We start from the raw sequence: 70,765 nt of genomic DNA, 5'->3' as shown, positions 1-70,765 counted from the left end.
TATCTCCAGATAACTTATCTCCTGCCATGGTGTTTCTGAGCTATTTTGCACCTGCTGGTTTAACTGTAGGAAACCCTGGCACCCCAACAGCTCTGGAGTGCCCATGTACCCCCAGAACACAGGCCAGAGGCAGCAGCGATGATTGGCTTTCTGTTCAGTTTTATTCTGAAATGTATAGACATCGTGCACGCTGCTGTCCTGCACCTGCTCCAGGAATGGACAGAGGAGCTGAAGTCTTCTAAAAATATCGAAGTCCTGCAGGATCTCTGCCACCCAGTGCCTCCCCCCCCTTTTCTGTTTGTCCTGGGTTCCCCTTTCCCAGCCTCCAGCTGTTTCCAGCCAAAGCCAGAGGAGCTCCCTGATTATCACCTTTGCCGGGATGTGGATTGGGCATCTGACTTTCCACTTCTACAGGCAATTAGAAGGCTGGCCTGAAAGGCAAAGTGTCAGACACTCTTGGTAGGAGTCTGTGAAATGCAAAGGGGAAAAAACAAGAGAGGGAGAGGAAATAAAGTCTCGCCAGCAGGGAAAAGCTGCAACTTCTCACGGATTCTGAAAGAAAATGGGAAAGCAGCCTCGGTTCAAGCAAAACAGTGGAAACATCAGACAGGGCAATGTAGCCCTGCTAGCAGCGGCATTTAATGTGGCTTGAAACTTTTGTTCTCTCCCCTAAAATGGAGATAATGGATTGAGATAAAAGATAATGGAGAGAGAAAGTGCTGCTAGCATGCCCAAGCCTCGCTCTTAAAGAAAGCTTTCCTGAGACCAATAGGTCCAGCTTCTGATCCCATGTCCAGCTCCATTGACTATTGCAGGCTTTTGCAGATCATCTTGTGAGCAGTGCCACAAAGGCTGGCCAGAGCTCACACTTGTGATAAGCTTTACCTCGGGCGTGCTGCCACTGTGAATACTCACACAAGGGTTCAACTTTAAGTGCGGGACTAACAGGACTGTTGGAGTCCTTCATGCGAAGAGCATACACCACCTTCTCCTTGAGCAGCACCAGAGGGCGGTACACTTTTGGTAGTGCAGGAGGATGCCCAATGTTTTAGTGCTGGTTTTGCCTTAAAACACCTTTACATTTTTTGAAATCATTTCTGTTTATATGTGTTCGTTAACGTCCCTGCACTGCTCTTCCATTTATTTTTTTACAACACGGCATCAAAGTTAATGCCGAACCACACTGCTGCCAGGTACGTAAGGCACGTTCTGCCTTTCCTTGGAGATTGTAGTGCTGCTCAACCGGAAAGGAGAACATGACAGCTTGGCAGCCTTTGTATGTGTTACAAGTTGTACCGACACAAGTAACACACAGAAGGTATCACAGCAAATGCAGCCTGGATTGAAAATGACAGGCTGGGAGATAATTTCCTGCAGCAAGGGCTGGTGTCTGAAGAAGCCTCAGGTGTGGCAGTATTTCATCCACAGCCTTCTGCCTAGGAGTTTCCACTGTAGAAATCTCTGGAGCCTTCCCCGCATCAGCCTGAACTCTTGAGTCAGCAACATATTCACTGCAAAGCCAGCTAGAGTTTAGAGGGGTGGTGTCCTGTCTCTCCAAAAGTTGAGAGCTTCAATCCAAATGTGGGCTAAAAACTAGCCCCAGCAGAGGTGCTGTGACATCTGTGTGGCTGCCCAAGCAATAAATATAAGTACCCATGCTGGCAGCAGGGCTGGCAGCAGTTGATCACTCACAGATTTGCACCCCGTCTCTACCCTGCAAAACCCACAGTTCTCCTCACAGTAAAACCAGGTCTCCTTGGCCACCCCCTCCCCTCCTCCTCTCCCCCCACTGTTTGGTTTTATGTACCTTGTGTCCTCATGATACCAGAGCAAAGGGAGCCAGATGCAAAGCAAGGGGAGACGGACACAGTACCGGATTCTGGCGGAGGGGAGCAGCCTTGTCCACCCCGCTGTTCTCACTGTCCACCCCTACTGTGATACTCTGCTCCCCACTTCCCGTAGCAGCCTGACCTCAGTTGCACTGGCCGGGATTTCTCCAGGGCTGGGGGATGGATGATGTCTGGAATCGAAGTGATGAAGGTTGGAGGGGAGCCAGGGTTAATGCTCTTCATCCTCAGGCAGCAACCAGCTCAAACACTTTCTTTCCCAGGAGTAGTGTGTGGCTAAATCATCGGCTTTGTTCTTCCTGGTGACAGATGATCTCACGGCCTTCAGGCTATGCCCTGCCCCGATCTGGGTGGAGAGGAATGCCAATGCCATTAAGATAGATGTTACACAGTCATGAGAAGGAAATGACCAGAGATCATTAGGGCTCATCCAGTTCTGATTCCAATAATCCATGGTGCTGTAGCCCAGTGCTGGTGAACGGCGAGTCTGTGCTTCTGCTTTTTTTTTCTGTCCTTAAAGCCTTTTGCCATAGGTGTTTACACAAGTGCAAGGTGCCAGCCTACCCATAGGCCAAGGTGACAGCAGGGATGCCTGGGTGACCTCAGATCTGGGGTCCTGCAGGGCAACAGGAGCACTTCATATCTCAGCCTTCCTGATGAATGACACAAAGCCACTGCAGAGTCTAACAGGTCCTTCTTTTCACCTGGTCCATGGCCATCCTGTATAGCCAGATAAACTCATTTTGGCATCCTTCTATCAGCAGTGGGTTCAGCCAGAGCCTCAGGGGCCACATCCCACAGACCCACAAGAGATGGACAGCAGCCATCACTTCATCCCCAGAACCACTGGTATCTCAGCGGCTTTGGAACTGAGGAGAGGAGTCTGACATGAAGGTGGAAATCATTATCATTGGTCCCACCCCTGGTCAGCAGTTTCAGAAGAGTTCAAAAAGGGATTAAACCACATTATCATTGTGTTTCTCCGGGGGATGTGTTGGTCAGATGTCCATCAGGAAGGGCAGGAATTAAAATATTCTCCTGAGGAGGGAGGGGGTGGGAGGCAGCTCATCTCTTTCTGCACTACAGCTGCAGCTGAGTCTGCAGGTTCTGGCACTGCTGCAGCTCAAGGGGAGGGTATCACCTCTTGCTGTCAGATAAGATTCTAGGTTTTCTCTTAAAGCAAGTGTTGACTTAAACTCTGCAGCAGCTCAGGGAGAAGTGCTGGCTGTGTGGGCTCTGCTCCACCTGCTGATTCAGCACAGTCTCAGTGCCCCTGTGAGTAGATAAGCTTTACCAGAAGCAGGCAGGATCACATAGGTAGCTGAGAAGAGCTGTTACTGTGTGTGTGTTTATAGGAGCTGGGCACTGAGAGATTTTTTCCCTCCATTTTTAGACCTAAGAATAAATATAAGCAAACACATGGCTACTTTAGTAATTGTATTTTATTGTTTCCTTGAGTTTGACAGCACACAAAACTTGGAAAATATTCCTAAATTGAAGTAACTGTAATACAGAATCAGAAAAACAAACTGTTACTCATGAAAGCAAACCTAAGTCCTAATATTCCTATTGATTCCAGGACTCTAAATTCTGCCTAACATTGTGCTATGCCCATGGTACAGGCACAAAAAATATAAACCTTTGAGTTCCAGATAATATTTTATGTACGTGTAGATATGTATATATGCATACAATACATACGCACATATGTATATGCCCTTTGAGCTGTAGACAATATTTTATGTGCATATATGTACATATATGCATGTAGTCAATGTGTATATATCCAGTATGTAGACAATACACACATATATTCATATACTATGTGCATGTGTGTATGTGTGTGTGTATAGATTATATACATGTAAGTGCTTCTGCTCTGCAATTCACCATAAACATGACTTGGACAGACAAAGGCTAAACCCAGGAGTCTAAGAATGAAAAGCTGAGCCCATGCATTACTTTTTCACCTGGTGATGGTCACTGTTCTTTTGCCTGTAGCTGTTTGCAATACTCCAGGGTGGAGACTGAAATAACTTGGACGCAGTTCCACCAAACTCAGTGAAATTTATCTAGCATCAAGGGGGCCCTGAGAAGCATTAGGCTCCGTAGGTACCCTTACACAGGTCTATGTGAAGATGCATGGTCCTCTGAGCCCATCTGTATGGACAGTGCCTTCAAGTGCACCCTCTCTGCAGGGGAGCAGGGCACGGGGGGAGCCCCAGCCCCAGCTGCTGCTGACCCTTGCAGGCAGGTGTCCCCCCCAGGACCTTTATGACTGGCCCCAGGGTTGGGGGCCAGGGTGGCTCTTGGCAGGCCAGCAGGGAATGGGGGATTGGGTGAGACCCCAGGCCACCCACTTCTCACACCAGCGCCATGCCATCCGTGACGCAGCTGCACCTCTCGACGATCATATTGGGAAACTCGGCCGCTTCGATCTCGGTGCGGTTGCCCCTCTTGACCAGGTACATCATGGGCAGTGAGGAGCTCTCTGCCACGGCGCAGGTGCGTTCCCCATAGCCGAAGTGCCAGAGGGGGCTGGGGGGCTGCAGGCAGCCCCCCGAGCACCGGTAAGCCTGGTACCCTGCCGGCTCGATGATCCAGTACCGTGCCCAGGAGAGCTCGCGGAAGCTGACGTAGTGCTCCTGCCGGCAGCAGGTGGACTTCCCCAACATCGCCTCCTCCCTGCAGTCCCCGGGGCCCCTGCACACCAAGGGAGAAACAAGAACTGATGCTGTAACTGAAAATGGTGAAGGGGGGAAAATAATCCAAATAATCCCCCCTGTTAATAGTGCAGATGGGCTCTGAGACATGAAACTTGGCCCAAGCTCAGGTTCGTTTGAATATTCAGACAACAAATATGGGAAGAGGAGAGGGGTGATTCAGCAGCAACTTTCTAACTAACACATGTGAGAGCAAGAGTTGCCCACTCTAGGTTGGCACACAAAATAATTCAGGGGCAAAATTACTTCAGAGACAGTACAGATTCAGGCTTCGTACGTACTCATAGTCTTCCAAGTTGAGGGTGTAAAGCACCAGTTCAGGTTTGCCTAGGGCTTTATCCTTGGGGTCCTGAGAGGTGAAACGCACGGCTTTGGCCATTTCCGAGGCATAGCTGCCCACTCGCTCTCCTTCGATCCAGACCTCCAGGAACATTGGCTCCCGCCTCTTGTTTCGCAGCCAGTAATGCACAGCTTGTGTCACATCAAAGTTCTTCCAGCCTGACTCGCGTATAGGAACCAGCCTGCATGACAAGGGCTTGGCATTAGAGAAAAGCCCATCAGATAAAACCTGGGCTTGCAGAGCTGTTATTGCAGCAGAATAATTTGCTTCCTGTAGATTGTTACATGCCTTGATTGCACGATCATTTTTGCTGAGCACTCTGGGCAAGTACCCACAGCGATTAACTTACACCTCAAAAAGAAGTATACATACCTAACAGACACTGAAGGGCTAAATAAAACCCTCTGTGCATGCTTATGTCAAGGTATCCATTCATGCTTAAACAGAAATAGGGTGGTGCAGGATTACATGCAATCTCAGTACTAGTGATGACAGCCGGTTAAACACCGCTATCTCCCACTGCTCCTGTCCTAGCTGCAGTAGGAACTTAAGTCTTTACCCACCCAGAAAATGCCTTCAGGGAGTGTAAAACTTTCACAGAGCTCGAGGCTATGGAATCAGATGCTTTTTGCATAATTTACTTATTTAGACTAGATAATGAAACGGCCAGTGGAAAGAATACCAGCAGCCTAACACACGAGTCAGAGAGTGAGAGAGAAATGAACAAGGTGGAGGGTTTTAGAGGGGAACACGTAGCAATACATGACATCATTTGACACAGAACTAGATTATTGCAATGAATCATCATATAGTGCAGCCTTAGCATAATATCTGCTCTTATAAACTCGTTCTGGGTTTAAAGGCTACAGAGCCTGATTCTACAGATGTAACCCTGTCAGACTGACCTGAGTCACAACTACAGGATACCTGAATCCAGCCCAGAGGACCTGTAGCCCATAACTAGAGTCCTGCCTTTTCTTACCTGGAGTCTATCAGAGAGGTCCTGTTGGTACCGTCGTGCTGCTGTTGCACCCAGTACACGCTGACTCTGGCATTGGAGACAGGCCTGTGAGACTGCCTGGCAGGAAGGTTTGCTCTGTCCAGAGGCTTTTTGAAGAGTTTTAGTTCAGCCATTGTGACTTCGCTGTTTTTAGGTATTCTGCCCTCCATGTCAAAGATCAGTTTCTGGCGCGTGGTGGTGTCTGAGTAGAGGACTTCTCCTGGCATACCTGTGCAGTTGGGAACAAAAAAGGTGGCCTGTCATTGCCGTCCTGGTGAGCAAAGGCTGCACATTTCATACACAATTATCATCACAACACACCTCTTCCATGCTCCCACACTGAGCCTCTACGGCAGAGTCAGCCACTAAGCACACTTTTTCTAATGCATATTTGAATCTAATGTCTTGCAAATACCCTAATTCTTCTCCTGTCTCTCTGCAAACTGGAGGAACAAAATGTTCTACATAATTTGACCCCAGATTGAGCAGACCCCAAAAGGTGTGCGTCTCTGTGCCAGTGCTGGGCACAAAAGCAGGAAACTGCACCACCTGAAATAAAAAAGTATTTTCATTTGCTGCCCAGGGTGCTACGTATGTCTTTTGAAAGCAAAATAAGCTCTAAGTGTCCTTGTACAGCCACCATTGTACACTGCGATGTCTGTACAGCTGATTGCCTCCTTCATGTTTCTCCCAGCCAAAAAAAAATAATTTAAAAAACAGATGAGGGAGAGCAAAACATCCTCAAAGAGGTGTGATTCCTGTTATAGGACTTGCTGTAGATTCGACCCCAAACCTGCAAGTTCTTCAGTTTCTACTGCCTTTATTTTTTTTAATCGTTTTTCCACCTGCCCAGACTGTTGCTGGGTACCAAGGCTTTTCTCTTCTATTAAGCTCCAGCAGCAGCCTGCCTTTTGCAAGGACTGTGGGACTCCCTCTCCAGGTGCAAGGAGTTACTAACGCTTTTTTATCTTTAAGATGCTGTTACATGCACCTCTTCTACCCAAGTGAGCTTTGGAGTCAAACCCAAACCTCGTTCTCCCCGTGGGTTTGCCTCTGCCGATCCTGAGGCCGGCAGTGAGAGAGTGGGCAGCTCCCCCTGCCAGCAGCACAGTGCTTTGGACGCTCCCAACGGCAGAAACGTTACCTGCGTTGCCAGGGATCCCTCTTAGGATGCCGGCCAGGCTCGGCAAAGCTCGGCGCTTCACCCTCTGGCGCTTCAGCATGGACATGTACTTGTTCTTGACGTGGTCCGGGATAACCAGATCCACCAAATCTCTCTTATGAAGTTTAGGGATCTCAGAGAGCCCCAGCTGCTTCAGGAACACCTCCTTGAACCCTTCCTGGGTAAATGCTTGGACCGTGATGACCAGGCAGAGCATGCAGAGCATCCAGGCGCACCTTGGGTCCATCCTCCTCCGTCAGCGAAGCAGCTGCCTGCCTAGCAGAGATGAATGGGGGATCTCCCTGGGGCTGCTCTCAGCAGAGATGTGCTGGCAGGCTGCCTGAGCTGGACAGAGATCCCCTGCACTGGGGTTTTATAGCCAGCCTCGTCCCACTGGCACAACAAATTTCACAAGTGGGGATGAAGCAGAGGACTTGAAAGCATCACTCCCCTGTTGGTAGACACATGCCAGTTTAACACCTTCATCTGCTGCAAAGTTAATACAAGAAGGTATAGGGGGGCTCCCAGATTCCTTCACAGGGGAGAAGTTTCCATCTCTTTTTAATTCCCTGTAAATGTTTGCCCAGAAACCCCCTGAGCTATCAGTGTCCTCTATTCAGCCTAGGTGAGGGAGGAAACACGTGCAGAGTACATTGCTTTGGGTACTGCACCATAGGATTCTTAAAGGAAGTGTCAATTTTTACTGCAGTAGACTTGCTACCTAAAATAGCCAATATCAATCAGGAGAAGCTTTAGCTTTAGCTTTAACTGGAAGTCCATTTTTATGGCAAGCACTAAAAAAATCATTTAAATCTTGAGGGGGGGGAGGGAGGAGGAAGGTACCACTTTGATCTCTGGATATTTGTATCAAGTGTATGAATCAGGGCAGTGAATCACAGCAGTTGAATGATTTATGTCCTTTTATGCTGCTTCTGAATCACAGAAGGTGGAAAATGTACAGGCACGACATTTTAGAAAAATGTCCCGTCATTCTTTATGGATTCCTGTGGGTTTTAATAAATACTTGTGCTTAGAAGAAGAAGGCCTTTATGTAAAGGCAGATCACCTTTCAGTGAATATGAGAAACACTCCACTCTTTCGCAAGATGGATGAGGAATATTGGTATTTTGGATGCTGTTAACAACCTCAATAGAATGCTGGCTCTGGAGAGTGAAGCTGACCTGGAGGTTGGCATGGGGAGGTTGGATGTTTGCCTTGAAGTCAACCTTTAAACATTAAGCTCACATTGTTTTCTTCCCTGGCCTTTGCTGGCATAAGATGTGGAAATCTATTTTTGACACCAATCCCAGGAGAAGTGAATAGAAAAAATAGAATGTGATCGATAAAAGCGTGAAGGAGCATGGCACTTGAAATTCTCATCCTCTCCAGCAGTCACATGCCTGAGCACACATACGGATGTCCACAGCATTGGAGGTTCTTTGGATTTTATACCTCTGTAAATGATTTAAAATTGGTCCAGTTTCATCCAATGGTGTGCCCTGAGGACAGTCTGGCTGGAGGATTCAACGTAATGAACTTGTACAAAAGCACCCCTGTTGTGGTTCATCCCTCATTAAAACAAGTGTCAGCTGAGGCAGCCTGTTTTGTAGCAGAGGAAGGCAATAAAGCCGTCTGAAGGAGCCTCACTAAACACTTCTCTTACAGCTCACTTTGTCTTTACAACCTTTTAAGAAACTTGTCTCCTTAAACATCATAAAGCCTCCGCTAGATGTTAAAAGGGTACTTTATTTAGCTGAATTGAGTTTTAAGGCTAAAATGGAAACAGACTACAAACTAGCAGCTTGTGCATGGCCCAAGGAAGTGCATTCTTTAATCTTGCCCTTTGTGTAGCATCTTTCTCTTGAAGATGAATCTTATACATTCGTTTGTCTATTCATTCAAAGTATATTCATTCCCAAGACACAAATAGCAGTCAAAAATACCCACTTTATTTGACCTCTTCAGCTTCAACTCATGTAAAAAACTCCTGCTCTTGCAAATAAGAGGACGGAAGGTTTTTTTCCTGAAATCCTTGTGACCCCCTAAGCCCCTTTGGAAGGCTCCATATTCCGCGTTCCCTCGCTCAAGACTCCTTCCCCAGCTAAATGGCACATTACTGATCCTCAGGGGCTGGGACAAATGCAGCCACACTGATGAACCGCATCAGAAGATTGGGTTGGAAACCCCATCGAGCAATGTTCAGGTGGCTGATAAAGTTTCTTATATTAGATTCTATGAGTGTTGGTCAGCTCAGTTCCAGCAGTGAATTTATGTTCATAGGATTAGAGTTACCTGGATAAAACTGCAGGTCATGGATTCATAATGGTCTCTCTCTTACGTCTCAAAGACATGATCGCATATTTATTTATCCATCCAATTAGTCTTTGCTCCAGAGAGTGGTCCTGCTGTGCAGTGAGTGCTCTTGAAAGAGCCACAATAATGAAATGAAAATGCCTGATTGGTCCAGCAGCACCCAGCTTTCTGGTATCCGGATGTGATTTCTCCAGTGGCTGATGCCAAATCTACCAGGACTCTCCACTGTCCAATGTGTATTGGAAGGTGATTTATGGACTTCACACCTAAAATAAAATTATTGACCAAACACAGTTGAAGCTAAGAAGATCAGCTAAGAAGATCAACTAAGAAGAAAACAGAGGATGTGGATTGCAGGCTTTTCACAGGAGAGTGATTATCTGGTCCAATTGGAGGATTTGCCATTCCACCTTTGTCATGCAAACAAGAAAAAGTCAGGAATTTTATAATAGCTCTTTTTGTGTAATGTGTATTAGAACCTGCATGGCATATTCAAAATGTCAAACATAGAATTTGAAGAGGCTGCAAAGGATGAAGTATGAGAAACTCCTGGTTTTAATAAAAGCCAGTTAGTTCCTAATGGAGAGAGAATCTCTAAGCCTTTAATTTTGTTACGAGCAGTTTTCTAAGACATTTGCTGGGCATATCCAATGCGATGATTTTTGGTAAATAAATCCAGTGGGTTCAAAGACAAAGTGTCAAAGGCTTACCCTAATTATGTAGCTTTTATCCTGGGAAACAAGAATGTTTCAAATGTATTTGCAATACTGAGGATCTGAATATTTAACTTTTCAAGATTTGAATTGTCATGGACACAACTCTTTTGTATTGCAGCCGGGCTCATATGAGAACAGCCCTTGCTTGAGTGATGTGAAAGATAAAAATTTTTGTGTGGTCCAAGACATGCCCACATTTGTGCAACAAGTTTATTGTACAGAGATGGGAACACAACTCTATGGAGATTTTAGCCTGTTTTTCCCCAAAGTTAGGGCCTTCTAAATCTAGGAGTGTGGAAGTAAAAATAGTAGTAGTTAAGATGCCGATATAAACATACCAAGTTTAAAAATAGTTCAAGTATAAGTTCTGTTTGATATTCTTTTTCAGCCTTAAACACATCACATTTTACTTAGCTAACAAAACACTGCAGAAGAGGCTGGTCATGTGAAGAGCTGGATTAGGAATTTCAAAATTGGAAGTAAACTGCAAGCTATGCATGAAGGCATGCCCTTCTCACACTGCCTCACCAATGCGTCCCACCAGCCACCTGACAGCGCTTCAAACTGAATATTCCCATCAGCAAACCCAGGCTACACACCTTTCCTTTAAGTGGGATTTCACTGGCATCTTTGGCTTCTTTCTGGACTGTCATGGTCTGTGCTGGTGGTGGAACCTCTGTTACTCTGCAGGAACTGGCCTCGTGTCAAACAGGTCCAGACAGCAAGCATGGAGCTCACAAGCCCGCCAGTGGAAAGCTGCCCCACTGCCAGCAGCCTGATTTCACACAAAACGGGTTTATGACCAATTTCTAAACAGTGGCCAAGTCAAAAACCATTTCCATTTCCCATCTCTGAAGCTGTGTGGCCCTTTCAGCACAGGATGAGAGTGAGGTGTCACCAAGAGCAGGAGGTGACATTCCCTGGGTTGGTGGCTTAGCCTGCCCTTGGTGCAAGCACAGCTGGGGGGGCAACACAGCACAACACTCGCCCCCAGAGAGGCAGCCCTGTGTGCCCATAGTGCCTTTACAAGGAGAGAAAGGTGAGGTATCCCTCACTCCATCAACCCTGTGTGACTCCAGGGACAATGGAAAATGACCAGTGGTAGTTACTCAGTGAGGCTCTGTTACTCCACAGAGGCAAGACCTTTCAGAAATTTGAGAAATTCCTCTGGCACAAAGAGCAAGTGAGCAGGCCACAGGGTTACTATTACATTTGCTTGTCACTTTAGCTCCAAACACCATCAGCCACTGGCCCGGTCTAGAAATGCTCTAATTTGTCCTGTACTTGTTCCTTGAAAATGGCATATGCCTGTTGAAAGATACTGGAAACTGTCTTTCCAGGGCAGTGGCTTTCCATCCTCCTCTACATTAAGAGACAGATACTCTTTTGTTAATTTATAGAATCATAGAACGGTTTGGGTTTGAAGCAGCCTTAAAGACCATCTAGTTTGAACCTCCCTGCCATGGGCAGGGACACCTTCCACTGGATCAATTTGCTCAAAGCCCTGTCCAACCTGGCCTTGAACACTTCCAGGCATAGGGTATCCGCAGCTTCACAGGGAAACCTTTTCCAGTGCCTCACCATCATCACAGTAAACAATTTCTTCCTCATATCTAATCCAAACCTCCCATCTGTCAGTTTGAAGTCATTACCCCTTGTCCTATCACTACATGCCCTTGTAAAAAGTCCCTCTCCAGCCTTCTTGTAAGCCCCCTCTAGGTACTGGAAGGTGCTATAGAGTCTCCCCAGAGTCTCCTCTTCTCCAGGATGAACAGCCCCAGTTCTCTCACCCTGTCTTCCTGGGAGAGCATGAATAGCTTGCTCAGTGTACACAGACAGAATAAAAGCACCCAGGACTTCTGTGGGGCCAGTATAGCTCACTGGAGTTTGTGTGTGTGCTCCCCATGGTCTCAGCCTGCTCTACAAGAATGTGGCATGGAAAAGTTTCAGAAGATATATCCTGATAACACAAGACATCCAGCTTTATCTATCTCCCAGGGCCAGACTGAAAATAGCAGAGCCACTCAATGTAGTGTGTTGATCTGCACTAAATCCTTTATGCTGGTTGTGATTTGTTGCAAAAATTTGGCTGTGTTAACTTTTGTGCCAAATGGCTTTGTGCTCAATAAGGTATCACGTGACTTTCCTGCCTTCCAATCATCCCTGTCCACCCTCCAGTGAGCCTAAAATCATAAAAGGGACTTTATATCTGTGTTGTGAGCACTGACTAACATGACTCTGGGAAAGAGAACTTCACGTCCCATGTCTGAGATGAACTGTGGTGACTCTGAACTGATAGTGCACAGATCTCTATCAAAGGCACTGCAACCACAGCCTCAGTCCTTAGTGTTTGTTCTGCCTGCCAACCAAGGAGCCAGTTTCACTAGCAAGTATTGTGGTCCAAACAATAATCTGCTTGAGCTACACAGAAAGTACTCAGTTCATTTAACCTAGGTAAAAACACAAGCATGTTTTTCCTCATCACTGGTATAGGCCATACTGAACTGGGGATCTCCAAAGGAAATATCTTACAGATATCATGTCCTGTTGGGTTCTGCTCACAAATGCTGAAGCCCCAGGCAGCAATGGGGATAATGTTCCCTTATGCATCTATCCCACAATATATCCAGCATGGTAAACCCCCATTTTATTTGAGAGAGGTATTGAAAACCTGGTTTGATCTTGAGCTGAATTCATTAATTTCTGGTGCTGTGTATCTCAGATTTCATTGACTTAAGCACATCTTCCGTAGGCAGCTTCTGCTTTCACTCACGGGCTTGTTTTGTTCAAATGGCCCAGACAAAAGGCTGTGTGTCTGAAGAGAGATGGATAAAATGCCCAAAGTACCACCATGTTCTTGGTCAGCTGATGTCAGCTGGCTCACTAGCAGGGTTTGTTTTGGCAATGTTTGCAAAGTGCCAGTGTTCTGGTAGAAAAGAGATCTTCAAGATTCTTTTTTTTTTTTTACAGAAAAGCAAACACAACTGTTTAAATACAGCCTTTTCTGTCCCCTCAGCAGTCTCCTCCCCACTGCCCTAGTCTGTGCCTCGTTTGTAGCTGGGGAAGCAGGATTTGTTATCACCCAGATGGCTGCAGAATAGGCTGCTAAGCAAAACCGCTGACATTTAGCAAATGAAGTTGAATCAGATAAACAAGCATAGGACCCTAAATTGCTTGCTTTACACCAGAGTCCACTTCATTAAGGAATGTCCCCATTTCTGAGAAATAGCTGTATTTTGTAGGAGCACCACTTAATCTTCTCATAAGAGCTCCCCTATCTGCCTAGTGAAAATGATGTTTTTTCTTTGCAGCTGTGTGTTTACACTGCAGAAGTTTATCAGCTTTTTTTAAGAGTATGTTTCTCCCGCCCTAATAAGAAAGTGAGTTCCCGCCTCTGGGCTGAGCAGGCTGGTGAGGAGAGGTTGCACAAATTCTCCCTGTCCTTAGCAGTGACTGCTGCCAAGTTGGGCTGTAACCAACGTGTTCCAGTGAATGTCACCGTGAGGGCTCAATGTGTGACCCTCTTAGTTGTCTGTCCCAGAGCATGTGCGTCCAGCAGAAGGGAACCTGAGTGCAAGGGAGGCGTCAGGCACACTGGAGCAAAGTGTGGCAGCCAAAGGTTTTAATACACATGGTGCTAAGAACAGAGCTGGGCTCCACATCAACACAGCTCTCAGCTCTATGGGCTTCTGAAAGTCTGGTGCATGTCCACCAGTATGAGTCAGCAGTGTGCCCAGGAGGCCAAGATGTGGCACCTGGGGACTTGGTTTAGTGGTGGACTTGGCAGTGCTGGGTAAATGGTTGGACTCAATGATCTTAGAGGTCTTTTCCCACCTAAACGATTCTCTGCCAAGTTTGTGTAGCAAGTGGCTACACAAAAAAACATGAGAAATGTCCTCATTTTCCTGTCATGCTAATACAGTTGGAATGCTATTCATATTGCATCTGTGGCAGTGAGTAGCCTGGCTTAATTATGGATTGTATTTCCTCCAATTAATTTTAATTCTAATAACTTTTGCTTCACTGAACAGACTTTCCTCTTTTGCTAAGAAAGAGAGAAAATTAATCACTTTTTCCCGACTCAGATAGATAAAAAAAGAAAAACTCTATATTCTAGCTGCTGAAATTTATTTCTATTACCAGGAGAAGCTGCAAAGGTGGAAAGATTATGAACTACGTGTTAATGCAAGTTGAATAATTTGCATTACTAACTTTGCTGGAAGATATTTTTTTTCTGCAGGCCAAAAATAAAGATGAAAGGCCAAGATGAGTGAGATCTGAAAGGAACTTCTTTTGCTAAACATGATGAGCTGTTGTGCAAAAAAATAATTTGTTAGTGGAGTGCAAAAAAAGAAAAAGGGCTGTTCCTTGCACAGAAAATAACAAAACCCAGTGCAAGATTGTAGAAGACAAAATTAAGTCATAAAATGTACAGAGATGACAAGATAGAATGGATAAATACTTTAGATGTCTCTAATTCGGTACATCAGGTAGAGTGCAGAGTAGCTGTGCGCTAGTCCTCACTGAGATATTTAAAATTAACTTGGGCAGTGCCTTAGATAATACACTGATTGGCAAAAAGATATCTGCAATAACAGGAAAATGAGCTGAACTACTCATATAGTTGTTTTCCATCTGTAACATCTGCTGGTAAAGTGGCTTTGGGGCTATTGCATGTCAGGGGGTTTTACACCATGGAACTTAGACGTATTCACTTTCAAAATAATTACTTGCACATGGTTTTTCTCCTTGATGTGTTGAACACTAGTGCTGTGTTCAAAAGGATGATGAAGTGGAATTCTGAATGGGTCCAGCAACAACACCAGGCCTGCCTGTCTGGGTTCTGAGTGAGCTGGGCTGATACTGGGGGAAGATGTCTGAGAGGTTTCTGGGGGAGGCAGGAGATTCAAGACTGAACAAAACAATCTTCTTGAAAGTTATGATCTGGATCAGACTATAATCCCTCATCCTGATGTTTAATGTTCATTCTTTTCAAACAGAAAGAGGCAGGCTTGACTGGCTGTAAGCACTGCATTGAACTTTTGCAGGCATCTTTTCCTTGTCTTCAAAGTTCTGACATCTCTTCTTAAAATGGTCTTAAAGTGACATAGTTTTTTTGAAATGCATTTTAAAAGATTTTAGATCCATTAATAAAATTTCAAATTATTAACATTAACTCATTAAATAGTTTTTAAAATCTAGTGAGCTGGTTACTATTTATGGTGATTCATTATTTATCCAGTTTATTCCATTTCTCTTCTGTCTAGACTGGATACCTTGTTACAGCTCTGAGAACTACACAATAATAAATATCAAAATATCCCTCTAATTTTCTTCTGTTTTCAAACAGTACTGCAATGTTCAGAAAGGAGGATGTGTGGATAGACTGCTGCTACTCAAGCAGTTACTACAAAGGTGTTTTCATTTAAATATTTATATTATCATGATATTGCCTTTGTAACTTTTTTTGAACGCTATTACTTTTTCATGAAAAAGACTTCAGCAGAAAAGAACTGGAGAAAATACAGTTATTTGTGTATTTGACTTCAAAACAGAACACAAAAGGGTATTTTACTTCATGGCACAGGTTAAATTATGTAATTTCCTGTCATGGACTCATATCTATGTAAACAAGGAGTATAAAGTCTCGGATATAACATGGCCCTTATAAAAAGCAAAATAAAGCTGTGTGACCTGACTAGTTTTAATCCTTTTAGCGTTCATACTACAGGACCCTGGGAGATGCATCATGGTCATTTGATTTTAAAAGGGAATCTAGCCACACTTGGCCAGGTCACTTGAAGCGTGAAACACAAACTTCAGTTGTTTGGGGTTTTTTTCCCTTTTCTTACCTAACCATTTGCTTATGCAAAAGCATTAATCCAGGAGTGGTCAGAATTTCCATATAGCGACTGAATGCATTTCCAAACCTTAATTTTACATTCAACACGTGATTCTGCAGGAAATGCCATGCATTTGAAGCCGGTATCTGTTAGCTTTCCAGGCTGAATAACTAGAGTAAAGATATGATGTCCAAAATTTATTTTACTTATGCAGCATGGCTGTTAGCTTCACCAGTTGCCAGTGCAGATTCCAGGGTCTTTTGACAAATCATACACATGGAGAAGACTTTCAAAGGTACAAGAAGAAATTCAGAGTCTATTTTTCATTGAGCAAAACTTGGGTGCCTAGTCCCTCTTCTTCTCTTTGATTCTAAAATAGAGCAAGGAATATTTTACCTCTGTGACAGCAAAACTGGAAATAATTACTACAATTTGAGCAGAGGCATAGATGACCTGGGAATTAATTTGAGATACTTAATCAATCAGATCTGTTGGAAGATCTCAAAGGTAGATTACAGGAAAACAGTGTTTTCAATGAAGTTCAGGTTCTGCAAATCCAATGGAAGGAATCTGGCAATCACAATGTGAAGCAGACTCAGGAGGTTGGCTTTTAAAACTCTTTGGAGGCTGCACCACTTGATTTGTTTTCAATCCCTTGCGGTAGAAAAGCTTACCTCTGGCCTTCACCATGTTCCAGGCTGGTAAACTCTCAAACACATGCTGTACTGAATGAGAAAATACTTCAATGCACAATGGGATATGTAAATATACTATTGCTTGAGCTTGCCTTCAAATGGATCTAGAAACCACAGCAATAACAGAACACAGTTGTCTTGTTTGCTAAGTGGATGGGAATTGGTTTCTTAACACAATTGGATGTCCTCTGAGAAATGCCCATACAAGTCCCAGCAACTGGCCCAGACAGGGCCAGAAAAGGTGCACCATGTTTTGAAGGCAGAAATAGTTTGCCAAGGTGTTCCCATGCAACATTGAACCTTCCTTCTGTCCTGGAGTCATCCTAGAAACTTCCACAAAGTGGTTGTGCCACTTTACAAGACCTACTTTTAACTCCTCCCAGATTAATTCTGATCACTCATTTAATTATAATCTGGTATATAATCTGAATATCTGCTTTAGTGAATCTAAATACATAAACATCTGATTTACTAAAACTGTACATAATACCAATAGGAAAAGAGAGCTGAAAAAATTAGGGCTGCCTTCCCTTTTCTGTTCCCTCAAGATTATTATCTTGAGCAAATTGCCTTGGCAAAAATTTGAGGTCCATATTTAGACACGAAAAAAATAAGATGATTTTCAAAGGCACCAGCCAACCACAGCTTCTATCAACAAAACTCTCATCACCAAGAGACTCTAACAATTACTGTACATAAAATATCTAACTACAACAAGCAATATTCCTCTTGCCATCTGTTACTACTTACTTACAGGGAAGAAAGTTGCCCATTGATCCATAGATCACCTGTGTATTCAAGCTCAGCTCACGGTGACTACATACTTTTCCTTTTTACGCAGATAAGGCCACACCTTCACTCATGAGGCAAGGTCAAACATGCCAAGTCCAGCTGGAAGAGATATGAGGGAATACCTTTATACCCTTTGCAAACACTTGAAAAGAGAAAAATGGAGCAGAAAAAAAGAAAGTGATCCAGAGAAAATGAAATCATCACAGAAAAGGAAATATGAGAAAGGATGAATGGGGGGGAGGAAATAAACTACTACAGAAAGAGGAATGAGAGAGTGGATAGGGAGGCACAAGAATGGGAAAGTCGGGAGTTACGGTGATAATATGTCCGATAAGTTATCATGTACTGAGGAGTGGACAGATTTAGGCAACTCTTCTGCTTCCCTAAAGTGAAGGTGCCAAAAAGCACACAGCGATGACCCACATGCCTGTGGTGTGCCTTGAGCAGAAGCCATGCACTTGGAACTGGTTGTATGCTGCTGCTTCCCACCATTTCCAGTCGTGCCCTATTAAAGCCAGGCCCTGGGTGCAGGAACCTCCGTGCTGGAAAAGGCCACGCTGCCCTTGGTCGTGGCTGTTTGCCATTGCAATAGCTCTTCACAGGTTTCTGCCTTAAGCCGCTTTGCACCCTGACACCAATCCACCCCGAACACTTGCCCCTCACGTTCCTGGCACCTGACCCCCTGCTTGGGCTCACCAGGATCATCCTGCTCTCATTAGTGGCCCCCCGTGTTCGCCCACTGAGGTGTGTAACTGCAAAGGAGTCAAGTCGTTGCTGCAGTGGAAATTGTAACAGAGACCTTCTCAGCTCCTTGCAAAGCCAAAATCTGAATTTAACAGATCAGATCTATTTCTAGAGGCTGGGACACAGAAATCAACAAGAGACAAGTGTTGGTGCAAACTCCCAGGCAGAACACAGAGGCTAAAAAAGTAACTTAGTTCTGCTATTTCGAGATTTAACTTGAGATTAAAATGAAATCAAAGCTCTTTGAAATCCTCATAGTTGGCACTCTGAATTTTTTTTCACCTGTAAATCGAGAAGTGGGAAGGGAGAATTCTTGCCCAAGGGAAAAAACTATTACTCATTTTTAAAGTCCTTTTAAAAATTACTTAATCTAGAGTGCTATTCAAATATATTATTTTTTTTTAATATACTTATTGTAAATATAACCATCTATAATGGTTAAGCTTTTGACACCTCAAAATATTGTAAAATACATTTATAAATGATCAAAGAGGGTGTTTGATGCTGACATTTAAAGGGAAATCAAGCCAGTTAACCAGGAAGGGTCATCACCAAGGCATTGGAACTGCGTTCTTACATCTAAAAGCTTGGGATCTCACTGGACTCTTTGCAGATAGAGTGCATATAGCAGACCAACCAGTTTAATAACTAGCTTCCTCAAAGTTGTCAAACTGAGTAGTATTTGGAAAGAAAAAAATAAAAAAAGAGGGGAAGGAAAACTAGCTTTCCTCTTCTGATCTATTCTGAACAAAACCAAGATTTAAGAGCTTTGTTAACAAAAATTTACTCTCAATCCAAGGTTCCAGCAAACCCTCCAATGGTTTAGACTGCAAGAACTCCTGGAGTGTCTTGTGGTTCCTGTACGACCAATCATCCAGCTTTCTGCTCCAGGGAAAGCAGAACCTAAGGCAAGGATGATAATGTTGGTCCAGGTGTCACCTCAGCACTGGGGCACCAAGAGTCGGTCGGAACAGTTTTGGAGCACAGAAGCTCTTGAGGACACTGGAGTTCCTCACTAAAACTAACATATGTTGTATCCAAAAATGGGAAGACTGTACAAGCTCTCAGTGGTTTGATATTTTACACTGGTGACAAACACACCTGCTCCCTGAGGCACGTAAATCCAGTGGGTCAGGTGACCAGGTGCTCGGAGAGACCAGACTGTGACAGATGGTTCCTCCATCTCCCTCTCTCTCTTGGGGAGCTCCCTTAATTATAGCTAGTGCTATGCCACCTATGCATTAACTCCCTTCAGCTTCCACACACATAGGCATTAAGATAATAAGTGTATTCAGAAAACAATGAAGTCATCCACGTTGCAGGTCACCTTGCCCTAGTTTTGTACCAAAGTGTGTCACATCAATAGCAGTTGTATTGCAACAAGCTAATAATAAACCTAAAAATCCTACATATCAGTAAGAGATTCTCTACAGCTGCAACTACCCTAAAGAATAAGGTTTAAATCTTTCTCTTCACACAGGTGAGTGATGAGGAAGCCCTTAGTAAGCATTGCCCCCTGGTAAGCATCAGCCAGCCTATGGCAAGGTTTGGCAGATATTGCACTTGGGTTTGGCAGTGTTTCTAGCTGGGATATCTGTACAGAATCCCAGGAGCACTCACAGGGGCCTCTGTGACACAACTTCTTTAGACACAACCAGGATGATCAAAAGCAATGACCTCAGTGCACAAAGTAGGGACAATAATTCACCATTTCATATATCAAGTTTAAATGCAAAATATGTTGCAATAATCCTACTATTCCCCCCTGTACTTTTCAGTATTGCTATTTTAGATTGCAGTTTCTTGTGCATTTTAATAAAATTCCAGTTTTCATCCAAGTATAACTTGCTGATGATGACAGGAAAAATGAATCATACTCAAGCATCAATACCAATGTTCCATTCACCATTTCCTACCTGACAGAAAATGTAAAAAAAAAAAACCAACACAAATTACTATTATGTATTGCTTGATATATTTTGCTAAATATGTTGTATAATGGTCAATTATATTGATCAATAGAAATACATTCTGACTTCAATGCAAAGCTATTTCTACCTTGAAAATAAACATACTATCTATGATGAGAAGCAGCACTACAAAAATAATTAATAAGTATAGATCATTAATTTAAAACAACACTGGCTGCTTGCTGATTTGTATTATGATTAGAGTTCATTTAAATCTATCTGTCTAGATTTTTCAATTTGTTTATTTTTATTATAAACTTATTAATGCTCAGACCTTTCAAAGGAGGACTCCATAATGCCCACACTGCGTCCTTTGGTATACTGAGGCTTGTAAACACATTGCTAGATGAAGGCAAAGATTAAAAGATAGCAAAGGGCTGCCAGGCCAGAAGCCTGAATTAAATCTATTAAGTTATATTTGAATAGGTAGATAAGTAAGGAAGGGCAATCTGGGCTGATGAGTTTCTTCAGAGAGAAGGAATCACGGTGAGAGCTGCCACGCATGGCAAAGCATCAGGCCACCTGCTACTCACCTCCAGAGACTATTGATGTCCTGTTGGGAGTTCACCCATCAAGGGATGTCCTGCTGTGATAAATCAAACTAAAGTGACAGTGGAGTTCCTCAGCCATAAGGTCATTTAATAAAGTAAGGGAAGAGTCACACGTGTAAGTGTAAACGCCCCGCACGCTTGTTCAACTTGGTGCTAAAGAGCTGTTGAAGTGGATATGGAGGATGCAAAATAAAAGAAAGATGGAAGAATTTTAAATTCTATTGACCTGCTCCCTAGGTCCTGAGGGTGGTTTTCCATCTGCTCTAGCAACATAATTAAACGTTTGGGAACTAATGACAGTATGTGGCTTTTGTCACCAAAAGAACAGACAGTGGTAAATAAAACCCTATTTACAAGAGGTAGGGAGGGAAATGTGTCTCTGCTGTTGAAATTACAGATAAACAAAATCACACCACTTAGCTAAAGAGCCTGTCTAGACAGAGGAAGAAGAAAAACAAATTACAAAAGCTTGATGTTATTCTTGTGAGAAAGAGGGGGAAAAATTATTTTGTAGCTAGGCAAAAGTCTTCAGAATGAAAAATGTCAAGATTACAATGTCAAGATTACTGGATATTACCTATTTTACACTACAGAGTAAGATAGTCTAGCTGGAGCAAGCCCTTCCTAATTTTGAAAAACATGGCAAGAATTAAAAGTAGGAACAGCTTAGGAAATCAGTGAGAAAATCAACCAAACAGATTTTGGTCCTAGACATGCAAGAGCTGTAAGCATACACTGAGGCTTCACCTACGTTGCAGGGCTACGCTGTTGCAGCTACATCAGTAAAATTTAATTTAAAGGAACGTGATTGTAACTATATCACTTTGAAATCCTGCTTCAAAATAAATTGTCCACAGGAGTTTTTCCAGAAAAGGCAGGATGGAATAACAACTCTACTACACTCATGCCAAACAACTTTTCCACTAATATAGCCCTAAGTAGAAGAGAGTGTGATTTAAAGCTAAAATAATTAACACCCTTCAACTACAGCGGGATTTCTTTATTCCAGCAGTGAATCTGAACCACTCTGCTTTGAGCTGAGAACTTTTGTGCCATTTTCTAATTTACATAACTGTTACAGACAATTTAAAATCACAGATGATCTAGAATGCATCTGCTAGATAAATTATGAAGTTCTGTCTTGAAATGTCTCTCAGTGGCTGCAGATAACCAGAACTTCTCCCTTTTTGTTGGATGAAATGGGGGAAGGCACATAGCGCACACACAGCCAAACGCTGCTCTCCACTGAGCAGGTGCTCCTGAAAAGTGAAACAAGGATTTGACAGAGTAAAACAATTGTGGATTAATAAAATGGCAGGGAGCAGGAAAGCAGCTTTTCATGCAGGGCCCTAAGTAATCCACATCGTCTGAATACACAGGGACATGAGGAGTTGAAGACAGAGAGGCAGGATCAGAATGGTTAGCTGGAGGAGATATTGGCTTCTTAGCAGCTGGAACACTAATTTCTTTCAAACATAGAAGTCAACAGATGACTAAGAGTTTTTTTCAGACCTAACCTTTCAATGTCCTATTTATTTTCAGTTGGTTTTAGAATGGGTTGCTGTTCTGAGATATCACCATTGCTTCATCCACAAGACTGCAGGTAGGATCACTTGGAGGCAAGTGATCCCTGGTTCTCTGTGACCAGTTACATTTTTATCATATTTTATCATAATCTTCTTCTTCCTCATATGACTGCTGCTCATTGAGGTCATGTCAGTCAGAGACAAAGGATGAAGACAGAGGGTGATGAAAATGGTTTGCAATGCTAGGTATCAAATGGCTGTTGAGGGAACACCAAAATAAAGAGTAGAGGAGAGGTGGACAGCAGAGACCTGCTGTACAGTGTTTCTGACCTGTTCTCTGGAAGCAATTAACTCCAGTAAAAGATAAGATGTCCTTATGGATGTCTGGGAATTGGTCTCATCCCAGTTCTGTCATAGACTTATTAACTTAAACTCCCTCAGTTATGGGTTTTTTTGCAATTTACAACATTTGAATGGATTTTCTATCTTCAAAGCTGTGTGGACACAAGGGGCTTTACATATTTCATGGAACATTCATATTACTACAATTAATGCATTTCAGAGTTGCCCATCAAAAGAGGTGTGGCCAACAGGTCAAGGGAAGTGATTCTCCCCCTGTATTCTGCCATTATGGGGTCCCCAGCACCAGAAAGATGCAAACCTATCAGAGCAGGGCTGGAGGAGGGCCAGGAAAGAAGGCTGAAGCACCTCTCCTACGAACACAGGCTGAGAGAGCTGGGATTGTTCAGCCTGGAGAAGGGTCTGGGTAGACCTTATTGCACCTTCCAGTACCTAAAGGGAGCCAAGAATAAAGCTGGAGAAGGACTTTTTACATGAGCAGGTAGTGATAGGACAAGGGGGAATGGCTTTAAAGTGAAAGAGGATAGGTTTAAACTAGATATTAGGAAGAAATTCTTTATTGTGAGGGTGGTGAGGTGCTGAAATGGGTCTCCCAGAGAAGCTGTGGATGCCCCACACCTGGAAGTGTTCAAGGATGGGCTGGATGGGGCTCTGAGCAACCTGGTCTCGTGGAAGGTGCCCCTGCTCATGGCAGGTGGGATGGAAATAGATGATCTTTAAGTGATGACCATAGTGTGTGGCCTGCTCCACTTGTAACTGCACGCTTGCCCACTTTATCAGATTTGGAATTGTGAAATCTCTCTGGAAACCCCTTTTTAATTTTTTTTTTTTTTTTGAAGGGGGGGTGTGAGCGTGCAGTAGGGTGGTGCAAGGGGCGGAGGCTTATAAAATGCTCTATTTTGTTCTGGTTTTAGTCACTCGAAGGTGCTACAAGGTCTCCCCGGAGCCTCCCCTTCTCCAGGCTGAACAGCAGCTTTCCCCGTTACTTGGCGCTTTATGGGGGTCCCTTCCCTCAGGGAGGCACTTGAGGGTCTAGGAGCAGAAGGCTGGAGAGGCGCAGGGGCAGCAATACTCCGACGGGAGCAGCCAGCGACCCTTGGAGCCGGGGCAGCAGGGAGCGGAGGCAGCAGCAGGGAGCGGAGGCAGCAGCAGGCGAAGGAAGCGGGGAGTGAGGGCGGCGGGGAGTGAGGGCTGCGGGCCGCTGACCGCTGACAGCCGGCCCGCTGGGGCCCGGCCCGACCACGCATGCGCGGATCCAGGGTCCTGTTGCCGGGGATCGTAAGTTTGGGCCGGGACCGCCCGTGCGGTGACGGGACGGGACGGGTAGAAGGGAAGGGGAGGGGAAAGCAGAGGAGAGGCCGCCCCGGCGCAGGTAAGGGAGGGCGGGAGCGGCGCTGTGCGGGGCTGCGGGGACGGGACGGTACGGGATAGGAGGGGAGTAGGCGAAGCGAGCCTGGGGCCTCCGCAGAGGGACCCCGGCCCTCGGCGGGCTCGGGGCGGGCAGCGCCGGCGGGGCAGCTTCGGGCCGCCCCCTCCCCGCGGGGGACTGAGCCAGCCCACCCTCCTGCCGGAGCTGAGGGACCGGTCCCTGCGCCAGTGGCGAGCCCGGGGCTTTCCAGTGTGCGCCCGGGAAAACCGGCCCTTCCCGCCCCGGTACCACGCCCTGCGGGAGCTGGGAACGCTGCCGGGGTCCCGGCCCAAAGCGGGAGCCGGTTTCCCGTGTCTGGACCCCCCTTGCTGCTGCACAACCCCGCCCGTGGGAGGTCTTCCCCTGTCCTGTATCTCCCCGGCAGCTGGCTTGCTTAAAAATAATGGCTTTCGAGAATTGGAAGCCGGGTCTGATAAGCTCTGATAAGAGCCCATGTGTTTCTTACAAGCTCTGCCGTTGTGCTCATTTCCAAAGTCTCTTCGAAAATGCCTTCTCTTCTGTCAGCACTAAATTTCAGCGCTTAGAAAGCAAGGATGGAGTCACGGCACAACTTTTGTGTGGGACTTTTTTTTCCCTCTCTCTTGTTTTTTTTTCTGTGATAAAACACATCAGCTGGGACAAAATTTCTTCCCTACCGTGTCGCACAGTCTAGCATTTAGTAAATGCTGTTTTGAGAGGAGTATTCCATGCTGTTTTCCTGCTGTTTGAAAGGAGAATTTGTAGTTATTTGTATTCTTGTTTTGTTTCGTTTTCAGCATCCAGAATAGTGCTGTTGTCAAAGACATGTGCGTTCCTCTTACAGAGGCATGATATCCCAAAAGTAGTGTCCCGGGACCTGTGTGATGAGGACCTACGACATTTGCTTTTGAAGGATTCAGGTTTTTTTGAGAATGGTTTCCTTATGAATTTATCAGTCAGAAGTGTGTTCTACATGAGGCGCTACATGGGAATCATCAAATTAATGAGATCCAAGAAAGGAAATATTTGAAGTGAGAAGCCCCCAAATTAAGAAGCAATTGCCCTCACTGTACCAAAAAACCTTTTGTATCAATAGGCAAATCTTATGTCTTCTTGTTACTGCATTATCTGAGCAGGTCAGTTGACTAAAGTAAGGTAGATGACTGTTCTCTTAGAAATACTTTTTGTTCTTTCTTGTTTGTGATATGCTGTAATTACTGTGCTGTTCTTTCAGTCGAATTATTTTGAGAAAGAAAAATCACATAGTATTTCAAGAACAGAGAGGACCATATGTATTTGTGTAGTAGTTCTTTTCTATTTGTCAATAATCTCAATGTTTTGACATTTGAATACAAAGTTCACAGGCTGGTGCATTCACAACATGCTCATCAACTAGGCACAAAATCTTCAAACTGCTGTTGGTGTAATATCTAATGCCCTGTGTGTTTCTCAGAATCAGAATGGAATAAGTAGTTTGATGTTATAGATTAAATAATAGAGAAGGTTATTTGGGGGGAAGTCTTCTGTAGTCTTCCTCAGATGTCTATAGAGGATGTGGTTTGTTAGATGTCTGGAATTCTTGACTGGGCACTGCTGGTAACTGAACCTGTCAGTTATTGCGAAATACTTTACATGTGAAGGGGAAAGATTGTCAAAGACACCTTCTCTTCTGAAGTAGTTTTGTGCTTGGATCTTTCTGCACTTATTATACTTGTAATATTAGTACATCTCCCAAGTACCAATCAAGCTTTTCACAAGGTTGTTTCACTTTTTCATTTCTTTTCTTTTCTTTTCTTTTCTTTTTTTTTTTTTTTTTTTTTAAGGGAAAGACAAAATGAACCCTTTCTTTTTTCTGGGTTTTGGACATTCTCACCTGGTCCACTTCCGGAATAGAAGTGAATTTTTCAACTCAACAAATGAGACCTACTGCTACAGCACTGCCCAGGGCAGCACGGTGCTCCAAGGAGTAACTTTTGGCGGAATCCCGACTGTCCTGCTGCTTGACGTAACCTTCTTTTTTGTAAGCCCAGTTTCTGTTTCTTACATTGAAAATACTTCTGGCCTTTTCAAGAGTTAAAATTTTCAGAATTCTCTTATTTATCAGGTTGGGATTTGTTTCTGAGAGTCTTCAGAATAAGAAATGAGCTACGGCCATCCTGGGAACATCAGAGCACTTTTCAAGTGTTGATAAATGTTTGCATACAGGTGGGATGACAATGTTACTGTATGTTGGACGTGTAGATGTAGGGAGAGTGCAACATCTGTATGTGGAGTCATGGTGGGCTTCGCGGTGGTAGCTTACATTTCTATGTTTTATCTTAACTGCAAGAACATTTGGGTTTAAGTACTGGGTACCTTTCCAGGAAGGGGACACCATTGCTAACTTGATTGTTCTTCAAAAGGTGATACAATGTGGAAAATCTGTCATTTCACCAACTTTTTTAAAATTAGATTTCATGAAGCTGTTGAGGAACTAGTGTACTGATCAGCTCAATTCTGACAAAAGGCAGAATAGGATGAGTTGCTGTCTGGAGCTCCAGGACAGGCCTGAGACTGCAATAAAACTTATGGTTATTTCTCTAAATTTGGCCTAGGTGGTCTTCAGCCCCCAGAAACAGGGCTGCAGACCTGCTGCAAAGTGGCCTGATAAATGTGTTTGTGGTAGTAAAATCAGACTAAAAGGATGACATAGTTCTTGAGTTCTAGAAAGCTATTGTAAAGAAACTTAAAGTACCTGTGTAAGGTTGGAGCTGGTAGTTCTGTAGGAATGTAGAGAGTGTTCCTAAAAGTTACATAATGAAATTCTTTGCTATTGATTTAGTGTATGCAGCATGCTACCCTGAATCCATTTTCTGAGGATGTACGTTATTTACAACTCTCTGTGCCTCATGGCACAGCGTTTGATAACATTTAGTTGAGGTGTTTGGAGGGACTTTCTTTTTTTAAAGCTGTGGCTGAATTTTAAGACACTGAGTCTCAGCTTTAGAGTTCCTTGCGGTTGAACTCTGCTCTCCAGCAGCATTGGGTAGAGAGTTATAGGCAGTGTAGAAGGCTCCTCTCTTCTTCAAGTACCAAGTACTGCAATTTATTTAGCAACTCTTGTATTTCTATTTTCATGACACATTTAATGTGGATCCCTTTAGTAACTGTCAGCTGATGGATTTCTGAAGTAGGCTGGTTTCCAGAGGAAGTGAGTTTTATATATTGCATTCTCTTCACATTTTTGTCTGGCAGTCCCTCCTCATAACTGTAGAATACTGTAACCAAGTATTCTACAGTTGTCACAGAGTCTAGGGAACTTTCCTGCTTGCGTCAAGTTTAATGGTCAGATGAAGGAGGAAGATAATTAATCTCCCCTGTTGGTGGAAGGCTCTCATAAGAAGGTTGTATTAATTGTGAAATGTGGAAATTAGCTGTGTAATCTTGATATGTAGGTAATCCTGACATGTGTCCTGGCTGGCCGGTTAAGTTACATCACTAACGCCACTTTCTAGCCAAACAGGTATGGGATGTAAGAAGAACTGGAAGGTGAGGGCATATGCTACATATGCATAGAAAACAGGCCTTGTTACTTCAACTTCGTTGCTTTGTATAGAGCAACTTCTTTCTTTGAAAAAAAAAAAAAGAAAAAATGTATCTATGAAATACATAATGATGGGTTTTTCTCCTTGTTTTCTTAGTCACTTTCAAAAAGCGAAAATACGGGGGGAGATTAAAAAATACATTGCAGAGATCAAATATAAGTTATTGGGGTTTGAGAGTTATAATAATATATTACTTTGGATAAAAATAATTCTTACACTTGCGTAAATATTTGAGCTCCTGTCAGCCTGTTTGCATCACTGTTTGAAAATCAAGTCAGATTGCAAGTCTTCCATCATAGTTCTGATCATTAAGTGATGAATAATAGTAAAAGTGTGTGCATGAAAGTTTTTACTTCTTTTCAAGTGCTGCTTGCTCCTTTTCCTGTCGCAAACCTTCATGCACTTGCAGTTCAGAACTAGTTTTGTGTGCAGTTCTCCTCCTTTTTAAATTAGAACAGGAAGGCAGATGTCCTGATCCTTTGGTCCCAGATGGGTTGGTCTATAGCATGACTACCATTGAGTTGGCTGGCATGTGATGATTGATTTAGGAGCTAGGACAGCATTTTTTGACAGTTCTTATAATAATTATTATGAAATAGGAAAAATAAATATTCAAAAGTATTTCTTTTTTTTCCCTAGATTTTAATATTACTGTTTTCCATTATAAGAAAGAGATTCTGGGACTACGGCCGTGTTGCTCTGGTGTCAGATGCTGAAAGGTAAAAATGCTATGCAATCAGACTGATTTGTTGCAACCTTTTGGGGAATGTGGAAGTACAGTAAATGGCTTAAAATAAGTGCATTTGTATCAGTTAGATATGTTTGTAAGCACATGCACATGTTTGTTAAAAATGTCCTCATGCTGCTTTGTGTGAAACATCCCACTCACAGAGTTAGTTTGTGGTTTCAGTCAGAAGTTGTGTGTTTGCCATTGTCATGAATTTCATTCTGCATTTGTGAGTTAAGGAAGTGGAGGTAAGAAAACAGGCTGCTTGTCTGCTAACGTGCTGCACATTGATGTTTGCAGTGTGTTTCTGTGATAGAAGGATACTGTTTTGTTTATCTTGGCTCAAGACTTATATCTTTCCCAGAGCTCCCTGTGTAGCCTGCGCCATAAAATTTCTGAAGGATTCAAAAATAAAAATATATCACTGTAGGTTTCTGAAATTCTTCACTGATTTTTAGTGATACTACAAATGAGCTTTTGACTATTATTTTTTTAAGTATTTTTTTTTTCTACAGGGTGATTTGTTGTGATGTTTAAAAGCTAAGCTATCTATGAAGTGGGTAAACTTTAACAGTGAGCCTCTTCCTGGTATTGCTGCTGTAACCAAGTTGTGGTAAATTCACAACTGAGCAACAGCAGAGAACTCAAAGCCTGTTTTTAGGTGTAATCCATGTACAGTTGTGAAATGTAGATGACGTAAAATAAGACAGGCAATAACTAAGTCTTTAATCCAGATAGCTCAGGCAGCAAGCATGAAGGTGCTCTGGCATAGACTTCCATGTGGGCTGTGGAGGCCCTTGAGCAGTCAGACACCCGGGAGCCCATGTTATTGTCCCTGCTGGACTGTGACCTGAGCCAACCGGTCAAAATTATAGATATACCTGTGAATGCACTCCATTTTAACATGCGTTATCCTGTAATTATGGGCACATCACCATTGCAACATTTGATTGTTTCTTTTTAGCAACAAACTGAAAACAGGTACTCTGCTATTTTTGAGGGTTGCAGAGTCTCTAAATATTTCTGGCCTTGCTATAGAACTCTTTGTGTGAGGAGGTGGCCTTGCAGGTGAGGGATTTAATTTAATTCTGACTAGTGGTTTTACGATGGAGCAAGAAAGGTGGAGGAAAAAGAGGCAATGTCTTGTAATGAGGAAAGTCTGAACAGGAAGCCAGCTTACAAATTTGATCCTTGCTAGGCTCCCAAACCTGTGTTGCACTCTCTTACTTTACTGCGTTTTAATATCCTCATAAAATGATGTTTTCTTTCTAGTTCGGTTATGTGCTCTCATGTCAGGAGTTCACGTGTCCTCCCTTTTTAACATAAGACATACACAAGTTTCTTTAATTATTAGGCATATGCTACAAGCTGAAAACCACAGCTTTCCTAAGTGAAGAAGTGGGTTTGTACTCCTTCCCTAGTTACTTCAGAATTCTTAAAATGGAAATAATTCTGCAGAATCAACTGTTATTAAAGATACTTAAAAGCACCATTTAATGTGTTTTAGTGAATCAAGATACAGCCGATTGTCAACATCTTCATCAATACCTGAAGATCTTGAACATGATAGGGTAAGTATTCTAGAGTTTTGATAATACTTTTTAATGGAATATGCTCTAATTTGCCATTCCATGTAGCCCAGTGAGCCAGTCATTAAACTGGAAGACCATCTATATGTAAAAATTAATAAAACATTGTTCACTGTGCTTTTTCCTGACAAACTATTGCCATATCATTAGCGGTATCTTGTGTTGTTGTTCTTCAGTTTTATTGTTTTGTTTTGTTTTAATTTAGAGAGGGACTATATGTTAGAGTTTCAAAGGGGAAGGGGAGAAAGAAAAAAGACTAGTATATAATTTGTACTTAGATAAGAATTTAAAAGGTTACATTGTGTTCACATTGCAAATAATACCTAGTTGCTCTTGATAATACATTGTTTTCCTCACAAAGTTGAGAAAACTGGATGTGAGTGTGAGGCTGATAATAGTGCTCTGTACTCTTAATAATCAAACTGGTTTGGAGTGGAAGATAATTTTTTGACTAAACTTTTAATTGCTTCCTCCACGGCCTTTCTGGAGTCTTTGAACTGGTACATCTCTGTGATTTTGTGTTGCAGCTTCAGAATGTACCATGCAAGAGTTGTCCAGTGGTGGTAGCCTACATTTTAGCATTTTATACATTCATCAGCTTAATATCTAGCCTTGCAACTAATTATTTATGTGAACATCAAAAGCATACAAGTGTCTGATCAGGATTGCTCTGCTATTTGTGTAGTTTTCTTCATCTTTTTAAAACCCTAAAGCAACCTTAGCAGTTGAATAAAATGTCTCTATTTAGTTGAATAATGTTCACTTGAAAGAAGAGGCCTTTTGAGAGGGAAGGTTTTTTGAACTATACTGGAACATTCAGTGAGATGTGCTCTCTGCTGTCCAGTTTCATAGGAGGATTTGTAAACCTAGATAAGAAGCCTTTCTGTTAATGTAATCACAGACTTGTTTCTAATTACCGTTTAACTGATTAACTTGTATTAGACTCTCATGGAGCTTATCCTTGAAATTGGAGAGTCTCTGGAAATGATTTTGGAAAAATAATCACCTCTCCAGCTCCAAAACAAACCATTAAAAAAATTCTTTAGAAGCCTCAATCTTAACTTCTGTTCACTGGGATTTGGGCAGGCTTGTATAAATTTAAAAAGCTCAAGCGATAAGTGTGAAAGTAATTAAAAAAACCAACTCTTAAATACTCTCTGAAGACAGACACATTAAATACCTTGTGAAAAGTATGTAGAGTATTAGGTATTTTTCTATATGTTTCTAAATGATGGAGCAATAGACTACCAGCTTTTTAGGGAAGAGGTTGGTTTAATAGAAACTCTTCTCGTTATTATACAGATTAGAGACTCTATTTTTTCTATGTTAGCTACTAAAAATTTCTTTCTTTATTTGTAGGGGTTTTGTTCTTGGATAACAGCTGCTTTTCGAATGCAGTAAGTATATGAAACAGAAATAGTCAGCTGTGGTTTGCTTTGATATTTTTTAATTAAAAAGGTGGTTTTCATTCAAAAATGTTGGGGTTTTTTTTAGATAGATAGAATTTAATACAAGCACTTATATATGTGCCTCTGGTCAGGAGAAAAAAGAAAATGAAAACAAGGTCAACTTATGGGAATACTTTTTCAGGATATAGTTGTCCTGCTAGCAGCCCAGGGACTTCCTGATTTTGGGACAGTGTGTGAACCTAAGTGAATCTATGGGATTTATATGGATTCAGAGCTAATAGTTATGCTCTAGGCTTTTCTTCTTCAAAGAGTACCTTGTGGGTGTTCCCCTATTTGAAGCCCCAGGCAGGAAATGGGATTTCCCTGCAGGTGTTTCTATGGAGAACTGGTGGTTTATTTTGGGCTGGATTGCCTAACTAGGAAAAGTCCATCCCACTGTTTCCCAGAAACTGAGTGATGTGATGTTCATTCACTATACTCTTGAGTCTTAGTAGATCATGGTTTTTAAAAATCAATTTAGAGCTTGGGTATATTTAAATAAAAAAGAGGTGGGGATACAGCCTGTCTTTCTCCATTTTTACTACTTCAGTTCCTTCCTTTTCATTCCTCTCCTATTTTAATGATTGATTCTGCTGACAATGGAGAGATGGTGAGAGTTAATTCCAAAACCTATTATATCTTCTGTTAACTGAGTGTCATAAGGGTAACGTGATTCTGTTGTAATTTTCCTCATGGGGAACCTTTACGGTGATGAGTGAATACTGTCACAGCATGATCTTAAATTTTGAGAGCTTGTGACTTGTGACTATCATAAAACAAGAGGTCACAGAAAATTACTTTGTCCTCTTTTAGTCTGATAAAAAAAGAATTCCATGTCCTTCCATCTTAAATTCCCTCGTGTTAATTTTTATATGGTGATACACAAGAAAAAGACACTTCTGGAATCTGCAATTATGCATGAGAGGACACAGCCATGTTGAAAACCAATAGGGACTGGTGGGGATGTCACTGGGTAGACTGAGAATTTAGTGTATGGATATATAAACCACCCCCAAAGAGACTAAGTAGAGTGACCACGTGCTTTTCTGTCTGTGATGCAGCGATGACGAGATTCACGAGAGATGTGGTGAAGATGCCATTCACTACCTTGCTTTCCAGCGCCACATCATCTGCTTGTTGATTGTTGTCAGCATTTTGTCTGTGTGTGTGATATTACCTGTCAACCTGTCGGGTGATCTCCTTGGTAAGGATTTTTTTTTTTTTGTTATTCTGAGAAGAATTTTATATTTTTATATCATTTTTTTTTTTGGTAAACTTTATAAGGTGGTGTTCTGTTTTCCCCCCTGTAGTGGGTTGACCGTGGCTGGATGCCAGGCACTCGCTGAAGCTGCTCTATCACTCCCCTCCACAAGTGGAGAGGGGAGAGAAAACACAGTGAAAAGTTCCTGAGCTGAGATAAGGGCTGGGAGAGATCACTCACTGGATACTGTCATGAGCAAAACAGACTCAACTTGGGGATATTAACTGAATTTATTAATAACAAAATCAGAGCAGGATAATGAGAAGTAAAATAAATCCTAAAAATGCCTTCCCCCTACCCCTCCCTCCTTCCTGGGCTCTACCTCCTCCCCCCCATGGCACAGGGAGGTGGGGAGTGGGGATTATTGTCAGTTCGTCACACGTTCTGCCACTGCTCAGGGTGAAGAGTCCTTCCCTGCTCCAGTGTGGGTCCCTTCCCATGGGAGACAGTTCTCTGTGAACTTTTCCAGCATGGGTCACTCTTCCACGGGGTGCAGTTCTTCTGGCACAGCCTGCTCCAACATGGATGCTCCACAGGGTCACAGGTCCTGCCAGCAAACCTGATCCAGTGTGGGCTCCTTTCTCCACGGATCTGCAGGGTTTTGCCAGGATCCTGCTCCAGTACGGTTTTCCATGGGTTCACAGCCCTCTCTCAGGCATGGACTCCTCCATGGGCTGCAGGTGGATCTCTGCACCCCCATTAACCTCCATGGGCTGCAAGGGCACAGCTGTCTCACCATGGTGTTCACCATGGGCTGCAGAGGAGTCTGTGCTCTGTCGCCTGGAGCACCTCCTCCCCCTCCCTCTCCACTGACCTTGGTGTCTGCAGAGTTGTTCCTCTCACATATTCCCACTCCGCTCCTTTCTGGCCACAGTTACATCTGCATAATAACTTTTTTCTCCTTCTTAAATGTGTTATCACAGAGGTGTTACTGTCATTCCTGCTTGGCTTGGCCTTGGCCAGAGGTGGGTCCATTCTGGAGCCAGCTGGCATTGGCTCTGATGGACATGGGGGAAGCTTCTAGAAGCTTTGCACAGAAGTGACCCCCCTCTACCAAAAACTGGCCAAGCAAACCCAACACATCCCCTCAGTCTGATGTGAAATTTATATGAATATAGGGGGTTCTTTAAGCAGTTGCCAGAAACAAGATTGCAGAACACGTGCAGACATAGATGGCTAGACTCAGAAGGCTCAAGGCAGGATTAATTTTACCTACGCCCTCTTACCTAGTGTTTATCTAGGCACTCATTGTGTTTTTTATTGGTGATGATTGCCAGTGGAAACCATTGTCACAGCTGAGAAATCTCTTTCTAGTATCCAGTCTGAACCTCTTTTGCTGCATTTTAAAATCACTTTTTTGACCTGTCACTGGAGATAATAGATTATTCTTTTCCTCTTTGCAAAATCCTTGTAACTGCTTGAGGGTTATAAATTCTTCTGGGCTTTTTCCTCTTTTTTGTAAACCAGACCAATTAATTTGGTCATTAATGAGAAATGTTTTCCATTTGGCTGGTCATAAAATCATCAGCCATGACTTGAATTTTTGTTTCAATCTAGCTGGACCATCTCCTGTTGTTCCTTTCTGTCTTGTAAAGCAGGAGAGTACAGCTTCTGTTTTTCTCCATTAGCTTTTGTGATCCTAGGAAATACAGCTGAAAAAAAAAAGTTTTAGTGTCTTTCCCTTTTTTCCTCCCCTTCCCCTGTAAGTTGATTTTGTGCATTTGCAGTTCTTTCAGTTGTGATGATTTAACTTGAAATGTGGTTTAACAATCTATGCTAGAGGATTGTTTACCTTTCCAGATACACTTACCTCTTTTTCCTTTGTGAACATTTACTCAATTTTCACTCACTTGCCTTATAATTTTTTAAAATACTTGACAGTTTAGAGAAATAATGTCATATAAACTCTCTCATTTTTGACCTTAGCAAGGTTATCAGCACTGTTCTGTCAACACTGAATTAATGCAGCTTAAAAGCCTGAGATAAGAAATCAGTTAAGATGAAAGAAAAATGTGAAGGAAATATGTTCAATCCCTAAACAATGTTGTTAATGGACATGAAAGGAGATTGAAGGGAGAAAGGGAACTGCTGCAAAGATTTTAAAACAATCTACTACTTCTCTTGATGGTTTGAATGTGGTATAATCCTGGGGCTTTTTTTCCTACTTTAAAATGCAATACAGAGTAAACCAGCATTGATTATGATTCTGAATCTTTTTATCAATGAACTTGCTCAGCATTAGAAAGAAATATATTATCATCTTTAAAAACTAGAATAAAAGCCGACTTTCTGATAGTTTACTGTGAATGCTGCACCAGCTAATTATGCTATTTTTTTTTTTGTTCTTAGATAAAGATCCCTATAGTTTTGGAAGAACAACTATAGTGAACTTACAAACTGGGTAAGTAAGTCTTGCAGAGTACCTTTATGCTTGTGTTAGTTTGCTGCCACCATCTCTAAACACAACAATTGACACTTGCAGGGTGGCTCCTGGGGTCAGAGTAACTTATTCACAACTTATTCACACTTGATTGACTGAAAATGGGATATGTTCTGCTTCAGGCTGTGCACTTACAGTGCTGATAAGAAATCATGAGACTTGGCTTCTACTCACTCAGCTCTTACTTCTTACACCACGTTTCTTCTGGCTTCTTCTGGCTAGTGATATTATTTTCAGAAATTTCCACATTGAGAGAAACCATGTTTCATAAAGAAAGTAAAGCTGACAGCTTTACTAGAATGTGTAACTTGGATGACATAAATTTCCTTACCTTAGATTTATGTGTGTGCATATCTCTCTAATCTGAGATTGCAATTAAAATTGCTTCTGTGTGTTTTAAAAACAGTCTGTAAAATAGTTGAAATACAAAACTGTCTAAGTCTTCTGGTTTATTACTTGATCAATCCACATCCATCCATGATACAATGTCCAGTAGAGTTTCTGCCAATGCACTTTGTTTTTATAACCATGTTATGAAACTTAGTAACTAGTAGGGATTTTTTTGCTTGCTTGGTGCTTGGTTTTTTTATCTGTGAAATAGGTTCCTGTATTTTAGGTTAATTATAATTATTAATGCTCTTCACAAAACTGAAGAACTGTTCACAGAACAGAATATCAAGAAAAAGAATTTATATTGAGGCTGTTTTCAGCTGTGTTCAAGGAGAGTTCAATTATGCACTCAGCACAGTAAATAATAAGGCAAATTAAAACCATTTTGGCAAATAGCATCATGTGTGCTATTGGCCATCTGGCTGGGAAGGTGCCAGCCAAACACTTCCTAAATATGTCCATGTCATAGAATAACTATTTTCTTTGTAGGTTAATTACCCACAGAATAGTATGATAAACAAGTAACTCTCCCTATTGGCTGTCCAAGGCATCTGCATAGGCATGACTGACTACCAGTAACTACTTTTTTTTTTCTTGTTATGTGTTCAGTGAAAGGTTCTGATCTGATTAGCATTTTGACAGCTACTTATATCAGTTGGACAGTTGGTTCTTCCTGTTTTTCATATTCATAACATTTTGTCTGACAGCAATAATCTTCTTTGGCTGCACACGGTTTTTGCTGTTGTTTACCTGATTCTGACTGTTGTCTTCATGAGACATCACATGAAGTATGTCACATATAAAGAAGAAAACATAGTAAGTTTCTGTACTGGGCTGAAGGAAAACATAGATCATATTTGCCAGTGGATAATGGTAAAAAAGCAGATTGCTAAGAGGCTCCTGCATACTAGACTGTGACATAAATGTGAAGGAATTCACTGAAAGCAATGCTATACTGAGTCAATTGTGAAAATGGAAGGAGAGGAGGGGGTTGGGGAAGGATTTGTGAAATTTTGCTGTAACCTATTAACAGTGTAGAAGGTGCTGTCTTAAATACACGCAGCTTCCACCAAACCCAAAATTTCCTAAGTTTTTCTCCCCTCTACCACACAGCTACTTGTGCTGTCTCACTGCCTTCCTTATACTCTTGTTTTCTGTGATGTGATGTCTCAAAATTTGACTTGCATTTTCTCTCACAGGTTAAGTGCACACTGTTTATAACTGGTATTCCAAAAAGTGCCAATGAAGAGATAATACAAAGCCATTTCATGTAAGTTCCATACTTGAGTAATTAGAATCATAGAATGGTTTGGGTTGGAAGGGACCTTCTAGGTCATCCAGTTCCAACCCCCCTGCCATGTGTAGGGATGCCTTCCACTGGACCAAGTTGCTCAGAGCCCCATCCAGTGTGGCCTTGAACACTTCCAAGGATGGGGCTGGAAGTCCACAGCTTCTCTGAGCAACCTGTTCCAGTGCCTCCAGTGCCTCACAGTAAAAGATTTCCTCCTCATGTCTGATCTAAACCTATTTTCTTTCAGTTTAAAGCCCTTCTCCCTTGTCCTATTGGTATATGCCCTGGTAAAAAGCCTCTCCATCTTTTATGAAAAACAGGAGATTTAAAATTGTCCTAATAGTTTTACCTGACCAAGAGATATGTTTTTTTGAATTTTGCACTGTTTAAAATTCATGTTATAGTATATCTGTGTTCTAAAAGCATATCTTATTCCTTAGCCAGTACTGAGAAAAGACTATATTTCAATGAAGTTAGTTAGCTAATCTTAAAATCAGAAGATAAGACAGTGGCTGTATATCCACACTTTCCATTCATGCTCCCACATGTCCTTTACTTGGAATAATGCTGTGCATCTCACGTTAAAGTAACTTTCAGCAACTGTCTCTCCTCTATGATACTTCATGCAGAAATGAAATGAGTGATTGAGATGTCAGTTAGGTATCAGTGGTGCTCTTTGAAACAGTTTCTTCATTGTACTTTTTGTTGCTATTGTTCCCATGTGCTGGTTCCTTTCAGGGATGCCTACCCAAGCTGCACTGTGCTGGAGGTCCAGCTGTGTTATGACGTAGCCAAGCTTATTTATCTATTCAAAAAAAGGTACTTGTTTTTGTAATCTACATGACTTTAGCGTAATTTTACAAATGTTTTGCTAGTCCTTAATCAACACATACCAGCAGTACTAACCGTGCACATACTAAGGATGAATTCTGCTCCTAAAGTTCTGGTCTGGAATTCAGTTAGATTCCATTGTGGTTTAAAGTGGGTTGTGGGGTTCAGCCCATCTCGTGTGGGTGTGATATGTTGTGTGTTGCATAAGGTAAGTTTTGACTGGCTGATTATTTATTTCTGTATGTATTTATATAGTTAGTTACTTATTGTCAGGCAGTACAAAGTGAAAAAATGAATTATTAAACTAATAACTCTGTTAACCCTGCTTCTTTGGCCAGATTGATGATCTCATGAGAGACAAGTGTTATTTTCTGGGCTATCAAGAATAGCATGGTGTTTTGGTTTTTTTTTTTAATCTGGAACCTCAGTATAAGTGTAGGTTGTATAAAGCTATTACTGACTTGAAAATAAATTATACTCATATATATAAGTAACTAAAATAAAGTGGATGTAAATAACTTTGATGACTGATTCATTTGCTGTCAATCCTTACAATAACTTTTTTTCTTGAGGACTATGTTCTTCCTAAGCTTGATGTTTATACTTTTTTTGTTGCAAATTGTTATGGATTTATTTTTTCTGTCCAGAAAACAGGCAGAAAAAAGCCTGACTTACTATGAACACCTGCATGAGAAGTATGGCAAGCGGGTCCAAATCAACCCTAAGCCGTGTGGTCAATTCTGCTGTTGTGAAATGAGAGGATGTGAAAGGGTAAGAGATTGTGTTCTGTTTTAGTTATGGCCTGGTAGATTGTTAGAAGGGTGGAGAACAGTTTTTGTGTGACATCTCATTGAGCTTCAGAAAATTCCTTATTCGTTCATTCCCAATAGCTCATCTGTCATGTTCTTACAGTGGATGGAAAAGGAATTCCCCAAAACTTTTGAAATGTAATCTAAGTGAAAAAACTGAAGTACAAGAAAATCTTACATTTGTTTGTCTTCGCCTTGCGACATCATTTGTAATTTGTGGAAGTAGTCTGAGGAAGAGAGACAATGGTTTGTGTAAGCTGTATGAAAATATTAATTAATGAGGATATTAGCCATCTGGTGCTTGGATGTAACAGTCATCAATTTTCTGACAGGAGGATGCTGTAGATTATTATACCAAAGTTAGAGATGAACTGATGGAAGAATATTCGAAAGAGGAACAAGCTGTTCATAATAACCCACTGGGAATGGCTTTTGTAACATTTCAAGAGAAATCCATGGCAACCTAGTAAGTTTTGTCTTCTGTTTTGTTTGTTCTCTTTTAACTGTAATAGTACAACCGATCTCGTTTGTGTCCCTTGTTTGCTTATATTGGCTCTTCTTCCTTTCTTCTTTTTCACCATTCTATGGATTTGGCCTGCTTTGCTTTCTGGTAAGTTTTCCCTTAAGTGTGCATTTTAGCCTCTGTGCTTTGAGTGAAGAAATTATCGAAGAGACTAAAAGGCTCGGGACATTTATTGGGATGTGGAACGTTTGTCTTCTGTGTGGGATCCTGTCCATCAGTGTAGGTTAATATTAGGCCAGACTAATTGGCTCTTGAATGCAAGTTACTGATTCCTCTATTTTCTACTGTGCAAATGTTACAATGACCAAACTATCAGTGAGTGCAAATTACACTGCTAGTTAGTCATCTGAACAGTGTAGGGTCAGTGACTGACCTGGCCATAGGTGATAGATACATATTCTGTATCTCTATTACCTGTTTTTACAGATATATGTGTAGACCTAATGCCAGAAGTTGTTCAGTATTTTTTTATTCAGTTATTTGTAGAGGTAAATGCATGTAGCCTCTTATTTTCTGTTCACACGGGGAGCATCTTTCACTATCACAAAGTGGGTAAAAGGAAGCAGAATAATATTGGTATTACAGTGTAACACTCATGCTTTTTTTTATTCTTTATAGCCTCTCTGATTTAAATTGTCTGCATTCTTTTGACCTTCAAGTCATGTTAGAGAGCCAGTCTTTCAGCTTTTTTTTAAGGAAGTCCAGGGTGTAGAATTTCTTACAAGAATTTTATAGGTTGGAGAAGGTTTTGCTTGCTACTCTTTAATTGAGTAGTGATGGTGTGATGAAATCTGCCTCCTCTCCTAATTTTGTAATGAAATAACATTTTGAGATGTGAAACTGAAAGAAGAAATAAGCACTGAAGTTCCTTGTCTAGCTGCTCATATGTTGTGTACAATTTTGATGGGATAGTCTCTCCTTGGGCATATGTTCTGAGTTGCTCTACTGGCATCTCTTGAGTTGAATTATCAAGACCTGAGAAGATTTTAGTTTGTTTAGCTTGGAATTGATGTGGTGGACTCCATTTCCTGTAAAATTAGATTAGATTATATGTGAAGCTGAGGCTCCCATCAAATTAGAAAGTTACTTGTTGCCCTTAGTACGCTCTGCTCCACAGAATCCTGAAATAGGATGAGAAAACAGGAAGCCAGAACTGAGGTTCATGTCAGGTGGTTGTAGAAGCTTGTTTTATGATGGCTAAAGCTTGCTCTGTATGTATTTTTTAAAATCAACTGTCAAAGGATAATTAACTTTCTTAAATACTTGCTGCTGCAAGATGCTGGCAATTTGACATCACTGCTTGAATTCTGGTAAGGTAAAGTTCTGGGGCTTGGGGGTTGTGTTTGTTTGTTTGGTGTTCATGTATGTGGTTCTCTGTCTTCTTTATGTTAAGAGCACAACTGAGAAACAAGCATGTTCATAGATTTTACCGTCTACCCATTTAAATATAAAATATACTGCTTCCATGCTAGTGTAATAGAATAGTCTCTGAATGTATCCCTAGCTCTTCTACTGCTGTCCTTTGAGAAATCTTTGAAAGCATTTATTCTGGGCATGTTTAAATTTTCTTTAAATATGCTGGGTGTCAGTCAACTCATAATATTAGAAGATAGAACTAAGTACTGTGATTATTTTTGGAGTGGGTGAAAGAGGCTGATATTTTGAATTGTGAGAATAGCAGCATGCTAAACATTTTTCTGAGAATTGGCTGGATTTGATACTATTGTAAAGGATTAGTCTGCACTCTCATTTAATTAGTCTACTTTGATTTGAAAACAGTTGTAATTATGTAAAGATGTGTTTAGGGAACTGTCTGTCTTTTTTTCCAGTGATCTCAGACTTTGATTTATTTTTTTACATTTTTTTTACTATGACTGCTCACATTGGTAGAAGCAGTGAACAGTTTAAACCAAGGCTGCTTTTTGTTTCCAGCAAAACAGATCTCATAGACCTGTAGTAGCAACTGTTTATATAGTTGTCATTAATGCAAAATGTATTACATTGCTTTTTAAGTACTATCTTGATCACAGGTTATTAAAATAAAAAAACCCTTCTTCATTATTCCCAGTCTTTCTCATTACATATTCAGCATTTTCAGGTATAAAAATTTGGAAAAAATCCTCCTCTTCTTCCTTACAGCATCCTCAAAGACTTCAATGCCTGCAAATGTCAGAGTATTAAGTGTAAAGGAGAGCCCCAGCCATCATCCTACAGCAAGGACCTGTGTGTGTCAAACTGGGAGGTTAGATATGCTCCTTATCCTGAGAATATTTGTTGGTAAGAATCCTGTCTGACATCTATTTATTGATGATAATGTAGGTTTAGAATGGGCATAGGAGAAACAGGGATGAGTGCATTTTTCTTTAATCCTAAACTAGGGCTTTATGTAGTGTTTGAATGTGGCTGATCTGCCTCTTTATTTTCATTACTCTTGTTCTTCGCTGACCTTGGGGAGGCCTCTCTGAGGCTGACTAGAGTTTTGCCACCCCAGATTTTAAAAAAACCCTAAGCTTATTAGTGTCTGTCTCTCAGAATTTCCGTTTTTGGAGGCTAGTGCATATTTGCTGTTGAGATCTGAGGAAAACAACTTGATGTTAGTGCTAAGTGTCCTCCAAGTTTTTGGAGCTGACATGTGATAAGTATAACTTGATCTACTCTGTGAACTTTGGTCTGTCTTCTAACATCATCTTTATTAATCCAGTACATTTCCCAGATAAGTGCTTTGTGAATTAAACTGTTCCTGTTCTGCCTTCTGTCATGCTTATAGGCTAAAAAAGATCTAAACATTTTCCAGTTGCTTTGCAAATAACTTCGGGTGGGGTCAATATAATCCTTTCTTTGTGTAACAATGAACTTGTTGTGACATTTCTATTGCCCAACCCAAAACTGCAAGTGAAACACAGATAGGCACAAGTCGCTGTATTTCACCTGCATGTAATTTTTTTTTAAAGCACACTTTTTTCTCAATTATTTTAACAGAAAATGACTCTTAAGGTAATTATGCCATCAATTTCTAATAATTGAGAGGTTTTCTCTAGGACTACAATTCTGCAGTTGGGAATAAAGTACAGAATCTTTAACCAAGAAGTAAACAACTATGATTCTTAGCTGTGTCTTTTGCAGCAGTCTTATTTTGAGATATGAATTAAAAATCTCTTGCAAGCTGCTTTCAGGTAGGGTCGGTTTAATGTGCCTTTTTCATGAAAGGGTTCTTCCATGTGTATGTGCTTCATTTCCTCTTCCTCTCTTCAAGCACTGGACACAGGAATTGTTCTGTGAGACTCAGTGGACTGAAGCCCCTGCAAAACTTTTTTCTGAACATCTCTAAGAGGGAAAGATGGTGGGGTTTTGATATTTTGGGTTGGGTTTTTTTCCTGTTCTTTTTCTTCTCTTCCCTCCCCCTTGAAGAAGAGGAAGCACAGGGATTTTCGAAGTTCACAAAAAGACTTGTCATAATTAAGAAGTTACTAAGCCTCTGTATCCCTGTTTTGTCTGTTGTAAATACTTGGCTTTGGCTGGAGTTCAAATCATTCCAGTCCTTTTGGGAACCATTTCAGATAACATTTAAGAACTTTACATGTTTAAAATCTGCAGTTGCTATTTTAATATAGCAGGAAGAGATGCCATGTTTGTAAATTATTTTTTTTCAAATCACAGTTTCTTGGTAGATTCTGCCTCTGATAGCTGTTCTTCTTGCAGAAGTTCTCTGTACCTTCTATCTCTGTCTCTTCTTGTTCTTTGTTTAGTACTTCTGCATTAGTGAACAGAAGTGTTTCATCCCAAACCTTAATTACGTTACACGTTTATGTTTTTGTAATGAAAGACTGAGTATGTCCTTCTGCAAGCACAATTTATGTTATCATTCAAGAGAGGCTGCAGTTTTCTTTATTTCTGATAGCAACTGGAACTTGTGTAGTGCTTTGTTATGTAACTTTGAAAGCTCAATTTACAAAAAGCAGTGCCACCTGCTACTTGACAGATAGGGTATATCTTTTTTAGCAGCAAATGCTTACTGCTTGTTTTAATGTCCTCTTTATTTTTACTTTTTTCTCCAGGAAAAATCTTTCAGTGCATGGACTGAAATGGTGGTTTAGATGGGTGTGCATTAATTTGCTTCTTTTTATTGTGCTGTTTTTTCTCACTACTCCTTCCATAATCATCTCAACCATGGACAAGTTCAATGTCACTAAACCTATTCACTACCTTAATGTGAGTACCACCATACGTTTGGATATAGCTGTGTATCAAACCAAAATATTGGGAAACTGATAGACGTAGTTTCATTTTCTTACTATACACCTTTAAGTCAAATTCAGTTGAAATTCCCAGGATTGTTTTATGTAGCTGCTTACTGAAAAACAAACAACCAGAACTGGATCTTTAGCCCTCTTTTATTCCTGGATAGTAGTCTGAAGTAATTTCACCCAAAACTCTATATTATTAAAATATTTATTTGTTTGTGGTAAAAATTTGCATTCCATGTTTACATAATGCAAAATTTTGTAGTCAAAAAGCTTTGCAAAAAATGAGATTTTGAGTCCAACTGGTATTTTGAATTTTATGATAAGATGGGAGGAATTCAGATTTTAAACTCTGAGGTAAAATGTTGTTTTTATTTTGTTTGCTGGGTTCAAATTAACATAGCATATATATATATTGGATCCTAGTTTGACTGCAGCTGAAGTCTCCTGCAAGCTGTTCTTTCTAAATACCTCCCCAAGCTAGTGTAAATGACATAAAGACTGCCTGTGAGACTGCACTCTCATGGAATTTAATTCCCAATCTTACTTTGTTTTTTTGTCTTGCACAGCAGTGCTAATCACTCACGGCTCAGTTTAAGACCACCTGAGTATAATTTCCCCAGTTCATCCTGCTATAATTTACAAAAAGCAAAATATCGCAACCTCTGTTCCACCACAACTGCATTAAAATGCTTTTAATACTTACTCTTTCTTTTTTCTCCTACTAGAATCCCATCGTCAGCCAGTTTTTCCCAACGCTCTTGCTTTGGTCCTTCTCAGCTTTGCTACCAACAATTGTCTATTACTCAACTTTGCTGGAGTCCCACTGGACAAAGTAAGCAAGCTTTTCTTCTGTTTTTGCCTTACCAGCTGAATAACTAAAATAAATGAAGACAGTGTTTGTCTTTCATGGAGCTCTTAAATCTGCAGACCTCTCATAGCAGGGAATGTCATGTTCTTGTCTTTCTAGTGTTACAACCACACTTTGGGACTTAAGTGATTTTTAACCCATACAGCAAATGTCATCTAACCACATGACTTGCTTATGCTTCCCCTTGCTCCCCACCCCACTTCTCTTTCTGTTTTATCAGAAAAAAATGTGTGATCAGGCTCAGGATGTGTAGCTTCAACAGGAGCATGGGAAGTGCCTCTGATCCCATAACTAGCTTGCTCTCTGGGTAAATAGGCCATGTGGGTTTGGATACCCTCCAGACTGAGTACATCACAGAATCCTAGAATCCCACTTGACAGAAAGTGCTCCAACTCTTAGCATGCTACTTATAAAAGGGGCATCTATCTTTTTGTTGTCTGGCATGACAAAAATGGTAACTCTTGGTGCACAACTCAATTGCTATTGGATATTGTTAGTGGTGATCTGAGAAGATCTATGGGACCAAGGCCCAGCAGATGTGTTGATATAAGATTTTCAAATACAACCAGAGCACTCTAGAGACATTAAGCTCAGTGATGTGCTGCTAACTTGGAATACTCAGCACAGCTTGGTTTGGAATACCAGATTTGATGCCCAGTTTACCTGCAGTCAGATAAAACATGGTACTGCACATTGAATCCCAGCTTCACTCAAACTTCACTCAATCTTTATCCACAAAGCTTGTAGCCATTTCTTTGGTTTGTTTTTGTATTCTAAGGTCAATTATTTTTCACTTTTGAACTTTTCGTACCATTCCTTTCTAAGACATAGTATCCAGAATCTACTCTTTATTCATCACAGTTGTGTGTTCTTCATCAAATTGTTTTTTTTTGGGGGGTAGTTACACTATGCACATGAACTTTGAGCCCTTCTCAATCAGTTAAAATAGTTTTCCAAAGTCACTAGTGACTTTATTAAAATTTGTCATCTGTGACCACAGATTTGATTTCCAGCATTGGTATGATTACACTGACACGTCTTGCAGTGCCCAAGGGCTACATGAGCCTATAACAAAACCTCTGTGGCTTTAAAGCCCTATCAGATTCCACCTTCAGCAGTCTGAATTGTTTATAGTGATGGCTCCACTTTTGTGGCAGCAGTGTGTCACCAGATCGATGTTCCTGCTACTGTAGTAGGGGTATAGCATGAGCAGTGTCATGTTGTTCTTGAAGACTTGCCGCTTGGCAAGGACAGTTAAGTAGGTTGTGTAAGTGTCTGGTTTCTTGGCAGTGGTGCCCTTCTACAAACTGCCTAATCCCTCTTGGCATGACACTTGAAGAGCTGTTTGTTTACAAGCTGCTGCAGGATTGAGTTTCTGTGGACAAGAGACCAGCTGTGGCTGTCGCACCATCCCCGTGCTTGTGGTATGAACCTGTAGTGATGCTAATCCAGAGTCCAGTATAATGTTCAAGAAGATACCAAAAGTCTGCTTGGTCCAAATTGGTGAATATCTCAAAAGATGTTTCTTTTGTGAGCGTGTTGTAGCAATGTGATATGGTAAGGGGAGCTGGAAGTCTGACAGGTGCTGACATTCTCTGGCCAAGATCCCTCATATGTGAAAGTGTTTCATGTGAGTTTCTTACTCAGTGACTTTTTGTGTTGGTAGATCTGCAGAGAACAGAATAATGATGCATAAAGTCTACATATTTTTGATCTTCATGGTATTGATTCTGCCCTCCCTTGGTCTGACCAGGTAAAGAGTCATAGTTTAACAAAGTAATGGTTGAGTATTTTTATTATGAGGCATCTTACTTGTGTTTTCTAGTTGAGGTATAGTTGATGTACCCCCACTCCCCTCCAGTTACGTGTGGTTATATTGTCATTATGCATTAGATTTCAATGTTCATTTTGCATCAGAGCACCTAAAGTTCCCAAAGCCTAACTTTTTACAAAGAAATTTAAGACTTGTAAGCTCAATGAATAATTGAAAGTTGCCCATACTCACCATCATCAGAACCCGGTTTCCTGACTGTGTCTTTGAGTTAGAGTTGTCCTTTTCTTTCCACCTCTACAGTATTTGACTGTTTCCCTGCCTAACTGGGGGACATGTATTTGTCCTATCTGTATAATAATTGCTAAAAAAGAATGATTAAAACTTTAGTATGAAGTAGATATTTCTATTCTGTTTGATTCTGTATCTTTTTTCTTATCTCTAGCAATCAGTAACTGTGATAAAGCTAAAGTAGTGTTCAGATGATTTGATTAAATTCTCCCTATGCACTATCTTGATTTTAACTACTTAAAAAGAGAAGCAATTTTATGCAGTGTTAATCTGTTGGAGACTGAATTACAATAATCATCTTTCTTTCAGCCTTGATTTTTTTTTCCGCTGGCTGTTTGACAGAGAATCATCTGATTCTGCAGTTAGGCTGGAGTAAGTATTAGCAATTCTTTGCTAAAGAAATACTTTTTTTGCTGTTGACTAGCCTTGGTTAGTGTTTATTCAGATTTGCTCAAGGTTGCTACTCTGTGGGATGATGCTGAGCATCTGAATAAGGGGAAGAGAATGCAAGTTGTTTTGCTATGCAAAAATCTATACTTTCTTCCTGCTACCTAATGTATGCAAACTTTCAATAAAGAGACAGTTATTTTCCCAAAACTTTACAAATTTAGTAGGTGACAAGAAAGGATGGGATGGTATGATGCAAGTGAGAAGGTACCAGAAATTGTGCTGAGGATTGTTGCATATCATGGACAGGGGATCTTCCCAAGGATTACAATGAGACCGAATAGCTGCAGCAGTTCTCTTTCTGAAGCCCAAGGATTCTTGATTTTAACAAATATGTATGTTTTTACACCAGCATTGAGAATTTGCAGATACTGGTTATTCTAAGCTCTTGTGACTGTGGCTGGAGGGAAAGAATAGAATGCAATTAATAGGCCATAGGTTTCCAAATGCTGCTGCAAAATCAGTAACAGGAAGACAATTAGGAGAGACTAAATTTGGAGAGACAATTATTCTATTGCAGTCTTATCTCATCTTGTGTTAGGTTGCTATTGCAGACATCAAATTATGCTCTTGTCTGTTATCAACCACCCATCAGACTGCTAAGTCTTTTTGTGAACAGTTTATTCCTCACCTGTACTGCAACTCAGCCAGGCTCTTACATACTACACTCACTGTATTTATAGCTGTGCAATACACTTTCCTAATCTTTCTGATAATCCCAAGATTATCAGAAGTCTTCTAGCCACTTTCTATAGTGTCTAGTGCTTAGGGCTCCATTGCACACGTTATATTTGCTTGTCTGCTTTCCAGTCAGTGTCTGATGTCTTTCCTTCCAGGTGTGTCTTTCTGCCTGACCAGGGAGCCTTCTTTGTGAACTATGTCATTGCCTCTGCTTTTGTTGGCAATGGGATGGAGCTGCTGCGCCTGCCCGGCCTCATCCTTTACACCATACGCATGATAATGGCCAAGTCCACAGCAGAAAGGAAAAATATTAAACAGGTATGAGAGCCCCTCCTTAGCCAGAGAAAATTGAATGCTTGATCCTTATCAGAAACAGTGGGAACCCTCATCCTTCATAACATTAATTTTCATCTCCTGACAGTTTTTTTGGGTTTTTTTTGGCCTTTGTTTTGCTTATCCATGGCAGGTTCATATTCCCTTCATTTGCAGCACAGATAATGGGGAGGTATTTATTCAAGTCAGAGATGGTCAAAAATCAAAGTCCCAAAATACCCCAACTTCGGGTATTATTCTCTTCATAGCTCTAAGTCAGAGTTTATGATTTGGATTTTATAGGGTGATTCTGATTTTATCTTATAGTCTAAACTTCAGGGAGTTTTTTATTTCAAATCTGTCTATAGTTAGTTTCTTCTGTCAGCCCACACAGTGCACAACCTTAATCTGATCATACACCTAGCAAACTAAATACTTATTGCCTATATTCCATTTTAAGTGGTGGACTTTCACTTCCAGGTGATGTGTCATCTTGCAGCTTGAAATTCCAGGTGTTGCAATGGGAACTTAAACCTGTACACAGCTGCCCCTGTTCTTCTTCCTTTTCTTATTTCCTTGTTTTTTTCTTTTTTTTTTTTTTTAGTGGATTGGTGGGTTCCATTTCTAAAAGATTCTTTTAAACATTCACTTCTGTTCTATATTACCCCTTACTCTGGTTGAAATGGCTTACACTGATTTCCTCATCCCAAGAGGAAAAAGTGGGAATGCTACCACACTAAAGCTTTGATATCTTGAGCTTTCCCTACTGCAAAAGCCAGCACAAGGAACAGTACAGTTTCAGCGGAATCTGCCATGAGATGAAAGTTCTGAGTTTGACACTATTATTTTCTGCCTTGTGGTTTTAAGGAGTTGCTTCTTGTAGATGCAAATAAATTACCCGAGGAATTACTTTAAGGCATTTGAAGAAGCAGCATCTTTTCTGTATGTGCAGATACTTAAAATGCATAATACTTCATCTCATTATGTAATTTATGCCTCTTAGGGAAATAATTGATCTCTTGCAGAGAGAGAATAAGAGAAGGTGAATTGTTGTGTTAGTGAATCTATTCTTAACTCCTGACACATTGATGGATGACTTGAGAGTTTTGGGTGTTTTGTTTTTGTTCCTAGCAACAAGCTTTTGAATATGAATTTGGAGCAATGTATGCCTGGATGCTGTGTGTGTTCACTGTCATCATGGCCTATAGCCTCACATGTCCCATCATTGTCCCATTTGGTAAGTTTTCTGATGAGCTGTGGGCATCGTGGGAGTGAGGTGGGGCATGTGGGAGTTTTGCAAGGCCCAGCTCTGCATTCTTATTCCATTTCAAATACTGATAATGCTTAGGACTTGGATCCAAGTTTCCTTCCTTTCTTGTGGAAAAAGAGTGCAGAAGATGGTGAATTACATAGCTCTTTAGAAGTTGAGAGTGTATTTAATGTCTATTAGATGCTTATTTTATTTCTTAAATTTGAATGTATTGGCTCTGGTGGTGTTTAGGGGTTTAGGTAGGTTTGGGGATGAGGGGATTATTTTTAGCTCTGGGTTCTTGAGGTCTGGGAGAAGCAAGCTGCAGAGGGTACCCAGCCTGGAAGTCCACTCTAAACAGCCAAACTTGACTCAAGACATTCTGATCCCCAAATCCTTTAGGCTTTTGTCCTAAAGTTTGTCTTACGTATGTACATCCCAGCTGGGCCAACACACAAAAATAAGACTAGAAAACTACCTGTACTTTACACTACTGCAGCTCTTCTGTGTTGCAAACCATTTATCTAAAATTCCACATTCTGAATGAGACTGAGGAAAGGGGCTGTGGTCATCACTGTGCTATGGACAGCTGTATGATCCATGGTGCTGACCACAGGGATGTGACCTAACAACTTGCTGGCTGCTTTGCTGGGCCATGGTCTAGGTGAACCCCATAGCTGCCCTTTGACCAAAAAGGAAATGCTGTACGTACACTCTGGTAGATTTCCTGGCTTAGAAAACCAGTTAATTCGGGGTTCAGGGCACATGGGTGGAACGCAGCTGCCCTGTGGTGTAGATGGTGCTACAGTCCTGTAGGACCTTGAGAAGGTCTCCAGATCTGAGTCACAGACCTTCTTTTTCTAGTTGTTCAGTTGGTTTATCTCTGTCTCATGAGTGAAACAACATTTCTGCCTCAAATTGCCTATATATCTGGCTTTGATTACCTCTGTCTTCCTGTATCAGCCATTAAATGCTGTATGAGTATGCAAGAAACTTAGCCATCTGTCTAGAACTCGTGTACAATTGTCCATCTTCAGTGACTCTTGACATGAGCTATGTCTTATTTTCATTCGTCTTTCATTCACAGAGATTGTAGACTGTCATAAGAATTACGTATAAAGAATCATTTCAACAGCTACAGATATTTCCACTTGAGATCTGTTTATCAGACATAAGTAGTACTAAATAATTTTATATAGTTGGTATTTTCGTTTTCTAATTCAAAACTTCACAGAGCTAGATACAAGATAATTATCTAAATTAGATATTGTTCAGAACTGGTTTAATCAACAACGTTATTATGGGGAGAATGTGGCCAATTTTTATGTAACAAATGTAATTGATGTTTACTTACATTTCATTTTGTGTGCAGTTGTAAATATCTGAATGTGCTACTGCATACCAGAGCTGTTGCAATTCATAGCTGCCACAGCAGTTGCTGGCTGTTTTTTGGGATAAGGAATAACTGACTTGAAAGTGCTGAAGGCTGAGTGGCTAGTTAAGCCACTGACAGACCTTTTTTCCTTACCACTACAGCGGTAGAGGAGTTAGCAAGTCTTCCCTACTGGCTTGGCCTCATGTGCCAGCACTAGGAAGGAGCTCTGGGTTCTCCCTGGGAGCACAAGAGGAGCCACAGAGAAATGTGTGGAGAGGGGAGGGATGGGGATGCAACAACCTGAGGAGCATGTGCTGTCATGCAGCTGTACCCCATTCATATTTGGGCTGTATCCACCACTGGTATCTAGATTTTCAGTCACTTGGTTAATGTAGATCTCACAGAATTGCTGCTTTTTGTAAAGTTTCCAACAACCTTTCCTTGGCTCTCCCATTTTCCCTTCCAGGTTTAATATACATACTCCTGAAGCACATGGTTGACCGCCATAACATTTACTATGCCTATCTCCCTGCCAAGCTGGAGAAGAAGATGCACTTTGCAGCTGTGAATCAGGCCCTTGCAGCTCCAATTCTCTGCCTTTTCTGGCTCTATTTTTATTCATTTTTGCGGCTAGGTAAGTATTACCTTTTTCCCCCTAGAAGCTGCTCCCAGCTCTCTTGCCAGCCTCCCTAAATTAGATGTGCAGTTTCAGAAGCTTTCTAGGCTTTTCTTTTTGCTTCCATAAAGGGGAATTCATGGTGTTACCTGTGGCACCCAACTATACAGGATTTGCAGCTTACACAAGTTTGCATAAGATCCTTTGGTGGAGATGGCTGATATGTTAACTTAAACTGTTAGCATGGAGCTCCATGTTTCTTCAGTTTGCAGGAGATTCCTTAAATCTGTAGAATTTGAATTGGCCAGTTGGGCTTTGGAGTAACAGACAGTAAAAATCATTACATAAACCAAAAAATCTGTTCAGAATTAGCTCTTTGTAGTAGGATGGCCTCTGGCTTCACTACCTGCATTTGTACTACTTATGGCTGTGCATAAGTTTAATTTGCCCTGTGCAAATTGGCTACTGCCTCAGTTGTACAGCTGTGTCACTTAGCCAACATTTTAGCATTTTTTTTTCCTTTTGCTGGTCATACAGTGTTCTACATCATCCATCAAACTTTACATGGAAGACTGCAGTGAGATGGTGACTCTTTTCCCCATATTGTAGTTTAAACTTCATGTTTTGTGTGAAGTTTATTTAAAAAATAGGGACATTCTGTATTTTGCAAATACTTGGCATTGATTTTATTGGCTGTGGTGTATTAACAGCTTTAATGTCAGAGAAGGTAGGAGACAGCTTATGGCTTTTTATCCATGATACAGGAGGAAGCATTTGGCATGGAACGAGGATGTCAGTGGTACTGGAAGGAATTGAGTTTCCCTTCTTGGGAACTTGTATTGTGCCCTTATGACAAATGACCATGCATTGTGTTTTTCTAGCATGCTAGTAGTCAGAAAGGTATTGTTGGCAGGCTGTCATCTAACTTTAGGGATAGCTAAAGCTATGGGGAAAGCTCCCTGTGGATGTGAAAGTCATTCAGAACTATTGCTTCGGGCTGTCTTTGGGTTTGAGCAGATGTTCCTGCATTACTGGTATGTTTGAGAGCTTGGTTTTCCCCTTGTTTTGAAAGCTGCCTTTGAAACCAGGAAGACCAACAAGTCTGTGTCCTCTGATAGGAGAATTTCTAGAGCATGCTTTAGAAAAATCAACTCCAAACATGCAGCAACTGATGCATCTCTAATTATAATGAAGGAAATCCTGGTGTGGTAAAAATTAAATCTTTATAATAATGTTTTGTAGTTCTGCATCTGTGGTAAAACCATCATTTGTCACACACTGTAATAATGGAAAATACAGTCTGGATTATCACTTTTGGCTTGGTCAGTGTAGAAGATCCTGTTTACAGGATGTTGTTTGGTGGTTTGTCAGTGTACAGGGCAGTCTGAGAGGTAGGAACTTGATATTTTTATTTCATTGTCATTGATTTCATTGCTGCTTCTTGTGCCAAAGAGAAGGAAGGAAGGGTAAGAGTGCTCTGCTTCCTTATCTGCAAAATAGATCAGTTTATGGTGTAAAGTTTGATTGCTTAGTCACTGACTTTTATAGTTTGCCTGATATGGGTGTTTCAGTCTGGCTGCAGAGTCCAGTGATAATACTCTGTTTTCTCACTCCTGATATCTACATAAAGCTGGAAAGACCTTTCTCCCAGTCCTCAGTCAGGATCAAATACCTCTTGACTGCATACAGAAGGTGATAGGCTCTACTGGTGTCATTTATTTCCTTCTCAGTTACTGTTTTCTTCCTTGGCTCTCATTCCATCCATCCATTCATCCATCCATCCATCCAACACCTGCGGCACCACTGGGCCTCTCACAACAGAGGAGGCAACAGTACTATCTGTGGTTCAACCCCTGTGTCCTGGGATAGTCACTTGAGTCCCATGTTCTCTAGAGCTGTTGGCAGGGAAGAGCCCTGAGGACCCAGGGCAGGAAAAACTGATCTTGAAGACTTTTTCTTCCCTGATCTCTGCTATTTGCCTTGTGGCTCACACCGTACTTCGGCTTGGATGTAGACACGCCTCACCAGCTGGTAAATACTGGTGTTATCTATGCTTATAAAAACAACCTCCTCTGAAGGACATTTCAGAATACCTGTAGGGAGTTTTTTTCACTTCTGTTTTTGACTTGAAGAGTGACATGTTTGTAGGGGTTTTTTTGTTATGTTTTTCACATGTGCACGGTGTTTTTCCCCCCGTGACCAGACCTGTGCGGGGCTTATATAATCTGTTGAAATGTAAAACTTGTCTGTTCTGTCACTGCATATGCTGGGATTACCACAAACATGTTTGAGGCTTGATGTTGCATCTTTTGACTGAAGAAGCTTGGAAACAGCTAGGTTTCATGGTGGTGTTTGTTTTCCCTAATATCTTATTCAAGTCTTTGCTGCAAAATGAGATTAACTTTTTCAGAATATTTCCATAGTGAATCTGGAGAATAAGAAGTCACTGTAATCATTGTAGCTTTTTCCATACTGCAACCATGAGGCTGCAACCATGCCCTTTCCTATAATTTTATTGCAATCTCTCTGAACTGAAACTTTCAGTTTAGTTAGTATTTACTTAGTTTCTTCTCTTGTTCATTTTCCTTGGATTCTTCCTAGTTCTGTTCATATTTTATTGTAGACAAGGCTGCTCAAGTTGAAGGCTCAGTGGCATTAAATTATTTTGTATAGGTACCAGAGACTTGTGTGGGGGAGGTTGGTTTTTTTTGTTGTTGTTTTTTTTTCATTTTCTTCTCTTCCCGTGTTCTGTGATAACATCACACTGTTGACTGCTTTCCAGCTTGTAATCAGTAGTTGTATTCTGCAGCACTACAGGATTGTTATCCCTCATACCTACATTTCATTTTTCCTTCCAAATTGTAGTTATTTGCAGTTTTCTACATATACTTTTATGTTGCTGTTTGTTATTTGTTTTGATCCTTGAAAGCAGGTGGGGTGGTCTTATCTACCAAGATAATTTTGATTCTTTCCCCCCACCCTTTGAGCTGTTTGCAAGCCATCCAGTTTGGTGCTGTCATCATTATTAATAAATGTAATTAATATTACATTTCACAGATCATTTATGAAAGTATTTTAGAATTGGGTCCAGAATGGATCACTGACAGGGGAGGAGAAAAATCGCTCTGCATCTTGTTTATCATTTAAGTATTGCAGCAGCCTTTCTTGGCCTCTAAAAAAGCTGGGAGAACACCTTGCTCAGCAGTTTTATCAGTCAAGGAGCTTCATGCATGGTGAAGTTCTCCTGTTTGTGGCTGGAAGTGGGCTGCCCAGTCCTATAAGGACAAAAAAAAACTCATGAGTCTTTTGAAAATGGGGAGGATAAATACAGGTTTGTTTTGGTTTTGTTGTTTTTTTTCTGCTATATATTTTTATATTGTATTCTTTGGATATTTTTTCTAGGCTTTAAAGCACCTACGACCATGTTTACCTTCCTCGTTGTCAACATCACAATTGTTATTTGCTTGGCTTACACTTGTTTTGGCTGTTTCAAGTACCTGAGTCCACTGAATTATAAGGTAAGTGATGGATACCTGATGCCTTTCAGCACCTCCCTCTTTGCTTGATGTAGCACCAGCTGTTCCTGCTGGGTTGTCCACGCCTTCTCTCTGGCAATGTCTGTGTTCACAAAGGTCCATCTGGTAAGATGGCTAAAGAGGGCTTGTAGTAGGGATGGGCTGCTTAGCACAGTGGAAAGTCTGTCAGTGTGTGCAGGAACTGAATTTGAGAGCAAAGAGAAGCATGGAAGTATCTTGGGCTGCATCCAAAGCAGCGTGGTGTGATGAGCAGGTCAAGGGAGGTGATTCTGCCCCTCTGTTCCGCCCTGGTGAGACCTCACCTCCAGCTCTGGGGTCCCCAGCACAGGAAGGACATGGACCTGTCAGAGTGAGTCCAGAGGAGGGCCACCAAGTTGATTAGAGGGATGGAGCACCTCTCCTATGAGGAAAGGCTGAGAGAATTGGGTTTGTTCAACCTGGAAAAAAAGAAGGCTTAGGGGTGACCTAATTGCAGCCTTCCAGTACCTGAAGGGAGGCTACAAGAAAGATGGAGAGAGACTATTCACAAGAGCATGTAATGACAGGACAAGGGGATTGGGTACAAACTGAAAGAGAGTAGGTTTGGATTAGATATTAGGAAGAAATCCTCTTCTGTGAGGGTGTTGAGACACTGGAACAGGTTGCCCACAGAAGCTGTGGATGCCCCATCCCTGGAATTGTTCCCACCCAGGTTGGACTGCACTTTGAGCAACCTAGTCTAGTGGAAGGTGTCCCTGCCCATGGTTGAGAGTTTGGAAATAGATGGTCTTTAAGGTCCTTTCCAACTCAAACCATTCTATGATTCTCAGTAAGAGGATTGGAGGAGAGAGTACCAGCACTGGTCTGTCTGTGCAGGTTTTTAGGTACTTACGATCTCTTTGTATTACTTTCTCTCACTAATTTGATATTGTCTCTCTTCCTTTCTCTACCTGTTGCTGGTTACAGATAGAAGACACACAAAGTGAAAAAGGAAGTGACCCAGATGTACCAACCGTCCCAACACCTTCTGTAAGAAGTTAAGAGTTACTAATATTCTCTTATATTTCCTAGAAAAACTTAATTGCTCACCCTGCTTACCAAAGAGCTTGTGTAGGACATATAAGGCTAAATGGACTGTGTGTTTTCCCATATGCATGTGGGACCTGAGAGTTCTGCAGCTGGACTCCTTGACTGCTCCCAGGTGGTGTTCCAGAAGTACCTTCAGCTGACTTTTTAGGAGTCGTTGAGACACGCTCCTTCCAGCAGCTCTGTATGCTGTGTTCTGTGCCTTGCACCAGACAGAGCCTCACATCTGGACAGCTGCCAAATGCAGTCAGGTGCTGCTGCTTTGATTTTTGAAAGTTGTGACATGAAACAGGTCTTACTTGCCATGTCACTGAAAAGGATGTAGGACGGAGGTAGAAGGAAAGGCCTTAGTGCCACAGTCCTCAAGTGCAGGTGAGTGTTGCACCAGGAAGCCTCCATCAGGGTGCAAAAGGCCTCAGGTGTTAAAGTGAAGAATGGGAAAAAGATGAAGAGTGTCAAGGGGAAAAATTACCCTGGGTGAATTATTCCAGCATTATACTTTGAGAGACGACTAAAATCCTTAATGCTTGTGATTTCAGATGTACGTCCCCCAAGTTTTGCGTCCTTACCCTACAGAAACGACGGTGCTTGCCCACAAGGAGCAGCAGTCATATGGCTCCATGGACAACACTTGTTCCCAGGCAGAAGGAGACATAAGCTATTCCGCTGGACCTGCAATTATCGAGCAGGCGTCGAAAGGTTCGCTTTGAGTGCCGAGGACTAACACAAGGTGGAGCACTTGGTCCAGGTTTAGGAGAACTGATTCCCTGCCACCACCTACTAAGTATTCTGTTTTATTTACATATTCCTGCCTGCAGAAGAGGTACAGAAATAATTCATTGTGTGGTCTGCAGCTGTGCTCAGAGATTAAAAAGCAGATGCCTTGGGACTGATTGTTTTCCAGACTGTCTACACGTGTTGTGAAACAAATGTGTTGAACAGGGAGATGCCGATCCTCAGGGACTTCACTTATGCTATCTCATCACTTGCCTTATGAAAATAACTTATGCTGCATATAGATAAGTGGTCACCAAAGCAAATGCAGCTATTAGAGCTGTCATTTATTTATTCAAAGTAATTCTTTCTTTTTTTAAAAAAAAACCCCAACATTTATTATTTATAAACCTCTTGGGATGTGTTAAATCCTGAGACAATGTCACTTTTGATGAAAATGCTGTTTGCATGGGCTCTGAGAATGGTGTGTGGGAGTCTCTTGTCACCCAAAGTAGTCAGCATAGACTTGAGCATGTTACTTTTTTCCTTGAAAGAGATGAGGGAATTACTGTGCACTTGGGTACTAAAAGTACCAAAGCAAAAAGACTGGTGTAAAGAAGGGAGTGATTTATCTGATACTGTTTTTATATATTTTTTTGGAGGGCATTTAGGTTGTTAGTTTCTCTTCACTATTTTTAAGGGCCTTCCACAATGCAAGTTCACCTGCCAACAGCAAAGGATGTAAACATTTTATCTTTCTTTTAATCTTGGGTCAAAATGACAGATCTCTGGGTTTTCTCTATAGTGGCAATTATATGAGTTGTAAGATACTAGGTTTTTAAATTATGTCATAGGTGCCAACTTATTCTAAAGTGCAATGTGTCAAAGTGTAACTAATACTCACTGAGCAATAAAACACTGAGTTCAGAAAAAATTCAGGCTGTCTTGATTTCTTTTCTCTGTGTGTTGAAACAGTCTTTGCTATCTGCCTCACAGCATGGCCGTGAACTGTTCATAAAAGCTCTGCCACGAGCCTTAGAATGACAGTTCATCCCATGAGAAATATGAATCCTTTTAAATTTCTCTAGGGGATGAATCTTGGTGACCTTTCTGTAAGAGAAGGTTTTGACCCTGCCAAGCCCTCTGTTTGCCTGCTCGTTGTTAAACTGTTAGTTCCTGAACTTGACCTTTTCTAGCATGTTTGTGAAGCAGCAACATCTTTCCGTTGTGAGACTGAAGGAGACTTTGTGCCATAAATAAGAGTGTGCAGATGTTCAGTGTCTTGCAGAACTGGCTCCAGCTTCCTGACACCAGCACTCTGGACAAATGCTGAGCATGAGATCTGCCCCACTGGAAGAAGGACCCTGCAGAGCTCCAATCCCCCCTAATGACAAGCCCATCTTTTACTTGAAGGTACACATAACTCCCGGTTATTAAAAGGCAAGTGAGGAGCCTTGTTTAGTGGGGGTCATGGATTTGTGACAGACTACTTCATACTCTCACTTCAGTGATACATTTTACTTGGGGGATTGGGCATATGAGTGTGCCTTTTGATTATTAGCAATCATGATGCTAATAGAGATGGTGTGTACCTTCGGTACACATTGCAATTCAAGGTTGACATTCAAACCAAGAAAAAAGAAAACCAACAGACTCCACATTCTTTACTTGGCTCAGAGTTTCTCATGCAGATGTGAGGTCAGAAGGAAGAGGCAGCGCATTGTGTTAATTAGATCAGAAGTCTGTGATTGTTCCATCTCATCTCTAGCTGCAGTACCCCATCTCATACAGCTGTCTGCAGCAGCAGTGGATGCTTGTGTGTGTACTAATTGAGGAAACAAATAAATGATTCAGCTACCACACTTGACCTGTTTACTTTGCTGACACTGTGGGATTTTTATGCCCTGTGATATAACTTACTTTTTGGAACAAATGACTTCTGATATTCTCTGTGAGGTTCTATGTGTCATATTGAGGACAGAAGCTCCTTGAATGATTTGATTTCCTTTTTGTGATAACGAAGCCCCTTGTGGCTGGTGCGAGTTCAGTACAGGCAGGGCCATCTCTCCTGTGAACTTGAATAAACCCACCTCCAGTCATGCTAAGGCACTTCAGATGTAGAATACGGAAAACCTACTAGGTAATGGAAAGTTACATCTTGCTAAATAGTAATTGTTGGCATTTGAGGAACCAGTTCTCATGTCTGATGGGGAAACCACCTGCCTATTCCACTTATCATGTAGCAGCCATTCTTGCTTGCCACTGTACTCTGTTGCAGTTAAACTCATAGAAATGTCTATGATGTTAGGACATGCACCAGTTGGAGAAAAGGCTGGGGTCACCTATTAGTAAATTATCACAGCATCTCAGTGTATAGCAACACAAATTACAGGCTGGTTTATCATCTTTGCTGTGTCGTGCTTGCTTCCCTAGTACCTTTTGGGTCTCTCTCTGAGAGGTGGAAGTAATTAGGAAACTGCACTGGCTCTAATTCATTCCTCCATGCTGGTGGATATCTCTGAGAGGATAAAATTAGATCAGCCCAAGAAACTCCCTGCATTCCTTACTGAGCCTTAGAGAAAAGCTGAGGGATGGAAGCCTCAACAAATGTGGATATTGGCTGCACTGTATTTGAAATTCATATTTAAAGCCATGGCACATTCTTTACTGTTCTTTTTATAAACCTTTTGGCAGGAAGCCTAAGCAAATGGCCCAGCTGGAGTTACTGATTGTAGCTCCCAGAAGCCATATTTGTTGAGATCCAGCACCTGCTGCTTGCCTTGCATTGCTCAGTTGGAACAACGCCTCCCCCACCTCGCTCCTTGCTAAGTCCTTCCTGCATTTTAGCAGCCGCCACCAGCAGTGCTCCTGGGGAGCAGGAATCCTGGACAAGTCTGACACTCAAGCATGAATCAGCCCTACAGCATGCATGGTCTGTGATGGGATTCTCTGTGACACAGCTGAGGGGGCAACCTCTGACAGTTTGAGGAATGGAGCTCATTTGATATCGTACAATTCAGTACTCTTCTGCAAAGACTTCAATAAAGATGAATTTCTTCTATAGTGAAGGAAATGCTACATGGTATTCTGAGACTCAAAAGCCTTGGCTTGTTTAGATATACGGAGCTCTGTGCCAGTTAGAGCTTATTCTGTATGCGAGGCCAACCTGGCTCACCTCCAGCCCTGTTACAACACATCCTCAACACCCAAATTATTGCAATTTCTCATTTGCATTAGGTGCACATGTTCGTGCTTTGTTTTCCTTTGGGCTTTTCCCATATCCTGAGCCAAAAACAGATCTTTGTGCTGGCTAAGTTTCCAAATGCTCTAGTGTAGCACTAGACCGTGTTCTTTCTGTCTCTTCACAGAAATCCAGTTCCCAGCTCTGCTTACCCACAGATGCTGGCAGCACAACTGAAAGCTTTCTTGTGTCTGTTCTACAAATAATTTGTTTATAAGTGTTTGGAAGTCTTTTACTGTTCTTGTCTTCAAGAAGGTGGGCTTGTCTTAGAAGCTGTGGACCACAGAGTTTTCTCCTGGGTCTTAGCCAAAGTGAGGTGAGAGGCATGGGAAGATTTGGGGAGGATGGATCTTTTTCAGTCACTAACATGAACCCAAATCTATTGAGTACAAAGAAAAGACACTTTATTGTCTCTAAACTGCAACAATATAAGGAAATACACAATTTCAATTCCAAATGATGGCCAGGGTCATGTGTATTATTTTCTTCAAGTGGTCTTGCAAATTCCTTCTCTGTCTTATCTAGACAAACTTCTTGAATGATTCTGCTTGTCACCTGTCTGCAACAGCTGCAAGTGCTTGTTTCACATATTTCAGAGGTATAGAATTTGGGTTCCTTTCTTTCTGAGGCCAGCTGTCTGATGGATAAAAACAGAAAGGAAATGACCAAAGCGTAGAGACTGAAAATTGGGTCATTATAATGGAACATTCTTCCCTTTACTTTTTGCTCTTGGGTTAACTCCTGGCTCTTGCTTTGTATCACACATCCTGTTGGTTAGAACGTAGCATCTCCGCTGCAGCAGGGGCAGCTTAACAAGTTTTCTGTGCTCAAACATAGAGCTCCTAAGTTATCCTCACCTTTCTTTGTCAGAAGAGTCTAACCATTTGTAGCTTGGGGAGAATATATATCAAGATCAGCTGTCTTTTTAGAATATGTACCACAGTTAGCTTTTAATTCTTTTGATGAAACAATGAATGTGGCCCCACAAGTTAACTGGTATAGTATAACAACCTGCTTCTCCCTACTCAGTGTGCCTCCATTACTAGTCTTTTCCAACCAGGAGCCTGCAGTCTCCATTACAGGTTGACTCTGGACTCCTGGTTGAAAAGAAAGGTGTCTTTCCTGCAGGGGGATTTCCTCCCTTCTATAGCAGCTTATTTCCTGCCTTCCTAGGTGTGTTCCAGTGTAACACGAATCTGATCTTTTCACTTCTGAATGGATTCAAAGTCCAACCTCATGACTTGCAACTTTTATGGGGAATGGAAAGTAATGTTCTGTGTGTTAAGTAAGAATTTCACTAACTTAATGAGCTAAATGTATTTCCAGCTCCAATTTGGGATGGGGTTCTCTTTCCATTAAAGCTGTGGTTTGGAAATGTCTACTGATACAAAGTTTCTGCTCTACAGCAGTCCTGAGCTTCATCCTATTTTACCTATCACATCTTAGGGAAATTATGTGATACATGTAACACAGACATGATAGTGTTGTTTTAGGGCATTAAAACACTTTTTATCTTCCAGACTGTAAGCTGATGATTAAGTTTAGATCTTGAAATAAAATAGCTTTTTCTGAGAAGTCACAGAACAGTGGTTTCAAGATCTGATATCCTTGAATGTTCTGTCCTAGATTTATGTGTGATATTCAAGTGGAAATGGAACTGTAAATAGCTAAGGAGAGGGGGAAATTTTTGTATCTGCTCCTAGACTCAGTGGTTAACTAAGTGCTGGTTAATAATTAATGAAGGCACTCTTCTCAAAAGAGATGTTGAAGGTAGAGTTCTGGAAGTCCAGTGTATGGTATGTCATAAGGTACTCCTGAATAAAATAGGAGCCAGAATTTTTTGCTGTCTCATATCATTACTGCTGTGTGGTTGTGAATCTCCCATTTTTATGTAGTGACACAAAGGGCAAAAGTTTGTGATGGAAGTTAATGGTTTTGAAAGGTATCTATCTGTTGTGCTTCTCAGATGTTTATTGACATTTTTTAAAAAAAGTTGCAGTACAGGAGGAAGACAGAGCTGAGAGAATGTAAGAGAGATGTATTTTTGTACACAGCTCGCCTTCCTTCTGTATGAAGATGTTTCATGCATTTCGTGGTGGTTTATACTTGGCTTTTCAGACTGATTAGCTTTTTTATAGCCTGCTCTCCTGAAATGTAAAGCACCAAGTCGCTTCTTTCAAGTGAAGATGTTCCATGTCAAAACTTATTTTTAATTCTAAATAGGGGTTTTTTTCCTAAGGCAAATTATTGGTATTTTTTCCCTCCATCCATAGACATAGAGAAATAAAACCAGCAGCTATCTCCATAGATGGAAATGGAAAAAGAAGTGATTTAAAGAATTGCTAAGTACCATAATTTGGTTGCAAGCATTGAATTTTTTTATGACAGGATTCTAGATTTAGAGAATGAAGTAGGCTTTTCTTATTCTTTTATATTTGACATCTGTAACTTCAAAAATGTTCATAAAATAAGAAAAATTCATTCCCTTCTGAGATGAGAAATCAGAATTTGATGGGAAAAAAAGGGCAAAAATTGAGAACTAAATCAGTTGAGCACTAAATCAGTTGAGCACCTTTAAGAGGAATCATTTAAGTAATCATTTCTGTTATTTAGCTTCAAAAAAGAAAAGACATAGCGGTGAAGTTGGGAGAATTACATCATCTGTGTTCTGCAGTGGGTTCTTCTGCTTAGTTTGTATGAGGTATTCACTTAAACTTTCTTTGTCTCTGGTTTCTCTAAAACATTAGGAATATCTTCTGATCGCTGCAAAAGGCTTTATCAGCCACGAAAGACTTGGCGTGAAACAAGAAAATTTCCATTGAGACAAAAATGCAGGGGTGGACCTCAGTTCCCTTGAGTCCGTACAAGAATTCCTAGAACTCAAGAGGTACAAATGTGTTTGCATTCAAAACCACCCCAACAATGCAGGCTTGGCTGCAAAAGAGTTTAAGAATTGTTGAAAATAAAGCTGTTCTCAGACTTTCCTCCCTTTGGGGAAGTTGAAAGGTTACTGAGCAGAGAAGAGATCCTACAAGGCAGCAATGGCCATAGTCCAAAAGTGAGTAGGACTACTTTGGCACAGCTGGAGCAGAGCTATAACCCAAGCTCAGGAAATCATCCTGAGCAAGGAATGCCATACAGGCACAGTGGGAACAATGTTAGTTGGGCTAGGCCTTTCCCCTATGCAGAGGGAAGTTGTTTATACCTATCACTTATCTGAATGCCTCAGGTGGGACACATCCATGTTCCCTTCTGCAATGGACAACTAGGAGTGAAGGAACAGTAGGTGGATCAGGTTAAGAAGGAAGGATGGGGTATTATCAGGAAGCCAGTATAAGCAGGATGGGCAAAAGTTGTTTTTACCTTGGCTGTGGAGTGGATACCAGAGGGGGGCAAGTCAGGATCTGGCAGGAATTTCAGAGCTAAAGGTATGTCTCCTCTTGTCACCTTCCCTCAGGGCCGGGCCCTTCCTGGGCCCAGAGCAGGTGGCAGCTGCTGGTGCTGCGATGGACAGGCAGCTGAGCTGGGGGCAGGAGGCCTTGCAGGCCAGGCAGGATGCTGGGCCCCTTGCAGCTGCTGGGAGAGGCAGCACAGGCAAGGTGGAGCAGTCAGCCTCCCTCCTTGCACCTCTCTGTGCTGCTCAAACAGTCACGAGTCACTGCTCACACACAGTTAATGTTTGTCATGTTGGTGTCTTTGACTGAGTCCTAGGAGCTTGAGGGAAGTTTTGTCTTTTCACGTTTCTGTTCACCTCCTCCCTCTACTGTGCTCCCTCCGCACTGATCATCTGCAGTGGTTTGAACTATTGCTGCAAAGGAGGATTATCTTTCATTTAAGAAGATGGAAACTCATCATTTAAATCTCTTTTATTGTTCATCATATCCTCAAAACTGCAGACATTGAATTATTAAACACGGGGAGAGCATAAGCATCCTCAGCATCTTTAAATCCAGTCAGGAAGGTATTTCAAAGACTGATGGTTGGACTACATCTAGCAAGGGGAAAGAGCTGTCACTCAGCACAGATCTGTTTATAAATACTGTTCTCCAGAAGACAACTGACAATTGTAATGGGGCTAATTCTTCTACCAGCATTGGCATAACACCATCAGGGCTGTCTGGCGCTGCACAGGATATTTCTTCCATGAAAGAAAACTAATCCTTAGCAAGACAGTTTTAGTGTGAATTATGTTCCTTGAAGTGCTATTACAGCAAGTAAAACAAGTGGCATCATTTCTCAGTGTTTTAAAATAAGCTACCCTGAAATCAATATGGATTTATTCCTTGTCTCTTTCCACAGTATCCAGAAGGATTTTTCCATTCCTCTTTCTGTCAAAAGTGTGTCTTCATTTAATGCATATTATGTATTGCACCTGCTGTAAACCAGAATTTATACTTGATTGACTCTCTAGAACCCCAGTCTTGCCCCCAAGCAATTGCAGCTGACTCGGTGGTGATGAATAGTGCCTCTCATGGATCTAGAGCTAATGCTGATGCTAGGCTTAACAGATTCAATTTTTCACTAAATGATGGTTTAACTTCCTTTCTCATATGAAAGTGTGATTTCTATTCATATTTCTTTCATTTATAATTTGAGTAATGCCTGACTTTTTTGTTTAATGTACATGAAGTCTTATCTTGTGTAGTTGTGTAAGATGTCCAAAGGCTGCATACAGTGGCTTGGATTTTTCAGAACGTTATGATTTGTAATTTAAAAATCAGAAGTCCAATTTGGGTGTAGTGGAAGTTAGTTTAGCTGGAGCTGTATGAGAACATTATGGCCTTACTTGTGTTTTTCCATACCAGAAGCAGATACTTTCCAAAGCACTTCAGCTGGGGAGGCAGAGTGCAAGTTTGTTTAAGTGACATCTCCATGGTTCCAAACCCCTTATCTAGACTCTTTATGGACTGTAACTGGGTAATTAAAAATCAGAGTATGAGTCAGCTACTTCTGGTTTCAGTGTGGGATAAATGCATGTTTTGGAGCAACTTAACGTGGCGTGGCTTTTAGGACAGCAATTTCTTTGGGCAGGAACTTTGGGGCAACTTTGGTCCAGAAATGGAAGCTTCACTAAGAAATGGCTCTGGAGCAAAACAAAATGTTTTGTGTGTCAAAGTGTCTCTGGGTTCTCCTGAAGGCTGTAGCAACTCTTTCAGAGCCTTATTCCCAAGAAATAGTTCAGAGCCAGCCCAACAGCAGCACATTTGGCCTTGTTAGAGAAAACTCCCTGTCTGAATGGCAGTACTAAGCTGGCTCACATAAATTGTAACAGAGCAGGGAGTCCTTTTGTACTGCTTATTGCTATTGCAATAACCTGATATGCAGTTACTTGCTAACAGAAATTTTAAAATTATTTCTGATTATCTGTATCAAATAACTGCCTGTTAGCCAATACCAGAGAGTATCAGAAGTGAATCTGGATTCACTCAAGGTGGTTGTCAAATCCAAATCTCAGGCTCTTGGGAGAGTTGCTTGCTACAGGACAAGATGCAGATGCTCTCAGCAGCCCACAGACACTTCATTAGTATTAAACCTTGCACTACAGGTGGTGGGATTGGCAGTTGTGCTAAACCAGAGGATTATTTTGAAAAGGGGAGAGGAATTGATGGCAGGTTTTACAGCTGCCACACAGCTGAATTTTACACTTTTCACACTGTCATAGTATTTCACTGTATCTTTGTATCTAAGGTAAGTAGGTGAAGAGCTAAAGCTGCTGATAGCTGTGGGCTTAAGGTTTCAGAAGTGCGATGTAAGAATTCAGAACAAACTTTGCTGTATATCAGGTGTTTAATTATAATTTTTAAGCTTCTAAAGTCTACACCTTTTAGGTCCAGATTTTTTCTTTCTCAGATAGTAGCTAATCAAACCCCTTTTTTGCTGGATTTAAGTGCCTTGGTGCCTATCTCCCGTACCCAGTTATACTGACAGTGTGGACAACTCATGGTTGTAGTTGGCTGAAGTGCCCTTACCTGGTGTGCAGAGCAGGGCAAGGACATGCTCATGTACTGCCTCTGTTCATTATCACTGTCTCAGAGTGCTGAGCACTGAGAGGCATATTTAAAAATAGAAAGGTTCTACAGGCAGTTGTTTTTTTGTCCAGCTCTCATTGATGACTGACTGAGCCTGGGATGAGCTGCTGTAACGTAAGATCACAAAAAGAGAATCCTCATGTGCCTCCTCTCATGGAGGCTGGGCCCCTTCAAGCAGATCTGCTCCAGAAGGGAGAGAGAAAATGCTTCAGGCCTTCAACTCACATCTGAAAATCGGTTTGGCAGGTATCACATAGCAAACTTCCTTCCCACTTCCTTTATCTGCACTGTGACTGAGCAGCCCCTGGGGAAGTGTTCAGTTATATCAGTATATGGCAGAGCTCCCTCGCACCACAGCAAATGTCTGCATGTGCATTAAAGATGAGAGGGGATGGTCTCCAGCTCTGAAATATAAGGCCGCACAGGGGACAGAGGAAAGGCAAAACCAAATGGTCAAAGATCAGGACTTGTGCAGGAGGGTGCATAGTGGTGCCTGTAAACAGATGTCGCAGTCAGAGGTGAGCTGATTCCTCCTGAATAAGTAACCTTCTCTCAATATACAGCACCTGAAACAAGTGTGGGGATGACTCTTCTCTGAGAAGAGTCTACTTTAAAGTGAATGATTCTGTGTTTTTTTCCTGACTATTCAAAACAGACTGGACTGAATCACGCAATATTTTGCAAGTGAGAACACATATTTTGACTAATGAAAGCATTTACAAGTAAACATAGAATTAGTGCTCACTACTAATCTGGAAGCAGGTGAAGTCTTAAAGAATTCAAGTACAGCTTGAGGCTCAAATCTAGTAGGGAGACCTGAGAGCTCCTCTACCTTGCTCTGTGGGCACCCAGGTGCAGCAGGCAGAGGAAGGGGAGCAAAAGAGGTCTCCTCTCTGCTCAGAAAACTGATCCAGGCTGGTACATAACCCATCTGTCCTAACAATTTTCTGTCATAGCTGATGGTGGCTTTCAGCACTAGGATTTGAACATGCCCAGCAGGAGCGTCCACTGGCCTTCTGTGAAACAAACTCCATGGCATGCTTGAGTCGAAAGCCCTGTGGGACAGAGCAGGGCTCTGCTGGAGCAGCTTCCATTTCAGTTCCTGTTGTGAAATAATGCTAATCCATGCAAGTGTTATCAGTAAATTGTATTTCCCTATGCTTGCAGAATTAGAGAAATACATCAGAAGTGACTGCAGAACAAAACCAAACTGAAATCAGTCATCTGGATATGGTTTAAGACTCTTTGAAGCTCAACTGCACACACAAAGGACAGTTGCTGGCAAAATGATACAGCTCTTCAAGTTCAACTTTGAGTAGTTTACCTTCCATCTGATCTTTGTGGCAGATGCAGTACAGAAGTGATTGGTTCTGAACTGATGCTACTCTTAGCTGGTACCAAAAAAAATCTCAGTTATTAAAAATTTAAAAGAAAAACACACAGGAATTATTCAAATTTTTAATGCAAATTTCTTTTAATTTTGAATTAACCAAATTTTTATTCTTCAGTAAGAGTATTTACAATGCCTTGCAAAAGCAGTGCAAAACCACGGTGTGCCGAGCTTACCCTGGGCTATGATTTAAGTTACGAGTACAAACTCAGTGCAGAGGTAGCTTGGGCTATAATTACTCCTACCCAGCCCCTCCTTTTGGTCCGACCTACAGGCACCTGTGTGTTCCAGCTGCTCTTTGCATGGTGCTACCCAAGGAGCCTGGCACAGAGGAGCTGAGCTTCTTCACAGCCAGGAAGCTGCTTAACAGCCCAGGCTGGAAGAGAAAGGCAGCCAGCAGTAGGCAAGGGGCTCGTTTAAAGGTACTGTAGATCATTGATGCTGATTACCTGATGCACTCATGCAAGTTAGGTCTTGCTGGGCTGCTCCCCATTCTTTATGTGAGGAACTTCATGCTTACAGCAACTCAAGTTTTACTGCTGCCATGAAATAAAAAAAAAAAAAAAGCCTTTCATAAACAATTAAACTGTTGTTAGTTATGTTGTAAGGTCTATATTTTAATCTCAAAGCAAGAGTCAGGAATACTACAGAACACATTTTAGAAGACAGCCAAGTAATCTTCCTGCTACTTTCTTAGTCTAGCTAAAGAAACAACAAAAAAAAAAAAGCAAAAACAAAAACAACCAAAATCAGTAGGTCCCTATGGCAGTATCTCATGGAGATACACTGCATTTTTCTTGCTGTCCTCTCTCATATCTGGTCAGTAATAAGATCTAATTACATGGATTACAGTAGACTTAGTAAGCCCTGTACATGTGCTAAGCTAAAAGTAATTACCCTTGCTGTTTGTATGGGAAGTTATTCCCTTTTCTTTTTCCAAAGTTGCTCTTTCTCTACTTTCCCAACAAATTGCAGAATATCCTTAGCAAGAAGTTCAGGTTCCTCCAAAGCTGCGAAATGGCCACCTCGAGGCATGAAATGGAAGGAAACTATATTGGTATATTTCTTCTGGGCCCAAGCCTGGGGTGTGTGCATGATTTCATTAGGGAAGGAGGCAATGCCAGTAGGTACTTGCACTGTGAGCCTGAGAGAGGAGAGAAAATAGTTTTAATCTTTTAAACACTTAAATCTGCAAGAAGCGAAAAGTCCCAAGAAAATGTTGTTCTTAAACAGCTGGGTACACTGTTGTTAGACAATTAAAATTTGCCTTCCAGATCCTAAAATTGAAGACAAGACAGTAATTCCTGAAGAAAAAAAAAATGTAAATATATGCCAAAAAAAATATATAAAGGCAATTTTTCAAGGGCATGAGAGTTAAAAGCATGGAAATGGAGAAGAGAGCTCTAGGAGGTGGTGGGCAGCAAATTTCTTCATGCTGCACTCATGCTCAAGAGATTTACAGTGAAGATTACAACTCAAACATGTTGAGCCTGGCAGGACAACTTGGAGGGTAGGCAGGGGAAGAATTACTTCAAAGTGCTGCAAAGTGGAAGGGAGGAGAAGAAAATAGAGAGTAAATCTAGACTAGTTCAGAAGAAATGCTTCTGAATGTGAGACTTGACCCTGTAAAGTAGCTCTTGCTTTTAAGTGGCACAAATGCACTCTACAAAACATTCTGTGCATTAGGAAGTGTAAGAAAGCAAATGGATTTGAGGGGAAGAGTCTCTTAGAAAGGGAAATGATGTCTGCTTGTTATAAGAGCAGCCACGTTTTCTAGGTTTAAATATCTCATACACATAAGCTGCATTGTCAGAAGTGACAGACTTTAAAATGAAGATACAAAAAGTGTTGGGCACATAACCCCTAGAAGCCTGAGATCAGAGTGCCTAATTTTACACAAGACTTTGAGACTCTGTCCTCTAGGCACATAGAAGCTCATATACATCATCTCATGTAGGCAGAACCAGAGCAAGATACTGCTCACAGTGTAGCCACTACAGCTCCAAGAACTGAGTCAGCTTCCTGAGAGCATCATTTCACAGCTAAATGAATACCATAGCAGTAAGCTGTTGGTGCAAATACCTCAGGGCAGGTTTAAGCCTTCACTAATACTCAAGCTGACACAAGTATATGCAACCAAGCTGCTGTCTTTAGTGTCTGTGGAGCAGGCACATCAGTCTTACTGACTTCTGACTTACCCCATTTGTCAGCATGCTGAAGTTGCTTCCAAAGGCAGGACTTAAGACTTTTGCAAAAACAGGCAAAGTATGTCCAGAAAAGTACTAAAACTACAAACCAAACAAACTAAACAAAACTGACTGCATGACTCAGTCACAGGCTAATTTAGTAGCTGAAATAAAATCTGGAAGTACAGGGATACACCATGAATGGGAGGTCCTCAAGCAGCACTTCCAGTCAGGTGTTCTTACTGGTGGTTCAGGATTCCTACCTAATTACTGCATTTTCCAAGCACAACACAGTTCATCAACTACCAGGCCTGTCCTGCAGAGGAACACTGTGATACAGCAGTGTTTTTCCTCAGCATTCAGAAACCTGCAGCATCTATAAGGCAACAGTCTGTCTGCAACCATAAAATTAAGATTGGGGCAAAATATTTAAAGAGGAAAAAAAACCACTTACTTTTCATGTTTCTGTGTGCCTATCCCCTTCTGCAAGTTTTCTTTGTAGAAACGCATTGAGGAGACTATACAGCCTGACACCCAGTAGATCATGATATTGGTGAGCAGATCGTCCAGGTTAAACTTCCTGAATAAGTAAGCCCAGAGGTTGCTTAGTTAGAACTGAATATCAATTTGCATTACTTTAGTAGGGGCTTGACTTTGGTTTGGTTGCAAGAAAAAAACGTTACAGGAAAAAAACACAATTAACTTGGTTAAGAGTGGAGAGGTGAAGTGTACTACTCCCCCTCTGTCTGTCAGTGACCAATTAAGGATGTTAAAGGCTTTCAGACACAAACTGGGAAGTGACATTTTAACTCCTACACGGAAGGCAGACTCCAACGAGCACCTTATGCTCCAGCATAGCTGTCTATCCTGTCCATAGACTGGGAGGGTGGGAGCAGAACAGCACATAGAACAGCTTGTGCCATTTATTAATGATAATGTGAAATGCTACCATGAGCCTTCAACAGTCATCACACACCAACATGTGCTGTAAACAGTGCATGTTTCATATATAATTATTAGCTGTATGAAGTGCAAACATTCCATTCAAATGGGCCTTTTCATAACATGCCACTTCATTCCTGCCAGGTAGTTCTCAAATGGGATTTCATCTTGGATTTCTGCTGCACACTAAGAATAGTCCTGTATTAGCAAATGGTAGGTAGATGAAGCAAAACCAATCAATCCAAAGTAAATTCATAGAGAGTTAATTATTAGTATTAAAATAAATCAAGAGTTCTGTTTCCCAGCATCTTAATGTAAAGTTAAACTTTTGGATTTTTTATCCTAATGAGATTCTTCCCCCTAAGTCAGTTTTGAATATCTCAAAGTTGCAGGGTGTATTTCTTTTCTAGGAGATCAAAGTGGGAAGGAATACATCAGCCTCCATGGCCTATTTGCTTCTCTGCATGCTGTAGTACAGCCCTGCACCATCTGTGGTCATCACAGGCTCCCTGCGAGGCGATCAGACAAACCTCTTTAGCTATGACTCGGGGCTGAGTCACCTCATCCAAAATGGCATAAGAGAAAAGGCTTACCTCTCTAGTCCTCCATCCTCTAAATTCTGGAATTCCAGATCAGTCCAGGAAGAAAACTTCTCCAGGATATATGCAGCCAGTCCTACAGGAGAGTCATTCAAACCACAGCCTGAAAAGGAGGAGGAAAAATTAACTGAAATTGTGATATCCAGCTACTGAACTCAGACTATTATAGAAGCAGCCTGTTACAATACAGCAGATGTAACTTTACAAAGTCTTCCAGCAGCTGTGTTCTTAAATAAATAAATAAAACAATGCAATGAGTTGGAACCACTTAATCCTGAACTGATGTAACAGTACTGGATTTCTGCTGGCTTTTTATTTTTTCTTGTAAGCTAATAAGATTAAGCTCT

General features: G+C 41.4%; 3 protein-coding genes across 9 annotated transcripts in view; 1 reads left to right on the top strand and 2 right to left on the bottom strand.

The window, feature by feature from the left end:
- Positions 1-3,304: 3,304 nt before the first annotated feature.
- Positions 3,305-7,592, bottom strand: LOC113973926 (left-right determination factor 2-like). Its single transcript, XM_027696562.1, has 4 exons — positions 7,055-7,592; positions 5,893-6,139; positions 4,852-5,091; positions 3,305-4,550 (listed from the first exon to the last, which is right to left on the bottom strand). The coding sequence occupies exons 1-4, from the start codon at positions 7,317-7,319 to the stop codon at positions 4,211-4,213; spliced, it is 1,092 nt and encodes a 363-aa protein (XP_027552363.1). The 5' UTR covers positions 7,320-7,592; the 3' UTR covers positions 3,305-4,210.
- A 16,173-nt stretch (positions 7,593-23,765) lies between these two features.
- TMEM63A (transmembrane protein 63A) lies at positions 23,766-56,965 on the top strand. 5 transcript variants are annotated; one of them, XM_027696557.1, is made up of 24 exons: positions 23,766-23,860; positions 24,767-25,105; positions 25,793-25,989; positions 28,193-28,272; positions 29,788-29,851; positions 31,229-31,266; positions 32,379-32,521; positions 34,928-34,979; positions 36,116-36,224; positions 36,608-36,678; positions 37,438-37,518; positions 38,178-38,301; positions 38,672-38,805; positions 41,002-41,139; positions 42,918-43,071; positions 43,832-43,938; positions 45,641-45,727; positions 46,346-46,408; positions 47,320-47,482; positions 48,608-48,713; positions 50,567-50,734; positions 54,119-54,234; positions 55,198-55,267; positions 55,857-56,965. In XM_027696557.1, exons 3-24 carry the CDS (start codon positions 25,804-25,806, stop codon positions 56,039-56,041), a joined length of 2,439 nt encoding a protein of 812 aa, XP_027552358.1. In that variant the 5' UTR covers positions 23,766-23,860; positions 24,767-25,105; positions 25,793-25,803; the 3' UTR covers positions 56,042-56,965. The 5 variants fall into 5 exon arrangements, with proteins under 5 accessions (XP_027552358.1, XP_027552361.1, XP_027552362.1 ...); XM_027696561.1 differs by lacking the exon at positions 23,766-23,860 and adding an exon at positions 23,861-23,954 and having other exon boundaries at positions 55,198-55,260; XM_027696556.1 differs by lacking the exon at positions 23,766-23,860 and adding an exon at positions 23,861-23,954.
- A 9,791-nt stretch (positions 56,966-66,756) lies between these two features.
- EPHX1 (epoxide hydrolase 1) overlaps positions 66,757-70,765 on the bottom strand; it is a 25,759-nt gene continuing 21,750 nt past the window's right edge. For all 3 annotated transcript variants that reach the window (XM_027696569.1, XM_027696568.1, XM_027696567.1), the window contains exons 7-9: positions 70,413-70,521; positions 69,332-69,457; positions 66,757-67,835 (exon numbers count right to left, since the gene is read on the bottom strand). In XM_027696569.1, coding sequence (XP_027552370.1) covers positions 67,610-67,835; positions 69,332-69,457; positions 70,413-70,521 — 461 coding nt within the window. In that variant the 3' untranslated portion in view covers positions 66,757-67,609. The remainder of the gene's footprint in view (positions 67,836-69,331; positions 69,458-70,412; positions 70,522-70,765) is intronic.

Source organism: Neopelma chrysocephalum, unplaced genomic scaffold, assembly GCF_003984885.1.
Source record: "Neopelma chrysocephalum unplaced genomic scaffold, ASM398488v2 Primary Assembly neopelma1_108, whole genome shotgun sequence".
NCBI lineage: Eukaryota > Metazoa > Chordata > Aves > Passeriformes > Pipridae > Neopelma > Neopelma chrysocephalum.
The sequence above is the reverse complement of the archived record's forward strand: the minus strand, read 5'-3'. Positions and strand labels throughout refer to the sequence as shown.

Bases quoted from the DNA above. Each gene is read 5' to 3' on its own strand.
- TMEM63A (XM_027696557.1), top strand. From the start codon at position 25,804: ATGAACCCTTTCTTTTTTCTGGGTTTTGGACATTCTCACCTGGTCCAC. The intron at 29,852-31,228 runs GTAAGTATTCTA...CTTTATTTGTAG, and splicing joins AAGATCTTGAACATGATAGG to GGGTTTTGTTCTTGGATAAC. The intron at 36,679-37,437 runs GTAAGTTCCATA...GGTTCCTTTCAG, and splicing joins ATAATACAAAGCCATTTCAT to GGATGCCTACCCAAGCTGCA.
- LOC113973926 (XM_027696562.1), bottom strand. From the start codon at position 7,319: ATGGACCCAAGGTGCGCCTGGATGCTCTGCATGCTCTGCCTGGTCATC. The intron at 6,140-7,054 runs GTAACGTTTCTG...CCAACTGCACAG, and splicing joins AGGGATCCCTGGCAACGCAG to GTATGCCAGGAGAAGTCCTC. The intron at 4,551-4,851 runs GTACGTACGAAG...CTTGGTGTGCAG, and splicing joins CTCAACTTGGAAGACTATGA to GGGCCCCGGGGACTGCAGGG.